Raw genomic sequence first — 60,012 nt, forward strand, 5'->3', positions numbered from 1 at the left:
ACTGTCCAGAGAAACACTGCATTCCTATTTACAGCTTGCTTTGCCATTCAAAATTGCTTGTCTTCATGCTGCTATTCTGTATTTTCTCATAAAAATACATCTTGTTCCTTTATAAAGCCTCTGTAAGTGAATTAGCAGAATGATGGCAGCAGGGTTCTTACAACAGCAAAACAGGAGACGATTCTCTGCCTTTGTGTCGCATCTGCACTGCACAGGCTCCTGACAGTCACACCTGGGAGACAATGTTACAGTAATACAAAGCTCAGCCATGATCAGAAAATCTCTGCTGTCTTGTGTAATAGAAGCATTACTACGTGTTCTCAGTTGTACCTATTTACTTCCTCGCTGGAACAAATGTGTATTGCTACCTTTGTCATCTGACTTATTCTACACTTCAACAGAACTGAAAACCTAAATCAATCACAGCTCTAAGTATCTGACTTGCTTTAGCGGTTGTACTTTAGGCATCAACTTTCATGTTCACCATGTTATGAACCATTAATTTGAGAAAAACCCATGATAACTTACAAACCCCATGTAAAACCACCTTTTAAATGTAGTGATCTTTTAATTTTTATTTAAAGATGTCATCCATGTGCTGATTCAAGTCAGTACGTCGGTCATTGATAGGTTTGCAGTTTAGAAGTCATTGCAGGCATCCAGAACCAATGAGGCCCCCAGCAGAGCACAGAATCTCACTGGGGTAAAGCCAGGCCATAAAAAAGCAGCAACGGTAAGAGCAAGAAAAGTGCCAGATCACTGATGCTTAGAACAGAGGATCAAGATGATCCAAATGGTTCATTTCACAAAATAGTAGCATGAAGAGTCCTAGTCCAATGACACCATGGATTTTTGAGCTAATCAAAGATTTGAAACTGCAAGCAATTGAATGTACTACAGGTGAATTGGTTTCTGTTCTGAGACACTTGTTCAGACTTCAACAGATGTTCACCAACTTTTGAGAGGGTTTTGCTGCTAATATTTGACCTCCCGTTCTGAATGGCTTTTCATAAGAAGATTGTTTAGAAATACTCATACCTATTACTTTTTCTTTTTCTTGTTTTGCGACTTTGGAAAAACATATATTCTTTTCAGTTGACTCCTCAGATTAGCTGTTAGAAGACATCAGATATTAAAGACCACTATCTCACAACTCTGGTCATTGTACCATGTTACTTATTGTACTTGTTTCAAGATAACGCAAGGAGGAGAGGAGAACTAGGAGGAGAATTTGGAACTTGCATAGACAAATGTCCTCCGGATGCAGCAGAGTGCTGCTTGAAAATGGTACCAGTCTTTCCAGTCAGCTGGATATTATAGCATCCACAGTTGAATTGGCAGAAGCATGAATAAGCACTCCCTAATTGCCTCCAGATAAAATGAGACATAACTAAAAATATCCTCTTTGATGGGTTAAATAATTTGGCTGCTTTCTTTTCAGCAGAATAAGGAAATGTTCTCTCTAGCAGAACAAGGAACGCTCTCTCCAGTAATGTTGGGGGATAGCAATGAACAGCTCGTGCAGTATCTTTTTCAAAGATCCCAAAATATGTGGAGCCCAAGTTTCTTGTTAAGGTGCATGATTTATTTAGAAAAAATTAACAATAATAGTCAAATTAGTCAACGGTGGAAATGCTTACAATTACTGTGTTCTTTAATAAACAAATAAGTAAACCTATTTTAGTGACAATGCTGCATGCATAAAAAATGGCAGAAATTTCAAAGCACTATTTTTGAATGCTGGGTACCACCACACTAGATTTATTCAGACTGTTTGGTAACATATAGAGAAGGAAACTGTTAACTTATTGCTGTAAAGTTGGGGGTTCTTGCTTGTCCTGCTGAAAGACAGCAGGAGATTATCTTGAAATAATACCTTAGTGGATCATCAAAAAGTATAAACGCTGATTTGCAACTTTACAGTGCTCTGTCAGTCACTGTAAGGATTATATGAACATATTTGAAGAAGAACAGTTAGTTTGTAAGAATATGGTCTTCACATGTCTAGTATCAGAAGTGTTTCACTCACTCTACTGCTTTCAAAAACTGTACTAAAAGCAAACACGGTGGCAAATGATGCTAACGAATATGTAATTTGGGCAAAATCTTATAGACAAACATGACAGGCATTGTGTTAGTCCTTACTGCAAGAACAGGGGCACTATAATACCTATATGGAGCAGTACATGTTTTTTTAAATCCATGTGCCATCCTAACAAGCCAACCAACTTGACCTTTAAGGACAACATATATTGCAACCTTACGACCTGAAACAATGCACTGGCAAAGCCCCAAATAAGTAGCTCTGTCACTGCAATTTCTCATCTGACAAACTTTCGTTTCTGGTGCAGTTTAAGAGTCTGCATTGAAAGGACCATAGGTACTTGTTAACATTCCAACATGTGAAAGCCAGAAACCTTCCCTCCTGTATTTTCCTGCAGAATAACTTCCAGTTTAATCCATTTGCATGCTCTATATATAAAACCTATATGTACACAGTACATCTCGCATGCTAATACTTTAAGAATCAATATAGGACAATTGTTCCTTTGCTTTAGGCTCTTCTTAGGAGAATACCTGACTTATCTTTAATCTTATGCATGCCCAGCAAGGGATCAGTTAACTATTACCATATTGGGCAATACTGCAATTCACTTTGAATGGTACCTTATGTTGCAATGAGCCTCAATGAATCATTGTGATTATTCATACAGGAATGCGCAAAAGCACAAATATCAAAATCTGTTCTGTGTTCTCCTGAACGTACAGGGTCAGATTACATGCAATTCCAACTGTTTAGCCCTGTGCTGGTGAAACAGCCTTATTTGACCTTTAGAAAGTCGCTTTTATGGGAATATTCATTGTAAGTAAAAATCAAAAAATCAAATTTGACTCTCTGTTAAGGCCTCAGTTTTTTTTTGGTTGGTTGGTTGTTGCTGGGGTTTTTTTGTTTGTTTTATTGTATCTGCAGTACCCATGCCCACACATGCATTTCTACTAGCTGTGGTATTTAAATGACTCTCTACTTGTCAATGTGCGTGAAGGTTACACCTGCAGTCCCCTCTTGCATATTTTTCTCAATGGCATGGTAATTCTGTAATGCAGAACACTTCTGAAGGTTTACTTTCCATTTACTTTTTGTTTTGCTTGGATAGGCTTCAAAATGTTTTTTTTTTTAATTGCCTTTTTTAACAAATTATGATCACAGTTCATCTACTGAAAATAATTGAGTGATAGCAATTTAGTAATTTTAAGTCTTGGAAATCCCGCTGTCAATTCAGATTCCTCTTTACTATTATAAATCAGCAAAGTAAAGAGACTGAAACAAGTGATGACATGGCCCCCAAACGAGTTGTTTTACTAGTCTGTAATCTTATTACCTGCTAATAGTTGCAAGTAATGTTCAGTGGGAAGCAGAAAAAGCTCTCTATTCTAGCTCATTTTCTGCGGCTATTAAAAGTAATGGTTGATTAAAAGCTACATTGCAAAAATATTTGTGGTTTTTGCTTCTAATACATTTGCAGTGTAACAGTTTTCCTGTAAGTACTGGTAGTTTTCATAGTAATCAGCAATTTTTTTTTTCAAAATAATACAGTTTTAAGAACTAGAATTTCTTAGAGCCTTGTCATGAGGTAAAAGTTAAAGAAACAGCCATGTAACAGCTCAGCAAGGGTCAAAAAATACAAAATGTTAGTAAACACACAAAAAAGGAATAAGAACAAAATGGAAATTGTAACTATCACAGTCTAACTAATATGCAAATTTTGATGTTTTCATTTCAGCATCTCAAGAATTGCATTGGGAACAGGGGAAGGCAATGAAGGCATTTCAAGGGCAGCTGAGGACAACTACAAGACACATTCCAACTCAAATGGTGCTAAGAAGGTGAACTGGCACAACTACTACAAGTTACGTGACATTATTAACCAGTGGGCTAAAACCAAGCAAAACAAAACATTTTTCTTTCATGCCGCAAGACTCTACTTAAATAAATCCTTAATAGCTAATGTTCTACAGTATAACTGGGTTCAAAGAAGGGATTAGCCAAGTTCATAGGTCCATTGAGAGCTATTAAATATACTGGCTGAGTTACAGACTTCCAGATAAGGATGCTGTAAACCACTTATTTCTAAAAACTGCATGGCTGTGCCATGGAAACAACTACTCTATAAGTGTCTTGTTCCCAATTCCCTTTTCCCAGGCATCCATTACCAGGTGTAGTGGAGAGACAATTCTTAGCTAGCTGGACTTTGGGTCTAAGCCAACAAAACAGGGAAAACTCTGTTGTTGTGCATCTTAAGCCCAGTCTGGTCCTTGGCACTTAGATTCCATCCTTCCCATAACAACAGAAATCGATAAAAACTGACTTTGTCAGATTAAATTTTAATACAGTTTCTTCTGTTTCTTTGTCTTCTTCAGGAACATTAACATCTTGTTCACCAAAGATCTGATCCAAACCCCTCTGAAGGAAATATGTCTCTAAAATAAGTAGATTCAATTCCTTCATAATGATCTGAGACCTAGAGAGTATTAAGTTTCCTTAATGAGATCTGATCTATTACATACAAATCAGTTCTTATGTTCTCATAAGTAGAACATACATGAGCAGAAACTACATTCTCATTTTCTTTGTAAGTGCAATTTAGCTGGTCTGTAAAAAAACATTGAGGATGTTTTCTCTTATGAAAATATTACAGTGCTGCTGGAAAGTAGATATAATTTTGTTTTGCCTATAGAAGTGCTATTTACGTAACTAAAATATTCACAGCAAGAAAAATAAATATGCACTATGTGTGTATCTGCAATATATATTAGCTTTATTACATTAGACTACTCATAACCCAATTCCTAAAAGAGGAACTGTAAAAAAAAAAAAAAAAAAAAGAGGAAAATAAATCATTCTTACAATAGTTTCTTTCCAAGAAGACACAAGATCATCATGTGAACTTTTACAATAGGAAGCAAACTGCTTAGTAAAGAGCTAAAAATACAGGAGTCCTGTGATATTTCTAAGTGTAAAAAGTACAAACTTCTGGGCTTCTGACAATGTTGACCCATTTTTCTTCAAATGCTTCAGGAACCACAGCGTAAGTGCCTCATCCTGTGATGAAGAGAAGCTTGGCACTCCACCCTAAGAACTGCAGTTCTCTCCTGTTTGCCTGCCTCAGTCAAAATGTTTTAAATCAAAACATTAACAAGTTGGATTTAGCTGTGGGACCACACTGAGATGCAAACTGCATAGCCTCATAAAAAATAAAGAAGAAAACTCACACAGAAGACATAATGCTCAGAAAGATGTTTTTAATTCACAGCTGACATTTCATATGCTTTCTATTGTCAAAGGAGACTGAAGGAAAAAAAAATAATATATAACATTTATGCATCTTCAGATATTTTACCATCTCTGCCACCAACTACTGCCACTCACTGTGGGACAGCACTTGCCAGGGCCAGCAAACCAAGCTGAGGTTTATAATGCTCACTCTCAAAGGTGAATTCCCCTTTCCCAGAGCTTTTTGATCACTGCATGATCAGCTAAGACAAAGAGGCTGAGAATCTGCACCTTCCCTGTTGCCTTATTTATCCTCCCTGTTCACAAGAACACGTGCAGCTTTGCTTTTTTTTTTTAATATAAAACATTCACTCCATTTTAACATCATTTATGCATAATAATTTTCAAGGTATTATTTAGTAAAAGCACTATTAGCTATAAAAATGTATTATGTGTAGTTTGTCAGAGTACTGTAGTCATAACTGTGGTTGTCTTCTCAGGTTTCACCGCTTATTAACTAACTGACCTTGGATAAGTCATGTAAGTTTACTGAGTCTCAGTATAAACACTTGGACTAAAGATGTGCAAGACCTAAGAAAGTTAGATGCTGTGAGATGCATACACATTTTTCTATATAACTTTCAGCTCATCCAAATTCCACAGAAAGCACCATTTCAAGAGGACTGCTTTTTTTTTACAGTTTTGTCTAAGAAATATCTTATTTCAACAGTTTGTGTGAATAGCACTTAAAATTAATTTCACAGCTATATCACATGTATCACCTAATTGCAATTAAATATCGTTTACCTCTCCACTTATCTGTATACATCGCTTACTATTATTTCCTAGCAGTTTTTACTGAAAAATTCCCAAAATATCTAATAGTTGAGTTTTGCAAAATTATGCATTTATATTAGCAAGTGAATACTGAATGATCTGCAACACATTACATACCCCACTGGTTATCTTAGGTCAGTATCATGAGCTCAGTTCTTAAATACTAATCAACACTGACTACAAGCAGGTAATAGGGACTAAAAACCAACACAAACAAGACCAGAACCTGATTTTGCAATTTCATTTAAGTCTATGCTAGTTTATGTTAATCACTGTTTTGGGGAGATATAAGGCCTGCCTAATGTTTCCTTTTACAGCTTGCGTAGTCAATAACTTAAGCATCTCAAAATTAAACATAAGGCAACTGTGCTTTAATGTAGCTAATGTCTATACAATTTCTTTTATGCTATTAAAAGTGTGTTGATAACGAAGCAGATATCTATTTTGAGGATTCAATTAGTTTTCACTGCTTCCCGGTCCTGAGAGATTTTATATTGCAGAGTGTAAAGACTGCAGTAACTACCAAAGATTCCATCATCTCACTGTATTTTAGAACATTTCTCAAGGGTCTTGCTCGCTTTGGTTTTTCTTTCTTCCTTCTTTTTGCCAGGCTGGTTTCAAGCTCCATCCCACTTCTCCATCTCTAGTTCTGCAGTTCGTGCTCTCTGCCTTCTCTGTTCCTCCATCTTTTAGTTCCTTTCTTTTGTGACCTGTTTATCTGTGGAAGAGGCTGCATAAATGCTCGGGGACGGCTCGCCTACCCGAGGAAGGTCTCCTCGATCAGTTATTCTACCCGTTCTCGCTGCAGACGGTCGATGCGGGCGGCACAGACAGGGCGGCTGCCCCCGGCGGCCCTCGGCACCGCTCCCCGCGCAGCCTGCCCTGCGGAGCCCGGCCCCGGCCTGGCGGGACGCTGAGCGTTCTCCAGGCAGAGCCAACGTGAAGCTGCGTCCCGCCGCTCCGGCTGCCGCCCGTTCCCGAGGAGCCGGCGGCCGCTGCGGGGCAGCGCGGGCACCGGCACCTGAGGCCTTTAGGCGCCGAAACCTTGTGGCTCCACCCCTGAGCCGGCCGGGATGGGGCGGGCAGCAGCCTCGGAAGACCCGCGGGGCGCTGCCCGGGCCGCGGAGCGGGAACACCCGCGGGGGGACGGTGGTGACCAGCAGGGGCGGCGAGCGGCTGGCCGAGCGGCTCGATGGGGCCGCGCTGCGGGCGGGGCGGGGCCAGCTCTCGCTCGCGGCCTCGGGGATGGATTCTCGGTGCACCCACCATCTTGGAGGCGGGCGGGAGGGAGGGGAAGGAAGCGGGCGGTGCTGCCGCCGGACGGAGCCGATGGCCCCTGCGCGGCCTCAGGTATCGCCGCCGTCGCGGAGACGGGGCAGCGGCGGGAGGCGGGCCGCGAGTTCTGCGGTGCTGCTCCCCCAGCCCCGCCGCCTCTGTCAGCCGCCGCCGGCGGTGTCGCGGGCGAGAGGCCTCGCCCTCCCAGTCCCCGGCTCGTGGGGCTGAGGGGGCGAGACCGGGCCCTGCCTCGGGAGGGGAACTTTGCCCCGTCACGTCGCTCGTGGGTGGACGGGTCGCGCCTGTCCGGGCTGGGGGCGCCGCCGCGGGACGCCCGTGTGCGTGACCCGGCTCCAGCCGGCCGGCGCCGGCGTCCAGCGGGGGTGGAGGCAGCGTGTGCCGCCCCCTCCCCGTGGCCTGTGGGGCCTCGGCCCCGTCCCGCGGGGTGAAAGCGCCTCAGCCGGCCGGGGGTGCCCGACCTGCCCGGGGAGGAGGGGATGTGTGCACGGTTCTCTTTCCGGGCAGGTAACGAGCCCTGTGTCCCGCCCCGCCTGAGGTGCGAGGGGGCTGGTGCTTCCCCTGCGTGGGCTGCGTGTCTCTCCCCCTGCGGTCTCCAGTGTCTGTTTGACGTGTGAGTGCAGGACGGATCCTCATTCTTCTTTCTCTGTGATCCTCAGGGCTTGAGCCGTATTTATTTCTCCTCGGGCATCCCCTTTTTCTGAGTGTGTTAAGGAGATTTACCCATTTCCTGCTACTCTTCCCCAAAGATATCTGTCGGCAGGAAGGAAGGAGGAGACCCCGTTCACTCTGAAAGCCGGTTCTGACTGCGGTCATTTTGCCGTTTGCAGCATGCCTGGAAGGCTCAGCTTTCAGAGGCAGGACTGACGTGCACTTCTGAAGCTGCTGTGCTTGTTCTTATCTGTGCCTGTTTATCATGTGACAAAGCGTGATATGTTTAGATCTCGCACCAGACAAGATTAGATGGGTAGCGTGTGAAATGGGTGTCACTTGTAATTCTTGGCTAATACTAAATGTGTAGCCACTGATGGCAAAGATTTTTTTATCTAGTGTTACTGGAAGACGGTGAGAAGGAGGGCAGTGTCAATTTTCACTCTGCTAACCCGAAACTGACTCGATGTGGTCATAGATGTTCATGTCCAGCTGGGTCGTAGTCATGCTGGTGTGCTGTATGAATGAACCTCAGAAGTATGTGGTTAGATACTCTGGTAGCTGGTAAGGACTCTGGAGTATGCAAGAGATAAATGTTCTGTGTTATTATTGCTATATAAGAAAATTTGTTTGGAAATGTCATGAGTCTTGAGTGCTGAATAGGAAACTTCTACAAGTGTTTTTTTTAATTCCATAGATACCAAGATCCAACTGTGCCTTGATAGTATGACTGTTACATTGTGCACTGCCAGATTCCCCAAAAACCCCTCTTTTTATGTTAAGCTAAATTATCTAATTTTGGCATTAAAATTAATGGGTTTTCTGTGCACGCTTAAGTCTTGTATAGCTTTTTATTAAGCTAGGAATGGTGATCTCTACTGGCAGTACTGAGTACTGGTATGAAAATGTTGTCTTTGGGTTCTTTTTTGCAGGGGTCGTTTGCTTCACTGTATTATACAGATTCTACAGGAAACTTTTCTTGAGTAAAGATTACAGGGCTGTATAATTGTCATGTTGCATAAGGCTCACCTTTCCTTCTCTTCTGAAGATTCTTGCTTTTGCTCTCATCCTATGAGTGGAGGTCAGAGTCGAGTTAAATTAATGTTGCTTTAATGCACATTTATAGATTTAGAAGGGTAGGTGTAAAATGTATATCAGTTTACTATCAGCTTTTTTTTTTTTTTCTGGTTAGAGTCAAAGCAGCGTCTCTGTTTATTTTATCTCGAAAGTAATTGAATATGAAATGATAATCACCTGATAACAGTACATGTTAAAGGGGGAGTTGTATCCCAGATCTCTCATTATTGGAGCAGCTGGTATAACTGGAAAAACTCAACCCATTTATTCTGTGTGCAAACCTTATCTTGGTATGTTCTCTTTTGAAATTGCTTATGAAATAATCTTGAGTAAATACAAGGAAGAATTTCAAGTTGACTTGCACCATGGTGACTGAGCTGCTGTTCTGACACTCTTGTTATTACATACTCTTTTGTTTTTGGGAGGGGGGAATATGTTTTCTTCATAGAACAGCTGGAAGCAATACTACTGTTTTGCAATTATTTGGCTGTTCTTCTACTTATAATTTTGTCTTCTCTAATTGTCAATACCATAAAAGCTATTTCATGTTTTGTGAACTTCATATTATTTTCTTTTGGGATGGAAATTTTAACATGAAAAAAAGTTATAGTCTGTGCAAAGACACATTTAGTGCTATAGAAATAAGACTGCACATTAGGTATCGATGGTGGAGTTAGACATAAGTGACTGACCGCGTGTTCAGAACAGTAGAGTTGGACAGGTTGTGGATCCTGTTGGCTTTGGTGTAATCAGCTACATGAACATACATTGTTGACTACCTAATGAGAACATTTTAATCATTTTTTGTGTATCGTAAATTGAAATGGTGATTCAGCGTAAGTGACCCAGGATACTGTAACATTATAGAAAAGAAATACAATGTCATGACAAGGAAAATTTAGGATACTTTTTTGTGTTTTGTTGTTTTTTTTTTTTTTCAGAAGATCTTCATGTAACTGGCTGAAAAATGGTTCTGCAAGATGACAGCAGCAACTCTAACACTGTTAAAATGGTAAATAAAGTATTAAAAAGATCTCCATGCTGTTTCCTGAAAATTATATTAGAAGTGCTTTTTAAATGAATATTCCTTCAAATGTCAAATTTCAACTGGTATATTGAAAGTTATACAATGTGGAAAGCATATTTATTTCCTAATAATGGAAATGAAAAGCAAACGTGCTGAAGTTTCTACTGTATTTAATAAAGTAGAAGATTGTATTTTCTTTTAAACCATCATTTCTGTTTCAGCCCTTATGTCTTCTGGTGGCTTAAATTTATCATAACTCTCTGCACTTAATGAATTAAATGTTTTGTAAGGGTAAAGTCTCATTCTTAGAGGGAAGTGTTTTGTACAGTTCTCATTTTAGGTGCTGGATGTTATATTAATATGCTAAACTTTTATCCTTATCCTGAAACGGGTTAATTACTGGAAATGAGCATTGAGCAGGGTGCTGTGATCAGCTCCAGTCAGGAATACAGCCCACAGCAGATCATGCATGCTGATAGAGGGTAAGATATATGTCTTGCGTAATAATCAAATGTAGGTGTAAGTTCTGCACCTGGTTACTTGAGTATAGCTAATATGGATTAAGTACGGGCCAAAAGTAAGTAGCCAAATAGTACCTTTCTCTTGGTGATATTTGCTTTAGTCTCCGTGGAGGGAAGAATTTTTAAGCATCTTTTTTACTTTCTGTTTATTATTGTTGTTGTAGTACGCAGTTATTTTGGGTGCATAAATTAGACATGCACAAACTGTTTGGAGCTTTGTATGGATAAAAGTCTTCTGGTTTAAATCTTGGTTATATGAGATACTGATTTTAATCTCTCAGTAGGTTGGTAGTGTAAGAAAAATATAACCAGCAGCTACTGTTTGTGTGTGAAGGCACTGAATTGAATAGGTGTTCAGGATCTACAGGGAGCATAGACTTTGTGATGTAGAAGATGAATAACCACATGCCTCTGTCCTAAATCTGCATCTTCAATCTTTTTTTTTTTTTTTTTTAACCAGGCACAGTCATTTGATAGAATCCGTGGTAAAGGGCTTGAACTTGCTGGGTGCCAAGGGATGTGTAAATCTTGATGAGTTCAGTAGGGGCTGAATCATAGGCTTGTGTGGTCCATATTTATAGTTGACCTCTTCATCTAATTTGCAACAGATGAAAAGCATCCGTTTGACTTTTACCTCCTATTCACTGTTTATAAACTTTCAGCTATGCTTGATAGGTAATCAAAAGCAAAACTTAGTGTAAGCGTTTAGTTTTGACCTTACTGGTACCTCTGTTTTGCGCACTAATTTGTGACTCATTAATAGAAGGATTTATTCTTGCTGATACAGGATATCCCTAAAACAGAGCTTAGCAAGGGTTCACATGAATAAGAAAAGAAAAAAATTGTAGCACTTCAAAGCAATAAAACTTTATGGCTTTATTATTCTTGGTTGTCAGTTCCAGTTTTGCTTTGCCTTCTCTTGGAGCACCATAGACTTGCCAACATCTGAATTTGCAAATAGTTCCAGATCAGATGGGATTTCTAGTGGCCTAGTGTAACTTTTTTTTTCCAAAGTCCCTTATGTATAATGTTTCTTTCCCTAAAAAACAATTTTAAAGTGGATCTTCTTGAATGTCTTTGTAGGATATAAGTTTAAAATTTTTTTTTAAGTATTATGTAAGTTTTTCTTTGTTTGTTTTAAATATAGTATCAAATGAAGGAGAGATACCGGGCTTCCACAAGAAATAACATGGAGGTGTCTTATCTTTCTAGATTACTGTAAGGCCTAAGAGCCTATATGGTGTTCCGCTACCTTCCTAATTCTAGTGTTTCAATTCTTTGCTTGGGAATGTACGCTTAAGAAATAGGCCCTTTTTCCACATAGTTTAAAAAAATTAAAACATAACATCATCAGGTTCTTCTTTCTCTTGGGAACTTCTTATATTCAATTATTAAGGAAGAGATAGTGTTCCTTGAAATATAAAAAATAGTAAATGATCCTGTTTTCTTGCTGTCCTGCTAGTATTTTTTCTGTAGACCAGTTTTTAGGGTTCTTTATCTGTATGTCCCTGACACTTTGGACTTAAGATGCAGCAAACTCATCTGGAACTTGAAATTTTACAAATTGTTTTGCAAATGTAAGTGCATAAAATACACACACACTTCTTCAAAGTTTGCTTTTTTTATTCTTTTTAGGAGACTACCTTCACTTTGACGTGATGTGTGAAGTTTGTTAGTCATCATTTTTTGCTTGTTTTTTGACAGTTATTGTAGAAGGTACGTATGAAAAAAGTAAATGTTGTTCCTTCTGTGTTCATTTTTAACAGAGCATGTTGCCATTGATGTACAGAAGCCAAATGTAAAGAAGTGTGTGGAATTGTATTTCATTAGTTTATGAATGCTGGTGCTTTGTCAATAAATGGGGTAATGTGTCTGTCTAAAACTTCTTAAAATGGTAGTTTCTATCATTTTTGCGTTCTATGTCAATTTTTACAGGTTTTAATTCTGTCAGAAAACTTAGTATATATGTTTCAATAGCATTCTGTTTTTCTGCTGAACATTATAAGTGGTTTAGTATTATTGCTGCTTTGTAATTTTTTAGTCAACTACTTCCTTGAAGCTGCATTGTGCTGCATGATGACTTTGTAGTCACCCTTTCTTGTTAAGTTTTTTCCTTGTTGTGAAAGAAGCATGCAAAGGGCTATATTAGGCACACCGAAATGTTAAACAGGCACTTTGTAATCAGATGAGAAAGTAATAGCTGCTATTACGGTACCATATAAAAAACTTCAAGGCATAAGTATGGGCTCGTTAATTAGAATTCTGAAATGTACTTATCATAGGTAGAAAAGAAATGGTTCAACGTGTACTTATATTCTAAATAACTTCATATGTAACCTCTTATCTAAGAAGTACTAGATATTCTGTGATCCTTTATTTCCCTCCTGCTGAAGGATCTTAAAGCAAGGGATTTGTGCAAGCCTGATGTAGCTAAGTTGAGTACAGTATTAAGCAGCTACAGAATGTGCACTATATCTGTGCATGATCTCTGCACACAGTGGATGTGTGTTATGTGCTTTGAAGCCGTTTGTGGTGAGAAGAGCTCGGGATGGGAGCATCTGATGTAGAGAGGTCTAATGGATGCAGCTACTGCCGTTCCTTCCTGTCTCAACTCCCTCTGCCCCTCCTACCTGCAGCACATAACTGGTGGGAGGCTGGACTGGTTTCCATTTCTGATAGGTCTTCCCACTGTTCATGTCTTATGCTGTAGCCTGACAATGAGATTTTTTTCCTTTTAGCTCCTTTGAAACTCTTTTATGCCCGGGTTTCATTTTTGCTGCATATTACATAAATGTATGAGCAATTTGTAGGCTATACATAATATAACTTAATATAATGGCTTGCAGGCTATTAGTCATAATAAAATGAAGGCAAAGTTTATAGAGTGTAATATGTACTATCTATTAGACCAATTCATAAAAACTGAAAAAACTCTTAGAAGGTTTCAGGCATGAAAACCTTTCTATTATCTTATTCAAATTCAGATAATATCCCTATTTATTCTCTTTGAAAACAAATGTTTTCTTCTTTATTCTGCATCAAATAAAAGCTGCAATTTCTTGCTGTCTCTCATACTTTTGCCCCTCCCGACTTGCAGACTTCTGCTCTCTTTTGTCAATCCCTCTGTTTTATCAGAAAAGCAGAATAATTATCCAGAACTGATGCCCACACATGGAATAAATCAGCATAGATCTAGTGGTATAATTATACTTCAGGAGCTCTGCCTATTGATTTTTATTTGGAAAGAAGCCCTTAGAGAAATGGAGGAACAAATGTCAAGATTTGAACATGGCAGAGACTGTATTGCAAAGGAGAGGCATGACTCCAGCGGAGAGCTGCAAAGATGCTGAGGGCTCTGGAGCATCTTTCTTATGAGGAAAGACTGAGAGAGCTGGGGCTGTTCAGCCTGGAGAAGAGAAGCTGAGAGTGGATCTCATCAATGTTTATAAATATCTCAAGGGTGGGTGTCAAGAAGATGGACCAGACTCCTTTCAGTGGTGCCCAACGACAGGATGAGGGGCAATGGGCACAGACTGAAGCACAGGAGATTCCATCTGAATATGAGGAGAAACTTCTTTACTTTGAGGTGCCAGAGCCTGGAACAGGCTGCCCAGGGAGGCTGTGGAGTCTCCTTCTCTGGAGACATTCAAACCCACCTGGACACGTTCCTGTGTGATCTGCTCTGGTGAACCTGCTTTAGCAGGTGGGTTGGACTGGATGATGTCCAGAGGTCCCTTCCAACCCCAACCATTCTGTGATCCTGTGACTCAGAGGCAGGAAACAGTGTAAGTGATATCAAATGCACTTGTACATATCCAGGTGTTTAAATCAGTCTGAGGAATAGGCTGGTCTGGAAAAAAGAAGTGTATCTACCTCACTGAAGACACTGTGGCACTGTCTCTTTCATGAATAATTTGTAAATAATGAAAAAGACAGCAATTGTTTCCATGTTGACACCTGTGGAAAAAACAAAGCATGTTTTAAATTTGCCAAATTGTATTAGCAAAGCACATTGCCTCTTTGCACTGGGAGAGTTAGGAACTGTTCCACAAGGGTGAATTGTATTTCATTTCCTTGAGGAGTTGTCTCAAAGATAGTGAGGGTTTGAGTTAATGATTATAAATAGCAAGGTATGTTATGTAATCTGTAGCAGATTAACTCTTAATAAATTGCTTCTCAAAATGTATACATAAATAAGTTAACATTAACCATAGAGCTACCATATACACATCTTACTGAGGTTCATGAGTAAAAGATTCTAGTACAAGTAGACCAATAAATGAGATATTGGTCTCTGTCACTTGTGTTTGAGGGTATTTAATCACAAAATTGAAGGTTTTTCTAAATGTAGCTCTTCCAATGGGCAGTCGTAAGGCTGTATCACTAATCTGAATCCCCCTCTAGTAGCATTAGTGGCTGTAAGAACACGTGTAGGTCTTGTATGCTTACGATTAGCGCTTGTTTGGGGTAGGTCCGGTGGGTCTTGAAATTTTTTTGAGTTAAAACAAGCAACATTTTTAAAAGCTTGTTTGCCTTGCCTTTCTTATTTTTTGGAAAGTGCTTTAGCGATCTCTTAACATAACTTCAGTGTTTTCAGTAATGATCATACTTTTAGTGCATGTTGTGCAGAGTCAAGCCCGCTAAAGTCGTGACGTACTGCGTACCCAAACAATATCTGTTCTGTTCTCTTGTGTTTACTCTGTTGAATAAAGGAGAAGTGCTCAGCCTACTGAAGGAAAAGGATTGAAGGTTGGTCATAATCTATTAACACACTGCTGTAGTGCTCATCTCCTCCAGAAATTTTAATGTTTTAACTGCAAATAGTCTTCCTACTATGTATTTTTGCAGCTCAAGCCATATCTTCAGAATTTTCTCTGGAGTGGTGTACTCTTTCAGTGTGTTAAAGCAGTTGGCTATAAGCATTTAAACTGAGTTGTGCTCTTCTGATAATTGCTTAAATTGACACCTTTCTCTTACTACGTTGAACAAAGTTTTCTGGGAGCTGTGAGGTGTGCATAGGAAAAAGAAAATAGGTTTGTGTGTGTCAAAATCTAGACTTGTTTATGTTGGAATTACTGGCAAGTCTGCATGACTTTTTACTAGATGACAAGATTAAAGATAGTTTACTGCTGTAGTTTTGATTTCTCAGAATATAAACTGTTCTAAATTGATTATTCTTATGTGTAATGTACCAGGACACAGTCAAAACCATTAGGGTGTTGGTGTTTTGTTTGTTTTTAATAGGCAAAGCTTTCTGTTTCATATATTGTATGCTTGCTCTCAGTTCGATAGGTTTTCACTAGAGCTGGTGCATGCCTGTATTTCATAACTTACTAAATAGATATATAATTTTTTTTGTGCTCAAATGCATGTGCAATCTAATTTTGAAAGTTTACAATTAATTTTTTTCTTTGAATTGCTTTATAATTTGAGGGATCATAATTTACTCAAATGTGTTGCTGTCTTCAGAAATTTTTGTTGAATGCGTAAGTTTAAACATAATTCTGACTACTTTTGGTAGAATTGTATTTGGCACACCATCTCAAACTAATTTCTACTGTCAGCTTAGAGTATCTGAATTTACCAAAACATAGGGTTTCAAATTCTGCACAATAGCATAGAATTTCCAACAAGGCGTTCTATTTTTTACCTACTTTTGCTTACTTCAGTGGTAGAACAGTTGATAAACTCTTGAAAAGTTGAGATTGCTCCTAATATCTTTGAAAATCTTATGCCAGATCTGTCAAAGATCTGCTTTTTAACGAACATAAGTATGTGTTCCATTTCATATATATGTGAAACGCTTGCCCGCACTGGTGTTATGTGTGCCTTGTTTATTCCTTTATCCATCTTGAACAGGTTACAAATGGTGTGGGTGTTTATCATGAACCGAATGAGCTCCCAGAGCAGTTCATCCACTCAGCGTAGGCGAATGGCTCTAGGAATTGTCATTCTTCTCCTTGTTGATGTGATATGGGTTGCCTCTTCAGAACTCACTTCTGTAAGTATTGTTCCACGCATCTTAAAAGGAAAATAAAAGCCTGTTTCAGAGAAAGATGCAGCAGAAACGTGGTCACTCAGCCTTTTTGGTATGAAGACAATATCCCTTGGTTTAGTGAACTAACCTGTATCCACTGAAAGTTACAAACAAGCTCAACACAGTGACTGTTGCTTTCAAGACAGGAGGTGTTAGTGATAACTTTAAAATTACACAACATAAGCTCATAACTATGTACTGTAATTAGGGAGTTAATTTTTTTTATTGCTGTGTTGATTAAATTAATGCCCATATGTTTCCCAACAAGTAGTAAATGAGCTGTCACAGGCTAAGTGGTGTGGTAGATTGTAGTTGAGAACATCTAGGACCAAAGGACTTGGGTTGTGGAGTTTAAGCCCTGTAATTGCAGAAAAGTTTGTTGTGGTCTAGTTGGTATATTCACCATCTTGAAATTTATCTGGTGTTTACTTCATGTTTTAGGACTCAAAAAGGAGCTTGAGCAGTGGAAATTGAGTTTTCAATAAATTCTTGTCAAATCAAGGTTTCTGAACTGTCATTTAAGTTGTTATGTTCCATAAAATTTTTGAAACTAAGCATACAAATATGTTTGCTTAACACGCTATTATATAATAAAATATTTATTTCAAATGAGCTGCTGGAATCACTATTGATACTGAAATGTTACTTAATCAAAGTAATCTTTTCTAACTTGTGATTACTATGCTATTGCTTATAAAAGTGGTCTTTAATTTAGAAAATATCTGTATGCAAATGTATTTTCAGTCCTGTTTGAGTTCAGTGGCATATCAGTATGGTGCGTGGTTAGATACAACTAAAAAGTAGCGTTTTATCTTATAGAATGTCTCAGTGCCTTCTTGTTGGCATTTCAGATAGCCTGGGAGAGGGTACCTCCACAATAGATACAGCCACTTGTGTCTTTAGTCATATATGCCACTACTTGTAGCACTGTCATTTTGGGAACCAGACTGTTTTGGACAATATATGCTTAAACCTGTTCATTCATTTTCTGAATTCTCACCTAATTGGTAATTTTGGATACTGCAATTATTTTCTTTCCACAGTATGTTTTTACAAAGTACAACAAACCTTTTTTCAGTACATTTGCAAAAACGTCCATGTTTGTTCTATACCTCTTGGGATTTATTGTTTGGAAACCATGGAGGCAACAATGTACTCGTGGGTTTCGTGGAAGGCATGCAGCTTTTGTAAGTATTTTAACTCTGAAAATGGTTCTATATTTGTTGAAGTGTGTGCAAAAGAAACCCCTTAAAGTAGGACTAGAGAAAAGCAAAGTTTACGTATTTGTGAAATAGTGCTTTCAGAAAAGCAGTTATAAACTGAATCATAGCAATTCTAGTAGTCCTGTGAGAGGAAGAAAACAAAGGAAAAAGCAATATGAAATATGTCAGGAATCATAAGAAATGCTCTACTGGGCCAGACCGTTGTCTCTTCTGGCCTGGTAGTTTATCTTGAACAGTTGCAGAGGATGATTCTTTTTAAGACAACCTTACATGCCTCATTGATGTTGGTTCTCTTTTGCTTCTGCAGCACCTGGAATCAATGGAATCAGTATTTGAACTTTGTAGTTGATTTTTATCACTGACCCTTTTTGTCTCTGGCAGAACTATGAACTGTTGGCTAAGAAATTTTGAGGTTTTAGAAGTGATATTTAGGAAAGGTGGTAGAATTACATTTTTGCTGTTGTTAATACTGTATTTTCATAGCCTTTGTGCACGAGTAACCTTCTGATGCACATTCTGGAACTAGGTGTAATTTGTGCTAGAGTGTAAAATTATTGTCATATGACAGAAATACATGCTTTTTTCCAAGGAAATGAAGAGATGCTGGGAAGAGTGCTTGTTCTGTGCCAGTGTTTCAGGATGCTGAACAGCAGGACTCAGGAAGCAGTCAGGCATTTGGCCTGATATTAGCCTTGCATTAAACTAACAGAAAATGTGGTCCAAGCACATGCTGTTAGTCAACATGTCTTTATAGAAAATAGCTTGTATGAAAGGAACTGACTTCAATTCTTCTCAATATATTAGGCTTCAGTGATAGCGACAGTTGTAGGTGTAACATACTTAAATTGAAGTATTATATCACATTAAGACAAATGATTTTTATTATTAAAAAAAGAACACCACAAAAAAACGCCACACAAACAAAAAAAACCCAGAACAAACAACAACAGAAACACCTAACTGTTCTGGGTTTTTTAAAAAATATAGTGTTAAACACATAGACTATTTAGAGTCGGCTGATACCTTGAAATAATTTTTGCTAGACCAGCCTTTAATACCAGGTGCCTGTGCGTAGTATGGCACGTTAGACTTGCTGCTGCTCAGGATCTTCATAAGATAATTGAAAAATAAAGGGAATTTACAGATTCTTTATTGGAAGTAATGACACTAAAGTTGTACATTGTATTAGTTGTACAAAGCAACTATAGTGACCAATTTTATGAATCTAAGCAGATGAGTAGAATAATGGGCTGTTTCTTAGTGTGAATTGTAGTGGTTATATTGACCATCTGAATCTTCTGCCCACTGCAAAGAATGCAGATAATTGCAAAGAAGGAGATGTATGAGCCTATATGAACTGGACAGCAATGAGGAAGAGCGCTCGATCTGTCACATTTTGTGTGTGGCATTCATGGCGCCATTACTGGAATCTCCTTGTTCTTTCTTTCTAATCCTATAAAAAGTAATTTTTAAAATCATTTGTAGGATATAGCCATTATTTTTGATGTTAGCGTGTTTTGAAGAACACTACGGAGACAGGACTGTAGTGTGCAGTTAGATTACCTTTTTATTTCTTTTGCACACCACTCTTCCCCTCCGCTCCCTGTCCTGAGGAGTTTAGTTAAATATTCAACTGTGTAATTATCCCAAGTCCCTCCAAAATGTCTTGTGTTTACTAATCTGGAAAAAAAAAATATATACCTTTATAGATTTTTATTTAAATAATGATCACTTAGGTGAACACCTATACCTCACTTTTAAGCCCCTTTCAACATTACAGGCTTTGTTTAATAGATTTTTGTACCAGCATGGTAGACCAGGTCAGGGAACAGAGGTAGGTAGTAGTGCTTGTTAAGATGCAGAAAGGAAGAGGCAAAATGATACTTAAACTCATCCAAGTTTAAGTCTTGTTAAAACTAAAGCAGGGTTCCAAGTTTTTATGCAACGTCGCCTCAATAAAATGAAGAAACAAGAGGCTTGTTGTTAATATATGCATAATAATGTAGTGAAGCGTGTCTCACTAAGACTGAACTTTACAGGTTTTGGCTTTCTAACAGCCTGATCCTGTGTTGATACCTGGGTAATTGAATTCAATGGGGTTCTCCAAGAGGTACAAGGAATTACTGAAATTATTTACTGAACTTGTAAACCCTCTCGTTTATCGGGGAGGAGGGCTGGAGGGAGAGAGAGAGAACTGTAGAGAAAGGCATTAAAAAGCTTCTTCTCAAAAAAAATCTGTTCTTTATAACTTTACTTTGCAAGATTATTACATGTAAGGTTCTGTAATTAGTTTGCAGATGCTGAAGGTTATTTTGCTGCTTGTACAACAGATAACACTGTAAACAGTTCTCTGGTAAGTGCCTGAATTTGTGAAGGTCAATGCTTTACAGTGGCATGACACCATTATCCTGACTTACAGTTCTTAAAATATAGTTGTCTTAAATGTAATAGTTTTTAGCAAAGGGGACTGTTAATGTGTATGTTACTAATAAGTGCTGCAAATATTGTCATTGTTTATTATGAGAAATACAGGTTTTCAGCTCAATAAAACACTTGAATGTTTCTGTAGTAGTTTGTGAAAGAAATAGTTATGTTGTACAAAGGAAACCTTTACATATTGATCATATATATATATAGATATATATACACACACACACATATAGGAGTTTCTTTCCCAAAGTTTATTTACTTTAAGTTCTGGTTCGTTAGCTTTTAGGGTCATGGGAGAAAAATGAGTGTATTAATTTTTGTATATGTATTCTGTATATTATGTTTCTAGTTTAACATTTGGACAAAAGCTATAGATCTAATTAGATGTCTGTGACTTTGAGTTAAATTTGATTCTCTTAACATTCATTAAGCTTTATTTAGTTTTCTAATTCACTACATTCATTCTCCTGCTTATAATTTAAATATCCTGCTTAACTGTATTTTTACTTCTACTGATTCATTTCAGAGTGAACCTTTATATGTTCCTGTAAAGTTTCATGATTTGCCAGCTGAAAAAAATGGCAGTAATAATAGTGATGCAGAGAAAAGTGAGTAAAGACTTTTGGAATGCTGAAATACTAGTTCTTTGCTGAATGAATTACTTTCCTCTTTGTTGGTATAACTGTTGTCATGTTGCAGGACTTGCCATTCTTTCTTTTCTTTTCTCTTTTTCCCTTTTTCTTTCTTCCTTAAATCTCTTATTGCATGAATTGCAGTCTCATGTATTTACTTTCAGGTAGAGAAAACATAGGCCTATCGTTCAGTTTACCTTTCTTGGTCACTACAGATCCAGCCTATGTTTATCTCAAGGGACCAACTGGGTTCAGTACTTGTGATTCTTTCCTTCTGGGCTTGTATGACCAGCAGCAGTGAGTCAGCCTCTGGAAAAACAAGCTATTGTCCTTTTTAGAGCAGGAGCAAAGCAGTCAAAGTAAGAATTTTTAACAGTCTATGTGCATTCTGATTTTATTTAAGCCTCACTATCTTGTGATAGTCGCTGAAATGGGCCTCATTGTCCCAGACAATTACCAAAAAGTTGGCTGTCAAAGAATCCAATTACCTGATCCTCAGCAAAAGAGTCCCTGCTTATAGAAGGGGAAGTCTTTCTGTTCATTTCTAGATGACACCTGCTAAGAACCACTTTGGTAGGCTCTGCTGTCCTGTGATAACATGCACCAGTCACTGCAGGGTTGGCTGAGCTGTAGCTTTTTCCTTTACTTTTTTTTAGGAAATCAGGTATTGTTTCATGTTGAATTAGGCTGATATTTACATGTAGCATGTGATGTTTTCCTTACATAGGAAACTAGTTGTACTTAACAATACCCTTATAAATAAAATCTGATCCTGGTTTGCAAGATTAGTTAGAGGGTGGATTTCAAGTAGCAAGTGACCTTATGAACCTTGCTAAGCTTGGAGGTCTATTGTACACTCTTATCTGAATGAAATGCTGTCCTTGCAGCTAGGAATAGTTGTGTGCGGTTTTTGGCTGTTCGATTATTAAACAATTAAAGAAAATCTTATATGTAATATTTATCAATACAAAATATTTCCTACCTAAAAATTTGTTATCTTGTGCGGATTTTTTGACAGGGAGGAGGGATGGTGCTTTTCAGTGAGGTTTTTGTGGGTGGGCAACTGTACTGATTGAAAACAGTAATTGTGCTTTGTCTATCAAATGGCAAAATACTAGTTTAATAAATAAAAATAATGGCATGTCTTCTATTTGGATAAAAACCTGTTATTTGTGAAATATTTAATCAATGCTATATGAGAACATTGTGGTTTTATTTGCATATTGTGTTGACTTGAAAAGTTTAATGCAGCTTTTTTTTTTTTTTCTTCTTAAGCTCCCAAAAAGCCTCGTGTAAGGTTCAGTAATATTATGGAGATTCGCCAGCTCCCATCGAGCCATGCATTGGAAGCAAAGTTATCTCGCATGTCATATCCAACAGTTAAGGAGCAGGAATCAATATTAAAAACTGTAGGAAAACTCACTGCAACTCAAGTAGCAAAAATTAGCTTTTTCTTTTGCTTTGTGGTATGTGCTTCATTCTTTCAGTAAACTTAAATATAGATGCAACTAAAACTTGTACAATAATATTGAAACAGTATTGAGTTGACTTGTATTCATGCTTCTTTTTATAAATATACTGTAAGAAGTAAAACTTTCTTCATGTGCTGGACACGAAGGTGCAACTTCCTAAAGGGAGGATAATAAAAAGAGATCAGATGTAAGGTGTGCCATGCTTTTGTGCAGTGTTCTCCTGTGTTGAGTATGTTTGGTACAGCAAAATCTGGGATTACGTGTATACAGCTGCAGTGAGACTGCACGACTTGGGCAGATGTCACTATGGTTTCTATCCGGGCTACCACAGCAAGACTGTGGTATTGTGCCCTCCAGTAGTATGAAGAGAAGACAGTTAATTGTCCTGCAGCTCCATGGAGGGCTACAAGATTCACTGATGAATCTGTTAGTTGCTGATGTTTCTGCATCATACCTCAGTTCTAGGGGAACAGAGAGGTAACGGTAACATGATTTTTGAGAGACAGTAAAAATGTAGAGAGCAGATCTGGGATAGCTTTTCCAGAAGTAGCTTCGCTGACATGCTGAATAGGTTAAATGTAATGTGGACCCAGCACAGCTTTTCCTCAGGAAGTAGTGCTCTTTAAACATTTCAAATAATAATAAAAATATTAGTACTGTTGATGCATAGACCAGAAAAATGGTGATGTAATTTTCTGTGTGTATACATAAAGAACATGCACACATCAGCAAGAGAATAATAAGCCACTCATTAGTGATTTTTGGATGGATGAAATAGCTTTTTAAAAAATGATTTAAAATTGTGTGTCTGAGTATATTTCTCTCTATACATGTGCACATGCAGATTTTCTAGGGTAGAGTCCTCATGTTCAAAACAAATCCTTTTTATGCTATTCATGGATGCTGCTACTATTGGTGTGTATACGCATTTCTTCTTGGACTGTATAAATATTTCCACCTAAGACTTTAGAGAGTGGTAACTTCCCTGAGGATATATCTGAGATCTTATTAAGGAGATCCCAATCAAGAAATGATAAAACACTTTCTATTTGATTCCTTTATGGAGAAATTAACAAACATGAGTCCTTCCAAAATATTTTTGAGTCACTGAATGTAATTGATGCTTGTTTTCTAGGGTGTAGATGAGTGCCAATTTCAAGTACTCTAGGGAAAAAAAACCTCATTAGGCTGACTAATGTCCCATTTATCTCTTAAATTTCTTTGCAGCTCTTGCATAGTTATCATCTTGAAGTACTTGCAAAAGAAATTGAAAGTACCTTTAGTTACTATAGGACATCTATTATGTCATTTTAATTATTTAAGTTCTAATGTATGTCATTTCATTATTAAACATACAGTTGAATGTGGTTGTTTAGGACCAGTTCTAATTTTGCCTCTGTCTTTAAATGTACCTGCTGCTTTAATGTAAGTTAGAAATCTGTTTGAGGTAAAAGTTTTGTTCTGATTTTATTTTTGGATAAATAGTTGTTTTTTTCCTGTAAGTAGGATTTTACTGCACTGCAAAACTTAAACTCTGTTGTTGCTACCCCTGTAATCACAAAATTATTTTTCTTTTCCCCCAGTGGTTCTTGGCAAATTTTTCTTACCAAGAAGCTCTGTCAGATACCCAAGTTGCTATAGTTAATATCTTGTCTTCAACCTCTGGTAAGTTTTATTTACAGCACCAGATGTGCAGTATAATGCTGTTTGTAACATGAAAATCTTTTTGGTTACAATAGACTTGTGTAATGATTTATCTGTGGTTTTGGGGGAATAGTAAGGCTTAAAGCCATTGAATATGTTTATTTAAAAATTTCATCATGTAATTCCAGGGGTTTAGGCTATCTTCATGATTCCCCTGCTTTTTGCTTTTCAAGTTTGTGTGTGTCTGCTTCTGCGGTTATGTCTGTGTATCAAAGACAGATATTGGGGGTGTAATAGGTTTGAATGAGAGGTGGTATAACTTTTTATCAAAATAGATACAATTCAGAGTAAAGTCTTCTTGCTATTTTTTTTTTTTAATGGTTTTGAGGGTAAATAACTTAAACCACCTAAATATTAAATCACTTGTTTTACACATTTTATGCAAGGTTCTAATATGAGCGTTGAAGCATTTAAATTATGTGACAGTCCATGTTTTGGGGAGTAACGTTTGTTTTATAAAATCAGTTTTAAAAACACAATTATGTGATTTTTTTTTTTTCCCACTGACTTCAGGCTTACTGCAGTTTATTTGGTTAGTATGTTGGGCCTTTCTCAAAGTTAAGCCTTACAAGGCATTAGTTTCATCATAGTTGCAATTAAAATTAGGGATACTAAGATCAAGTAGCTAAAACGAGTATGTGAAATACAAAGAAGAAAATGTCTGTACATTTTTCTGAACAAACTATTAGCAAAACTTGATTATATAAACTCTTATTAATTTCTCTTGCAGGGCTTTTTACTTTAATCTTAGCTGCAGTCTTTCCCAGTAACAGTGGAGACAGGTTTACCCTGTCCAAATTATTAGCTGTTATTTTGAGGTAAGATAATGGGATGGAACATTTGGTCAAAAATTCTGATAGAGTGAGAGGACAACTCTACCTACTATACCTGTGGTATCTGTCACAATATATGATGTTCTTCACTTTAAAATAATCCCGGTTTCACTGATAAATTAAGCGACTGAATTAAGTCTTTAAATACTTCATATCATGAACAATTACTGAATCTCATGCTCCTGTAGGAAATTAGGTTTATCAGCTTTGTGTTGGAAATATGTGAACTTATTTTCTTGGCGTTTCATTATGGTTTCTTTATTTTTGTGTCAATGGGAAAAAGGAAGAGGCTCGACATTCAGTGTTGTCAGCCTGTTTCATTAAATGCCTGGTGCGTTGTTCAGGGAAGTTAGAAGTGGGGTGGGTTGGTTGGTTGGTTTTTAGCTTAGGATTGGGCCTTAGCGATAGAGAACTCCTTTTGACGTTTCCAAAAGTGGGATTTGATTAACTAAAAATACCTGTATTTTTATAGTTTTGTCCCCCTTTTTTTTGTCTTGATTAAAAAGTTCTTGGGTTTAAGTAGCATTCTGCATTTCTTCTTTTTTGCTAGCATTGGTGGTGTGGTACTTGTTAACCTTTCTGGATCTGAGAAATCTGCTGGAAAAGATACAATAGGTATGTACTTATTTTTTTAAACCTAGAATATGCAATGATGAGTACCATATTTTGACAATAAGTAGTAGGTTATATAACAAGCTGTATATTTCTTACGCATGTAACATTTCACAATCTGGCTTTTTAGTTTCAGCTTCTGGATCTGGGTATTTATGATGATTTTTTACCCATATTACTTTACCTCAATTGGGAAAGTATTTACATTTTCAAGCTTTCTGCATTTTTCCATTCTTTTCATACAGTAATGGATTCTGTAATAAACTATTTATCTCTGACAGTTTTATAATAGGTGTATGTGTAGGAGAGTTGATCCTAGTGTGCATAACATGTTTGGTGTGTCTTAAGTGAGCATGTTTTTCATCTTTACAGGTTCCCTTTGGTCTCTTGCAGGAGCAATGCTCTATGCTGTGTACATAGTAATGATAAAAAGGAAAGTAGATAGAGAAGATAAACTTGACATACCAATGTTCTTTGGTAAGACTAAAAATAACTCTATTGAAAGTTTTAATTCAGCTTGTGATAAAATTGTTTGCTTTCAGGCACTGAACTGTATCTGAGTGGTGTAGGAGCTCAGAAAAGCCAAGGAAATAGAGAAAACCTATTGTTCCTGTGGTTATGAGTACTTTAGAGACTGGTTGTTTGAATTGTTTCTTGTTCACAGGCTTAATAATGAAAGATTACCTGTAGGAATGCAGACAGTCCCTTTGGACTCAATGAAAGTTTATTTTTCCATTTTTTCAATTTCAAATCTGTAAATGTAATTGTTGTTTGTGAATGTCAGGTGAAGTTTCTTATATTCCTATCCTTTGAAAGATTTAAAATACTGCTTTGCTGCTTTTATGTATAGCAGCGTTTAGCTGAAATTTGTTATGTTGAAGAAAATGTATTGTGTTTGACTTAATACTGGTTTTATACTCAGGTTTTGTAGGGCTGTTTAATCTGTTGCTGCTGTGGCCAGGATTTTTCCTGCTTCACTATACTGGGTTTGAAGCATTTGAGTTTCCCAATAAACTGATATGGATGTGCATTGTCATAAATGGCCTTATTGGAACAGTTCTGTCAGAGTTCCTCTGGCTGTGGTACGTACTATGTGCTTTGTATACATTTCACAGAAATTGTCTTACCTGTGTTCTCAAATGTTGAGATGTCGAATTGTCTGGGTAGTTCTTTTGCATTTTTTTTTGGTCCTTTTTCTGTCCATATATGCAGTTTGAGTTGCATGTCACAGTGTCCTGTTTAAGAGCAATAGTTAACTTGAAAAAGCAAATGATGTGATCTTGTAGTATTTATTAAGACACTGTGTGCTTAGCTGATTCTAGAATTAATATTTTGAGATTAAAAGACTTTGTGATACAGACTTGTGGTGGTAATAAGAGAGCGTGAATTTCTCTTGTGATTGTTCTTCAGTTTCCAGAGCCATGTCTATTTTGGATATATAGAAGTCAGAATCCAGTATTCTGTGTTTGTTTAAATCTTCAAAGACTTAATGAGCTACATCAGAATGTATTAATCATGAAGATATGGCAATTCACAAATTAGCCTAGCTTTTGTTTAGTAACTTAATTATATGATAGTCTGGATAGACTGGCAACGGAGAATTGAATGTGAGGCTTCTAAATGAATGGCTCAAAAGCTGTAGCAAACTTAAGCCTTTGTGTAGCACTTGGAAGGACAGTGTTATTAGAGAACTGTTGGGCCAGTCAGGGGTTCCCAGCTTGAGAGAATTCAGGGGGTCTGAGTTTCTTCTGGGCCAACATTAGGTTAAATAGAGGTATAATAGAAAATTCTGTGAGTTGAAGAGTTCTGTTTTATTCTGGAAATGCTGGGGAAGAGCCTCCAAAAAGAGACATACTTCTAGTGCTGTACAGTTGCGTAGTGGACAACAGTTTCAGTGCTACGCTTCGAATAGATGTGACAGTTTGAGCTTTTGCTGGAGAACCCGTGGCCCTTCATAATTCAAACAAAAACGGCAACTTTTTCCTCCTTTAAAATTAGTCATGTGTGGAAGTTATTGCAGTACTGTTTTCAGTACTTGTCAAGGATGAGAATTGCCTTTATATTGATAAATAAGTAAATTCTGGTTGCCTTTGAAGTAAGAGGCTGACTCAGTAGTGGGCATTACTGATTTGAATTGGGTAGGTACCACCTTGTATATATTTTCTTCGTGTGGTAGAATAGGCTGTTTCGTAGAGGAGTATTTGCTAAGAAGACTCACAATGCTTGGTAACTTTTGAATTGGTCGATCATAAAATGGGAATTGGAGGGTTTTTTATATTGGATGTTATGCTCTTCACTTGGCATCAAAATGGCTCAGGCTATTAATGTTTTATTTATAGAGCCTTAGGTTTATATCAAAATGCCAAAGATCTTAAGAGCTCACATACTGTCTTAGGTCTGTCCTACATATACTTTAAGGTTCTCTTACTATTTTTTTTTTAACTTTATTCAGTATATAAGCTATTTGCAAATTAAATATGACTTGCAAATGAATCTGGAAAAAAGGGTCAGTTTTCTGTGGCTGTTAATTAATACTACTGACATACGCATGTAGTTTTGTTCTGTCACTTAAATAAATTTTAATGGCTTTTTGCAACCCAGTGATTTTGAGAAGTCTAATGACTTTGTTCCTGCATAGGAAATATGAAGAGACCACTTGTAGAATGCAGAGAAGTCTCACTGAGACTCCAAAGGGTGATTTCAAGGGTGTATTTTAGAGTGAGATTTAAAAAGCACAGTCTGTTAATACAAGGATTTGTCTATTTGTAAAAAACATTTTTCTTTTTGGGCAGGATTTCTAACCATCAATAACTTTTTTTAATTAACCAGACAGGTGCAAAACAGATTGAATTGCTATAAGTTGGTTTTAAACTATTTCAAAATGGAAACAAAATGCAGATTTTTTTTTCTAAGTGCAGTCAGTACATGTGAAATAGGGAATTTTCCATAAACTCAAAAGGTTAGTGTGCGTATTAAATCTCAGTCCAGAAGACATCAACAGTCTAGTTAGGAATTCTGTGCAGTTTTACAGACTTGTGATGGAGTGTGGGTATCTCAATTTTTGATTATTAAAATAAACAATGACTAACAGTGAAGCATGATCAAATGTCTTCTGCCATTTTAATGTATTACTTTAGTTGTCTTTTAACTTTTAAATAGAACCTCTTTATTATTACGATTATTTATTATCATTATTTTTCATTATCTTTTAGGGGATGCTTTCTTACCTCATCACTGATAGGCACACTTGCGCTAAGCCTTACGATACCTCTGTCCATAATAGCTGACATGTGCATGCAGAAGGTAATGTACCACTAAGTTTTGAGAATTTATTTGAATTAAAGGGCAGTGTTATTTTTAACACTCTATACAATAAACAGTATTTTCACAGAATCACAGAATGTCAGGGATTGGAAGGGACCTCAAACGCTCATCCAGTCCAATCCCCCTGCCGGAGCAGGAACACCCAGATGAGGTTACACAGGAAGGTGTCCAGGCGGGTTTGAATGTCTGCAGAGTAGGAGACTCCACAACCTCCCTGGGCAGCCTGGTCCAGGCTCTGTCACCCTCACTGGGAAGAAGTTTCTTCTCATATTTAAGTGGAACCTTTTGTGTTCCAGTTTGTACCCATTGCCCCTTGTCCTATCGTTGGTTGTCACTGAGAAGAGCCTGGCTCCATCCTCCTGACAACTCACCCTTTTGGTTTTTTTATATACTTCTCTTGTTAATAGTTGTTGAACTGCATTGTAATTAATACTCTGAATTGACAGTTGCAGTAATTTTGCACAGCAAGTGTGCACTTGCACACTTACGTATATTTGATTAAGATGCAGCTTGTACAAAAAGTACCCAAAGTCATCACAAATGCCTGGTCAACTGTTTTGCCTTGAACACGCAGAATTAATGAACAACTGCAAGTACAACACACCTTAAATTAATACCTGTGCAATTATGGAATTGTTACAGACTGCCTATCTTGCACATATTCAATTATTGACAAAACCAAAAATCTGCAGGTTTACCACAAAGGAATGTAGCAGCTGTGAGCCTTAACTGTATGTTATTGGATTCATGTAGACATTAGGCTTCCATGTAACAGTTGTTCTTTAAGTTAGTCGATTTTCACTGGTATTGAGATAATAGCTGTGGAAAAACCTTGCAGGTAAAGAGAAAGAATTTGATAATATGAGTTTAGAATAGAAACTATATGAAGTTAGTTTATATTACTTTTCAAGCTGTATAGATACTTTTCATTCTGGTTGGGTAGAATTCTTAGTTTTAAATACTTAATTATGTATGAACATCAACTCTAACTTTGAATATTTGAGTTTAATATTTAATCAGTGGCAAGGAATATAAAATTCTTAATTTCATGCAAATAATAATTGTTTTTCATATACTCCAAGCACACAAGTATCGTTTGCTTGGTTTTGTTTTGTTTTTCCCTTTAAATCAAGGTAGCATAACTGTTCCAGTTTCCTCAAGGCAGGATCACTTGTTTCTGTTCTTTATTTTGGATTTAAATAATCCCTATTGCTAACATTTTAATTTGAAAGTTAAACCACCTCTTTAACTCTTTGAAATAGCTTTCAACTTGACTTTTATAATGCATCTCTTGTTAAAGCAAGCTTAAGTTTTCTTGACGTGATAATGCCTGTCACTTTTGGCAGGGCATCCCCACCTAGTCCATTGCAGCTATGCCTTTTGACACCTGTCGGTGTACACAGGTGTATTCGTCACCTTGTAGGCAGCTGTCCCTCAGATGATGCCTCTTATATCCTGCTGTATGTGGGAGAGTAGTCAGGGAGGGATTGGGGGTTCATTTCATTCTCTTTTTTTGTTGTTGTTGTTTTGGGGCTTTTTTTGCTTGTTTTGTTGGTTGGTTTTTTTGTTGTTGGTTGATTGGGTTTTTTGTTCCTCTTCCGATTCATATCTGCATTCCTACATTACTGTTCTTCCTTCTTCCCCTGGCTGTTACGTACTTGCAGTCCAAGTTTCTGCTTTCCTGTCTGTTTGGTGCTTTTAGCTTGTGGCTGCTTCTTGTATGTTTGAGGGTCTGTAAATTCTTACCTCCTATTGATGCTGAACTGTTCAGCATGAGGTCATTGAGGGCCATTTAGACCGGTCCTTGACAGCAAAGTAAAATTCCTACTGTATCTTTTCTTGCTGTTGGACATAAATCGTTTGTCTCTCTTATTAGAAGCTCAATCTTAATTAAAGGCAAGCTCCTGTAGACTTTGAGGTTGTTTGTACAAGTGTATTTGTGCAAGTATGTCCCTCGGTCATACAAACATCAACATATCCTAAGCCAAGCCACATGCTTACTGAAGTCTCACTTGTCCAAGTTAGGCTGGTAGAAATTTAAACTTCTTTATTATTCTGTAATAATGTGACAAATGTGAATCTTAGAAATTATAACCAAATTTTTAACAACTGTTTTAATATTCCTTTTGGTAAGTTATGTGTTTATATGTTTCTGTTAGAAATCAGAAAGGGTAACATAAAGCTCTAACAATTGGAGTTTATGAGATTTCTGAGAGTGAATATCAGTGCCAGGTGTCAATACTGTTTCTCTTTTTCTCAAAAGTCTTCAACTTGGGACGTTTTCTCCACAGGAGGGAGCAGTGCTCATAGTTCATTGCTCTGTCAGCCTTAAAGACTTTTCACAGACTAGTTCTTGATCTTGCGCCCATGATTTCTCTAGCCTTCTACAATTTTAAATTTAAATTTTAAACAGTCTGAGAGTATCACTTCTGAGTGTAGTAGTAGGTAGATACAAGTAGAATTCAGTTTAAATTGGACAAATAATGTGCCCTGCTTTTTTAAAAAAGAGAATTACTGTAAGCTTCCATAGTGTTCTATGTGCCTTGGTTTCAGCAGTTGCCATTCAATGACAGTGTATTCATAGTGAATGAACAGGTGCACAAATCTTTCAGGTGAGACCTTTTATTCAAAATTTTTGAGGTGTTTAGGGGACCTTCTGATCGGTACCAGTCAGATAAAACCTAGAAATGAGACTATTTGGAAATAGCGCACAGAGTGTGTTCCATTGTAAAGAAAGGATCAGTAAAGAAAGGTTATTTATTTATTAGAAGTAGCAGCGTCTACAGAAATTGTACCAAATAACTTACAAAAATACTTGTAATATTTCACCCAATTTAAAAGAACTGAAACTGCATCTCAAATTTACAATAATTATTACTGAAAATATACAGTGTGCCAGGATTTTTATTATTATTATTGTTTTACTGTTGAGAGAATGATATTTGTGTTTTAATTCCAGGTGCAGTTTTCCTGGTTATTTTTTGCAGGCGCAGTACCTGTATTTTTTTCTTTTTTCATTGCAACTCTCTTGTGTCACTATAACAACTGGGATCCAGTGATGGTGGGAATCAGACGAATTTTTGCTTTTATTTGTAGAAAACATCGAATTCAGAGGTAGGACAGTCACAAAGTATAATCCCGTCTCTTAAGCCTTTCTGGTATCCTATACTCTTTTATAAGCCACAGTACTTGTATTTATTTTCATCTAACTTCATATTCAGGTGCACTAATTTCTTAATGATAGTAGTTGCAAATCCATTTATTAACCTATGTAATGCTCAGAAAGTGGAAAGATGTGAAGACTGTTTGCCTATTAAGAGAACTTCCCTGGTGGCTCTCCCAGCTCTCTTTTGTTTTTTCTCTCTCCCATTAATGCCTCTGTGATAGTTCCTGTACCCAGAACACAGAGTGCAAATTGCGCAAACTTGAGTATACTTTATGAAGCTTAAGGGGTCTTTGTATGTTTTTAAAGGCTGCAATTCAGACAATGAACATACTTAGTACTTATGTTGGCTTCGTAACAACCAATTTAATATTACTGTATAACTTAAAATAGATACATTTGTTTCTTTTAAGAATGCCAGAAGAAAGTGAGCAGTGTGAAAGTCTCATTCCTATGCATAGTGTTTCACAAGATGGAGAGAGTTGCTGTTCATAGACAAAAGGTATGCTTAATAAACTTCAAACAACACAAAGGTGAGAACTGGTTTTCATTATGGCATTTGTATATATAAGCACACACACTTTTACAGAGCATACAGTTATTCTTGTCCTGTATTGATGGATAGAGTTTTGAAAGGTACCTTCAAAATTATTTGTTACCTAGCAGTATTCTCACCTTGATACAGTTTTGGTTTTGAAATGTAGTTTTTTTAATTTAGAGTATTACAATGTTCATCAAAAATTGGCCATGAATCAATAAACCAGAAGAGGCATACAACTTCTTGGTATGGCTGACGTGTGTGGAAGAAATCTGAAGTAATTATTTTGCTCTTTTTAATGCTGTTGAGGTCTTAGTTTGGGCTACTGCAGTTCATGAAAAACATCAACTGTTTAAGGAACTTTGTCTTCATAGGTCTAGAAATTTGGAAGGAGTCCTTTTCTTTCTGGTTGAAAAGAATTAAGTCATTAAACTGCATTAAATGTTAGGGAAAAAACATTTCTCATTATGAGGATAGGGAAATTAGACCAGAATGGCTGGGGAGTTTGCAGAATACCCCTATGAGGAGGTTACGCAAACCTGTAACAGGAACATTACACGGTTTATTGATACTGTCTTGGCACATAACGATAGACATAGTTTAGGACTCTTAGCCCTATGCTTCAGGGCTTTAGTTTTCAAATAACGCATGCAAAATTACATGATAAGAAGTATATTTTTGTTTTCCAACGTTGCTTAAATCAAATAATGAAATTAAAATATTCTAACCAAAACAGTAATTGTGATGTCTTAAGCTTAAGACACACAAGTTACTTCCTTTATTAGTAAGATGGAAACAAATCCATGCAGTGATTCCTTTGTTGTAATCTTTAATTATGTAGCCTTGATAATTTTTTTCTTGTTTCTTAGTTTGAAAATGGAGTGATGCCCAGCGAAGAGACAATCTTCTGGAAAAGTCCCTAAGGAATCATGTTTCAGTGCCTATCCTGAATTTGTAGTAAAAATAAGAAGTTTCAGTTCTTTTGAAACTCTAAGCTTTTCCTCTTTCTTGCTTTCATCTGGTTTTATAAATGAACAAATTTACTACATGCCTGTCACCATAGGGAGTCTTAGTCCATCTGAGCAACCAACCTGCCTTATAACACTCAGCTGGTGAAGTTACCTGACAAAATCAAGAACACAAATGATGTTAGGTGATTTCTTTCTTTTTTAACTCACAATTTTGTTAAATGCTGGACAATATTGTTTTTAAGAAATACTTTCAAATGAGTTATGTAAATAAGTTTGCAGGTCATCAACTCTTACAGGCTTTCAGGTGAAAAGCTAAATAGATATTTTACCTGTAGTAGGTACAAATTAACTTTTTTATGTTGTACAAACTATTTGCATATTAATAGAAGAAACCAGAAGAATAATTTATTAAGTGCATTCTTGTAATTATTGAGGCAGGATCTTTGTATGGTCCTGGAACACTAAGTATATATTGTCTTATGCCATTTTGAGAAGCCTTGTAATGGCAGTGGGTGCCGATGTTTAAAAATCTTTTGTTACCTAACAATCCAGAATGTTTTAAATTTTAGTGAATGGTATATTTCTAATTACAGTACATTTGGGGATGCGTTCTCAAAATCAATGTTTGTTTTAAACAGTGTGATTCTATAACCCATTCTTATTGTCAGTTATCTCACATGGAAAACTGAATTTGAACATTTTCACATGTATAGCTGCCAAGTTATGAAAGAGATCAAAGTAATTGTAAAAGTTTTCAGTCAGAGGGTTGGCAAATTTGAACATTTTCTTTATAACATTTATCTTCCTTCCACTATAGCACTTCTCTCCTATTTGATTCTCAAATGGAATATTTGAAATTAGTCAGTGCCATTTTCAGGTTTGTGGCCTATAAGACATTTACATTAAAGTTAATTTTGGCTTTGGATGGATTTTATTTTTTATAATGAATGTAGGATGGATTTTCAACCACCAGTATTCTCTTCCACATAAGAATTATTAATAATGTAGGGTACTTCTACTGTCCTTCCGTACAAATACAGGATGGCATAACAGAAATGTCTTTTCGTGTTTTGACACTCAGTAATGATCCTTTTAAAAGAAACTTTGGTGGTTTGGTGATACAACTGCTAGAGGAGGGAATGCAGGAGAGCAGTGTGCTTTGCTGTACATTTCCAAGGACTGATTAGCCAGCAGCTTGAATGTAATGTAAAAATATGTAAGTAGAGAAGGAAGAAAAAATTAACCTGGGGGCTATTCTGGTCAAATATTGCACCTTCATAAATTTTCCTTTCCAGTTTTTCGTATTGGATTATACTACAAGTTCCAGTGATCTGAGGTATCTCTTTAAGATGAGATAGTAAGTCCTTTGGACACATGAGGTAGGAATTTAAAAAAAAAAACCCACAACAAAACCACAAATCCAAAACAAACAAAAAAGTTCATTACATTTATGTAGGCGCTTTGAGAAACTTTACCTTTTAATTCTCCAGCCCCACAAGTAGAAAGGTTGAAAATGCAATAAGTATAATTAATTTTACATTTGACTTCAGTAGAGTTTTCAGGGATTTTGGTAAGTGGGGTTTCCTTGGTCATTTGGGGGTTTTTAAGGATTTTCTTTTCTTCGAAATTATGATAAATCAGTGGATGTTAGATTCAGCATTTTTCCAAGAAGTAATGTTAAGGCCTGCTCGCAATAAAAAGCTAATATCTGTTTTCAATTAGTGGTATGTTTCAATGAGATCATACAGGATATATAATACCAGGCATTAACTACAAATTTGAGTCAGTAGGGACTTGTGGCATCAGCAAACTAAGCCTGGGAAAACTGAGTTTGCTTTTGGATGGGGAATTACAGTATTTTCAGCAAGACATTCTAATACTGTCTTTTGAAATGGAGCTGTAATGTATAATGGGCAATTGTTCTTCAGATTTGTCCTTGTATTCATACCTCAAAGTGAAAGATCATCATAGTCTCCCATATATATGAATTCTGTGAACTAGTATTATTCATTAGTTCAAGACGTTAAGAAAATAAATACGAAGAGAATATTCTTCTGTCTCTGACCTCAGGAATGTTGAGGAATGTTCAGTAAACTCAAAGTTAGGGCCTTCCCACTGTTTATTTTGGTTTAGTTTTTGTTTTTTTAATATGTTATTTTTTTTAAAGATATTAAATATTTTAATCACATGGCACTAAGTAGCTTGAGCAGTCTTTTTGCATTAAATTACAGTTCTTTAAAGAGTAAGAAACAAAGCAAACTGTCCTTCCTGAAAGGATTTTTAAACAGTGGTACCCCTGTAGTTACAAGAAATGTGTTACAGTTTTAATTACAGAAGCTATGACATGTAACGTTGTTCCTGCATTTAATAGAATGTGATGTTTTTCTATAAAATCTTGTGATTTTTAGTACAATAATATTTTATAAATAGAATGTCTAATTTGAAATGTAAATTGCATAGCTCTCTAATGGGTGCTTGGTAAATGCACGGGAGATTTAGCTTTGATTCTCAGGTACCTCTGACGTAATGGAGACATGCTGGGTTTTTCTTCCTCGTGACACAACTGGAATGTGAAGGAGCTCTCTCATAAATGCTTTACCTCTGTGTGCTGGCATAAATGGTCATTGCTTTTCCGCTTTCGATGTGGGAATGTCTTTATTCTGACTTATTTCTCATAGGAAGCACATACATTTTAGAAAAATAATGAATAATGAATTTTTGTCCCAAGCATTTCTTTGAATGTCATTAGATGCTTAAGGAACAGTGATTTCCCATGCCTACAAAATGGAAAATGAATACTACATGTGTTGCTCTATCAAACAGTTGAACTAATTCCTGTAATCCTGTGAGACAACCAACAATTTATTCCGTGTATGTGATCGAGGTTTTGGAGCTGTTTGGGTTTTATATATGAAGGAAATTACGATAATTTGCCAAATACCACGTAACAAGCCTTCGCTTTTAGGGCTTTGGTGAGTCTTGCATAGTTGTTTGTACTGTGTACTGCACTCTCCAACAAAGGGAGAAAAAGGTTTGGTGTTTTTCTGGCCACTTTCTGTTAGTTTTCAGTCATGCCGAAAATGCGTTCACTTCGAGGGGCTCCTGTAGATGCAATACTCATTCAGCAAAGGACTGAAATACAGGCGACATCAGTACTCAACAGTTACTTAGAAAGTACGTGGCACACGAACGCCGCTGCCGGCGCTGAGGGCCCGACGTGCGTGTTGCCCAGTGTGCCCGTGTGCCCTGCAGCTGGTGGAGCCCCGTGCGAGGGCCGGGGCTGTGCTGTGGGACATCGGGCTCCTCATGGGCTTGGGCTGGACTGCGCTGCCACTGGAACTCGAAAGCAGGGAGGCCAAGGCATGGCCTGGTTATTTATCTCACTGGGGTGTTGCAAATGCTGACGTATTTTGTGGAAATACGGTGTTAAGCAGGTGTTTTCTTCAAGTGACAAACCGGTGGTGCTGCGTGTGATACTTGACCCGGTATGCTGGTATATGCATTGCATACCTCCTTGTAATGTACTAGCAAAGCCAGGAGAGCCTGCAACATTACTTTTCTCGGTGTGTACTGTTGTAATTGTCATCTCTTTCACAATGCTCATTGTGCCTAGGTACTGCTATTGACGACTATGATGGCTCTAAAGAAGGTGGTAAAAGGACTTCTTTGTAATTCTTGGTTCAATCTCTCTTTGTGTTGAATGTTGTTATTCCTATTTCCCTACTGAAAGATCCTCCTATCTTAGGGAAATTAAGTTACTGTGCTAAACTAAGCTCTCAGAAGAGGGAGAAAACCAGTTAAATTTTAGACGTAGAGTGAGTTTATGGATACACTTTGAAATTTGGTATGGAAATAGGCCTCGGTAAGGCAGAGCGCTTGTATGTTTGTAAATGCAGTTAAGAAGTGGCATACTCAAAAATCAAGAAACACAAACTGATGCTCATATCACAATGTTAAGTTTTATGGCTAACTGTAGGATGGTACTTTTAATCAGTTTGCTTTATTTGGGATAAGTTTTGAGTTACTTAGCATTTCTGTTATGGCTGTTGTGTAGCATCTGAAGTTTTAACAGTTATAACTGCAGTAGCACTTAAGGGTTGGTTCAGATACATTAGTTAAGCGTGGGGTTTTTCTTCCTTCTGTCTAATCCAGGATTGCATTAATGCTGCATTTTGTTTTACATGGTTATTGCAGGGTGTGATTTCTCAGGGAAATATGGATAATACCATGTGTTGTGAGAGCTGATAACTAATGCCTGCTTTTAAAATCATTACAAGCGTTTTCAAGTTTCACTCACACATTTCATGTCATGTAACTTTTATGCTGAAGTTCCTTAGGCTTATCAGGTAAATCATGATGAGAATGTTAAGAGCATTTAAAGGTGTAAATAAAATACACTCTGCCCAGCACTTCATTACTTTTTGGACAAACATCCATTCTAAACTGATGCTGCAGTTTGTGTGTGGCTTTCTGCTTCATTGTACTGTGTGCCATATGAGTTAATAGTTAACACTGCTGATTTTGAAGCTGCACTTACAGCATGACAGTGACATTAACAAAAAACCACGCTTATCAAGTTGAGGGGAATTAACCATTTAGCATAGAACTAATTTTATAATATGCAAATTACTGTGTTTTCACTAGAGGAATCCTTCAGTATATTACTGATGTTGCCAGCCCACAAGTCTTTTCATTGTCTGTCTTATAGGTGAAGCTTCTCTTGTACCTACATTGGACTTTTTGCATGCCAATTAAACTAGTTCCTCTACCAGAATGAGTAGTTTCTAAAATCTCCTTATTCCTCTAGCTAGGGGAACAGCAGACGCTTTCCAGCCAAACAGTATTCTGTTCCTATTGGAGAAGGGGAAAAAACTTTAAAAAAAGAAAAATGTTAATTGAAAGCAAAGAATTGTACTGGACAGCATATGGGATCAGCTGTAAAATCATCAGGGAGATTTCTTACATAGCCCAATTGCATATAGGAAGTGCTTAGGCAGTACTGTATTGGATTGATCTCTCTCTGGATGATCTTGATTTAGTATAGAGTGTAGGTGTTTCAAATAATGATTTCAGATTGAAGCTGGATGCTTAAGTCTTATGATTGTAAAAAAAAAAAAGTTTCTTGTGTGTATTTTGGGTGTTGTAGGTTTTGTTTGTTTTCCCTTGTGAAGTGTTAAAGGGTCCCACATATGATCCAGTTACCAATGAAAGCTCTGTTAATCGAAAATCACGAGAGGCCGTATCAAAAGCTTGGCCAGTTGTTCAAGTTGATGTTATCTGAATGGAATTAGAGAAGTGTAATGAGTATGTGATACAACTTCAGCATAGTACAACTGAAGGGGTCCTTGTAATGGGTTTAAAATTTGTTCAAGTTCTCTTTGTAATGGGTATTAGTAAAACAAAATTGTTTATGAAACTTTTTCTTAGTTGTGTATACAGATTGATTTGTGAAACTTCTAAAGCTCACGTGCATTAAAAGATGCACAAAACCACGAGCTAATAGTTTTGATGGTCTTTTTGGCATTAGGTTTTGTACTAAGTTGCAGTGAATTCTAAGTAACACTTTTAAAGCAGAAGCTGCTTTAACTGGGGAACTTTCAAGTAAAGAAAACCTTTGTTTGCATGAAGTCTGTGCAGTTTTGCTGATAATTCAGATGTTCTGAGAGCACAGCTAGTTCCAGGTATATGTCCTCTGTGAAACATCTTCATGCGTCATCTTTCAACCATTTTCCTTAGTGAGGCCGGAACGTGAATTGCTAATGTGTATTGCATTTGCACTTAAATACCTGATTTCAGAGTGTGTGAAACCTTGATCTATTTTTGATAAAAAAGAAATGTAGCATTTTTATCTAATTTCCATTTAATGATAAGTATATTCATGCAGAGAAAAACATATAATCGTGGCTTGATGCAGTGATTTTTAGCCAAGAGAACAGCAGGATGGCACTAGTAAATCTGAAATGAAGATGCATGTCTCTTCACAAAGTCTGGCTTCTGGTTTCTTCCTTCCCTCTTTATACCAAATTGGTGTCTCCATTATTCCAGAGTCATACCGGTGAAGCAAGGACCAGAACTTATACCCTTTGTTTTTAAAAAGTGAATGTTGGCTTTTGTCTGGGAGTGTCTTTGTCCTGTCACGTCATTTTCTGAAGGGGATCAGTTAAATGAGAAATATAGAAGACCTATTTTTAACTAAAATCAGATTTAAGCTATTAATTATTTTGAAATTCTCTATATTCATAGAGATCTAATGAATGGAAATTAAAAGCCTATATTGCAATTATTCAACAGTGCTTATATATTTTTAACAAAACCAGTCTATATATATATATATATATATGAGTATTTGAAACATGCATAAAAGTGAAAATTCGCAGATTGTTCTTGTGTTGAAAGGTTTATAAATTGAAATTCATAATATCCAATACCAAAACCCTATAAAAGGGCTAATGAAAAGAAAATGTAATGTATTCTAATGAACAGCCTGTGTAATACAATCAATGGATGTGATGTTTTTGTTCTGTATTATATTTATTATATGTAAGTAAACAATAAAGATTATAAATCTTACTTTCTTAACCGGAATTAGTATTTGGTTGGGGTTAATGCTTAATGTATTTAATACTATCAGTCAAAAAATGAATGGTCACTAAAGGTAAGCTGCCTTGGGGAATAGCCTACTTGTAAAAAGGTCTTGAATTGACCCACTTCATTCCCATCTTCCACCCTTCAAAGTGAGTCTCAGGATGTCTCATTTTACCTGGAGTCAGCTAGGATGCCAAAAGGCTATAATTTGGTCCCAGATTGGTCTGGTGATTTAAGTAGTAAAATACCAATTTTTAACGCATTTTCATGGCTGCAGCTGTTTACTTGTGAATACCTGAATTATAAAATATACAAGCAGACTGTTTCATCAGCAGGGGGAGCTACTGCAGCATCCATCTGTCTGTTGCTGTCCTGATTCAAGCAACAGAGATAGAAGAGGTAAAAAGACAATTAACTTACCTGTTTATCATCTTTGATTCCTGGAGTTAACAGGGACTAGATACTGACCTTCTTTTGTGCAGCTGAACTTTCAGTGTCTTTAATAATTAAAAATCTCTTGTGCATGACACATCTTTTCCTAAATACGTCATAGAAAAACTAGACAAAGTATTTTCCTACCATAGGCTTTTCTGAGTTTTCTGGATTACCTACAGCTGAATTTTGTTTACTGATATAATGAACGTTGTTTCACAGCTGTAGCAAGAAGCAGATTTTTCCATGAAAGAAGGGGATAGTGGGCAAATTACTGAGATGAGAAATTGGGTTGGTTGGTTGCTTTTTTTAGTTGGTAGGTTTGTGTGTTTTATTTAGTTTTTCTTACCCAAAACATGAATAAATTTATTTTGTTTCCATTGAGCTAGTAAGATCTGAACTATTTTGCGTGATATGTTGACACCTGGTACTTCCCTGTATACAACAGGGCAAGGTAGTGCAGGCTGGCGAGGCTGCTTCCAACATCTAGGATGTAAATTGTTGACACATTCTCTTATTCTGCTCTGTATCCCCCTCCGTTCTAGCAGACACATTCCATACATGAAACCACCTCTTGCCAGAAGCTCAGTGTCACTCGCCAGTAGGTGAGGTTTAAAACTTCTGAGAAAGATGATTTAAACCCTGTTTTCAGCATGTTTTTCTTCCTCTGCCAATAGTATGTACGTGGGAGACATTTGTGGGTGCAACCAAAGTATATTCTGTTTATGTTGATTTTTAAAAACTCAGCAAAACCTAAGATTTCCAAAGAAATGGTATGTTGTCTCAACCCACCAAACAAACAAACAACCCCCAGTTCTAGTTTGTAGGCCTGCAAACTTTCAGGACTTTTTTTTGGTAGTGGTACTGTGTTACAGTACCATAAAGATTCCTTAATTATCTAAATAGGCTCTTCTTTGCGGCAGCCTTTCAGTGTTGTGTCATTTGCCAGGCTGCTTTGATTTAACTCCTAGGATCATGCTGCTAACGGTGATGGAGAACTCATGGTTATGTTGCAAGTGCGCATTTACACAATGCAAAGGAAGCTTTATAAACATAAAGGAGCATTGTCTATCTGCAACAGGGGTCCCATTCAGAAAGAAGCTCCTCTACCAGTAGTTTATTTTTTTTAATCCCATTGGAAGGAAAAAAATACATGTTAAAAAAAATCAGGTTGTAAGCAGATGGCTTTTGTGGCTGTGATGTTGCAGGCAATAGGGGAGTAACGGCTGGAGATGTTTCTGACCACGGGCACTGGTGATCTGAGGAGCGGGTGATGAGGAGGAAGTTTGCAAGGATGACTGAATGGAGTTTGGTCTTACACGTATCTTTCCTCAAGCCCTCATTGCCTATTTATGTATTTTCTGACTCATAAAGGAACAGACAGAAGACTGTCTTCACTAATTGAGAGAACATCATTAGTTCACACTATAAATATTTTAAAAATATTATGGAAGTGTATTAGTAATTTAACAAATGTCTGTTGTTAAAAACGCATTTTGACCAAAGTGCTGACACTGACTTTACCTCCCCTCTTCTCTGTTAGGTAGAAGCTGCTACACCTCCCTCGCTCTTCGGCATGTGGCTGCTTTTCCCACAATTTGTGTACGATCAGCCACCAGTGAATGGAAGAAATGCCTTAAGTAGCTGGTGCTGTTTAATTGAAGTGGCTCATTCTTGTAAGCAAGAAGTGCTTAAAAATGAAGTCGGATTCGTTGCTCTTCATACAGGAGTGTGTTGATCACAGTGAATTCCAAGTGTAGGAAGAGAAGCTCGTGAATAATGTGTCCCTAGAATAGGGTAACAAAGTCTCACCAAAGTATTTTCTCAAGGAAATGGTTATGAGCTAAGCCAGTGTCCTTTCCGAGATGCAAAGGGGCAATTGGGACCAGCCTAACAAAAGTGATGATCTACCAGGAGCTGATGCAGAGACATGGTAAGGGAAATTACCAGTAAGTGAGATACACCTGAGCTCCTGCAAAAGGAGTCAGCCTGAATTGAAATTATTTCTATCCTTGTCCATTCCTTTTGTATTTGAGGGTAGGGTAAGAGGTTGAGCTCTTGGTAAAGCTTCAGGACAGACCAATTTTGTGAGAATCTCAGCTGCGAATAGTAGATTAATAAGCTTCAAAGTCTCATGGATTGGAAGTTTCAAAACACCCCAAAACTCAAATGGCAGAAGCGTTTCATTATTTTAAAACATAGTGATTTGCTTTTAGGGGTCTAACTGATATAAAGGTTTGGTGACACACAGAGTGTGTCATGAGGTAATACTAATGTGGCGTTGGCTCTCTGCCCAAGTCATTCCTCAAAACACCCAGTTAATGCTTTTAATGATGTGTCTCTGCTTGCTGGCTCTGGTCTGCCACTACACCTGCCAATCTACCTCCTCCCTTAGTGCGTGGTTTCTAAAACTGCCACATTTGTGTTTCTCTTTAGAAATTCTTAGTTTTTCTATGTGTTGTGTTTTTTTTTTTTTTAATCTCACAGGTTTAAAAAAAGAGTGTTCAATGCTAAATTGTTTGCAAAATTGGTGACAGAGACGTCCTAGCAGTACAATGAAGAGGCAGAAGTACAGAGGAGTTGAGAACCTTGGCTTTGCATATTTCTCCTCCCATACCAGACCCTTTAAATCTGGAAGTGTACATTAGCCTTGAAGTGCATATTTAAGAAAGCTCTTAACAAAGCTTCTTGTTTCGCATAACAATATTTGGGAGTTTGCTGTGCTATGTTTAGACAATGTGCTTCTTGCTTTCTTTTGTTTTCAGTAGAGGATAATAGTTTAGAGGTAAAGGTTGCTGTGTGTAACTCTACAGTCAACTCCATAGTGTTCCTTCTGTATTTGACCTGTACCAAGGACCAGATCTTGCATGTGATGCTTTGAATATTGGGAATGGACACAATACTACCTCTTTCCCTTCCTTATTACTGATTGTACTTGGGAAAGTCCCTATACCACTTAGTGGCTGTGTTTCCCCCTTCCTAAAATTATGGTAGTGGTTATAATTTTATTTTGTTATGAGGTAAAAGCATGAAAAATTGTTGCCAAGGTTGCTGTGGGCCTTGGGCAGAAAGCTGTAGCTCATATCCTGAAGAATGCCTCAGTTCTTAAGGAAACAATAACAACAACTTTCAACCCAAGCCCTGCAGCAACATTGCCATATTTTCTCTCATGTTGCCATAAATCTCTGTAATCCCTCCTGTCCTGCCCAACCCGTGCTGCTTGGGCAGTCGGTCCACTTCCCAAAGTCCTTAATCAGTCCTCACTAGAGATGCCAACAGTAATAGATCAGTGCTGGGCCAGGACCTTCAATACAGATGCCGCTAGAGAGACACCAATGAAGATTAACTACTATTTGTTAGATTTTTAAAGGAAGTCTTTTGAAAGGAAGTCTGTTTGAAAAGAGAGTAGGGGTTGCTCCAAACAGCTAAAAGACTTATTTCTTCAATGGAACAACTGTCAGTTTATCTCGATTGCTGCTACTACAGAAGCTGTGCTGATATCAAAGGGACCAGTACAGCAGAGCCACAGTGATGGAGATGTAGAAAAGGTAGAAACGATGGCTGGGATTTGTGATCTTTGAGGAACTGACCTAGGCGCCAAAATGCCACATCTCCTAAGAGACTAGGAAAAGGAATAAGCCGAGGAGCTGGGGAAAGGGGCAAACAGGGTGGCACAAATGCATAGCAAAGGCTGTGCAAGTCATCTCCATCTGCCCTTCTCTAGTTCTGCCTCTTAAGGCCCTGGAGCTGGAAAAGGTGCAGCAGGTGGAGCCCAAGTCTGAAAGCTCCTTCATACGGGACAGCTCTGTAGATCCACTTGACTTTGAGATGATTCCTGGAGATAATATATGGAGAGGACATAAGATTTAAATCAGTTCACAGGAAGCGTTGCAGGTTATGTTAATCTGTTAGCAGGTCATGTTGCAATATTTGGATGAAGTTGTGGCACTCGGTATGCTGAGCAGCAGTCCTCACCAAACTGCAGTAAAGCAGAGCCTGATCTTCAAGTTCTGGCATGAGCCAAACACTGTAATACCAGTTGGACCATGTTGAAGATGAAACTCTTATTTCAAGTTTATCTACGTGCAGAGGCAGGTCTCATTCTGCAGAGTTACCTCAGCATCCCTTTCTGCACAGCTCTGCCTTTCACGCTGCATTGTAGGACGTGTAACAAGAGATTTCTCCTAATATGAGTCCACCTACTTAGCTGCCTTCAGAGCCAGGAGATAACTCACAGAGAACATGACAAAACTGGGCCCAGTCTAGACACAACATTTTCAATGTTTAATTATTCTGTAAGCTATTTCTTTTTAAAGCACTGAAATAATTTTTATGTTCAGTGCCCCCTTAGCCCAGATGCACCTTGCAGCATCAAAACACCCAAGAGATGTCTGTGTATTTATTTTTCTGCCTTAGAAAAATCTGCATATAGTAAAAAACATTTTGAAAACATCCTGGTAGCAATAACATCTCATCACTCTCCACCCACAGTCTATTGAGACTGAATGTTTGTTTCCTCTGAGCCACCTCGTTGCCTCTAAACCTATTCATGTGCCTCTAAAAATGCTTTTGCTGCACGCTGCAAATCACCAAGCTCAGGTTAGATAGGAGAAATTCCTCCGCTGGTAAATGGACTGATTATAGTGGTACCCTGGTGTGGTTTTTGTCTGTTTTCTAATCACGTGGTGGTGCCAAAATCCTACTGTGTTTTTCTTCTCCTCATCTTTGTATGCACGAACTTACTCCTTGGAGATAAACTAGCTTCCAAAAGTTGGGAGTCTGAAATGTGTGCCTTTTACAGAAGAGGTAATTACTTACATGTAAATTGTAGTTCTCTGAAGATATATCTAAAAAATTACCCCTCGCCCACATGCTCACCTTCCCACTGAGCTGAGATTTCTCTGCATTTTATGGGCTTTAAAAATAGGGTGTCACTCTCCCCCTTCTTAATTCGCTGCTGTACTGGGAGGATTTTTTAACTTTCATTTGCAGACAAAGCGGACTTTTGGAGAGTTCAGGGTAGCTGAAACATCTCAGCAGGTGTGGTGTGAAACTCCGCTTGCTGTGAACACTGACTTACAACTTGGAGCTCACAGGCGTCCCACTGAGTCTCTGTTCAGGTGAACAGAATCCCACTTCCTCCAGGAATGGTACAGGCTGGATCATCAGCTGGGACAAAAAGGCATGGCCCCATTTAGTTGAAGGAAGCTGTGCTAATTTACATCTATTTTAAAAATCTGTTTTTTAAGGATAATCTGCACTTAAGCCCTACACTGGGTAAACAATTGCATCTAAATGTGGCCCTTATGGTACTTATTTTCTATTAATTTGATTTTGTAGAATTTCTGTAGATTTTTTTTTTTTTTGTAGCAAATTAAAATTTATAAGACTGGAAGGAGATAGACCTGGGGCTTGTTGGTACAGTCAAAGTGAGAGAGTAGGAGCAATAGAGACTGGTCCTTCTCCTTGCCGAATGCATAAGGCAATGTGGATCATGTGAATTAATTCTTTACATTTAGCATGGCTTCTTTGTTGCCCACTCCCTAAAAGTAATACAGATTAAAATTATATCCTTACATTTCTATCTTAATTATTGCCCCAGTTTTTCTCTGCACTGTATTTGTGCGGTATCTTTTAATATCACTTCAAAAACTAGTTAATTATATTCATTAACAATAATTATATTATTGATAAGCATTCAGTGACTAAAGTGCATAGCTTCTTGGTCTTTGTAGCTTCACAGCTACATGCTTGTTGTAAATTTCTGGATGTGGTTTAACAACACATGCCAGGAGAGCAGAAGGGCAGACTGCTCTTTCCCCTTATTAATATTGTTTTTCCTGTAGGGACTGGTTCTTATGTCACTTGTCTGGCCATTCTGTAAAGTAAGTAGGTACTTGCTACTGTTTTAACCTTTCTGTCTGCAGAACATCCTTTTAAGAATCAATTATGTACACTGGGAAAATTATTTACTCTTATTGTGCTAGTTTTATTCATGGCTACTGACGATCTTTTCCTGCTAGTCTGTGCTTTTATTTTAATCCTGGGGCTTGCACAATTTCTTTGCCTGCAATTACTTGAGAGAATTGAACCCCTTGGCTTTAGTTGGTGGCCTGTAAATGTCCATCTTGCTCTGACAGCAGTATAGAATGTTCCAGGCTAGCAGGCTGGTCTGGTATTCACAGTCCAGCTTTATTCACAGTCCAGCTTTATTCACAGTCCAGCTTTATTCACAGTCTAGCTTTATTCACTCAATTCAATTATATTTTGTCCGTGATGAAAGAAGGGTGAAGACACCTTAGAGTGAAACGTTCTGCAAGGATTAGGAAGGTGATTGACTCTTCAGGTGTTTAGTTATCAGCCAGAGATCATGTTATCCAATATACACTGTATGAGTTGATTTATGTAAATAGTAATATCTTATTATGCACAATTATTAGAATATTCAGACAATTACAAGGTAAACGCAGGGATGGCTGATGGCTGACACAATACCTGGTGCTCAGCTCAGTGTTCCTCCCTGGCCTCACATAGCTGGTCAGAAAGGGAGAAGACACATGTGTTGCATTAATGGTCATCACACTGAAGTGTGTCATTCAAATTCACTTGAGGAAACACGTCTGGGTATGTAAGGTACAATAACAAAGTAATCATGTGTAATACTGACATGTTGAAGGGTTTAAATGCATAAAATTTATATTCTATGTGGCATAATAGAAACTGAGCAAAAATACTACGACAGAGACAGACACAGGTGGGTATATTTGTGTAGCTGTTCCATACAGCCCCCACGGTTTCCAGCCCGCGGGGTTAGTGCTGGTGGTGTGGGGCTCATCCCGCAGGGAGCTCGCCTGGGCGGGAGCTCCTGTCAGCCGTCGCCGTGACAGCCTAAGCAGGGCTGTTTCTCACGATTTTTTCCTCACTCTTCGCTGCCTCTGTGGCATTCTGCCCCTCCTTAAATACGTTTTTCCTGAGGTGCCACTGGTGCCACTGACACGCTCAGCTGTGGGGCCATGGTGGAGCCCCTTGGAACCGGCTGGAACCGGCGGTGTCTCCTCACAGCGGAGCCCCGCAGGCAGCACCCGGCCGTGCACACCTGGGAGCGGGATTTCGGGGTTGCGGTCTCGAGTCTGGTGTGTTTCTGGAGGATTTTGGTGTTGACGGCTGTGGAGAGGGATCCCCAGCGGCTGCACCTCGGCTTCCAGACGCCGGGAGGGCCAGGTAAACTCCAGGGGTTTCTGTCACAGACCCATGTGTGTGAATATGGGGGGCTTATAGTGCAATTTGTTGTTGAAAAGCTGGTCAAGCCATTGAATAGGTATCTGGCTCTGTTAGTTTATTATTTCCCCCTGAGGAAACGTATTTCCCTGTGACTTACCATAACCTTGTCCTTTGATGGCCTTGTAGTCATGACCGCACACCCACGGGTTCTTGTGGACAAAGCGTTTTCCCTGTTGCCTTAATGACACAAAGCAGTTCTCAAGGACCTGCCAAAACAGGGCCTTGAAATCATAATCCTATTAACATAAGCTCATATTGGTGCTGTTTCACTTTGATGTACTTTTGTGATCTGTACAGACTTGCTTTAACATTGTCTTTGTTTCATCTGGACTTTAGCATGACCTACACAAACGCCTACAAAGTTTATTTCACCACTGGCGTTAGCAGGATACCATCCCACACAGCCAATATGGTGTGCTCATCAATGCGATTGTGTAAATAAGCTTAGAAAAACAGTACAGAAATTACTAGTTTGCTTGCTTAGCATGTGTGTGCTTTCCTAGACGGGAACTATATCCTCCCATACACCCGGTGGTGCCTTTGGGTTGACGTGGGTTTATTGCATGAAGGAGTTTGCAGGGATGTGCTTTCTTAGCAAAGTCTGGGAATTCACCCCCAATGCCTATTACTGTGGTGATGACAGCACGTTTTTGCTTGGCTTGGTTAAATGTCTGGTGGGCAGTAGGTTGCTGGCAGGGTTGAGCTTGGCCTTGTGCTGGAGAGGCTTTAAGCTCAGGCTGGAAGTTACAGGTGAAGAGCTGGCCTGTGTCTGAACCCGGGTCCAGGCAATGGCACCTCACTGGGTGAAGCTCAGGGATGTAAGAGGAAAGGTGTTCCCTGGGCCAGGTGTGCCCTGTCCTTGCTAGTGATCCAGCCTGCAGTTCAAAGAGCAGAGATCTCTCTCCATCCTGTACAGCTGCTCGTACTCCTGTTATCTGAGTGCCTGTGTAGAGCTCAGTGTCCCAAAACATGCCTTTTTGCAACAGCAACAATGTATTTTTGTCTGGTGTGTTCTTGCATGTGAAATTTAATGTACAAATGTGTACTGAATTTTAAAATTCAAAACCTCTTTCTCATCCTTTCTTGCAGGTTGTTGTGTTGTCTTGCAAGCCAGGCCTGATGTAACTGAATGGGATAGCATTTTGTAATTTTTGGTTGAATAAGTAGACTCTTAAAGTGAAACAAACCTAATGGCTCTAGTGAAGAGTCTGTGATCATGTTTTTCTGAGGAAGAGACCTTGGTTTCTTTCTCCAAATGCAGCAACTTTTTACTTTAGTAAAAATTTTTGAAGATATAAAGGAGGGAGCTAAAGGATGTGAAATCTAATGTATTAGATACAAAATAATGTAGCAATAACATACATGTTTGTGTAGTCTTTTTTACCAAAAATGTGTCCATCACATATAGTAGTCTTTCAGATAGTATTAGCAGTAGTATGCTCTTCTGTGTAAAAAAGAAAGTGCATTCAAATGGCCAGAGTTGCTGTTGCTCCAAAAATTATCTTTCTTGAAAACTAAATAAAACCGACATACAGAACAGAATGGCAGAATAAAAACAACTTACCTAGAGGTAATTCTCACTTGCAGCCTCACAGCTGAAGAATTAGAGACAGCAGATAATCGTAGCCACTCAGACACAGCAAGTGTGTGTGAGAGCCAGGCTGCTTTAAATTGTTCCTTTTCAAAGCTGCTCTCCTGGCCCACAGCTGCCGGTGACACAGGCTGAGCAGCCTAACCCAGACTCTCATTACGGGAAAGGGATAACTGTTAAGTAGAGTGGGTTACAGAAGGAAAAGGGTACACATCAGGGAGAGGACAATATCAGAAATTAAAAATCCGTTTACCCAGTGGTCTGTGGGTTGCTCGAGCTGATGGAGATAATATTTCAGATTATTTCATCTTTACTTCCATGTCTGGTCAGGACTCCTTCACGTATCACGGCAACGAGGTCTGGATGGTGTCATACAGGAACTCTTGAGGATGATAAGTCAGCAGAAGAAGCAAATTGTTTTGAGTTCATGTTTATATGGGTGCCTAACAAAAATCTTTTATAGCTACCCCAAAAGGACTACTAAATAGCTAACTACCAACGCTATTTTTTCAATAATCTATTTTTAATCTTGGCGTATCATCTTTGTTCCACTGATTTTTCTAGTTCATCCTCCTTTTGCTTTCTACTCATAATCAGAACACAATTCTTGCTAATATAAGCAATATTTATTTGGATAAATTTAGACCTAATAATCTTTGTGTACTAAAAATTTGACAACATTCATCATCACTGGTGATCATCACACTTGATGACATCATAGTCACATGACCCTTTATAAGCTTTTATCTGTGCAAGAGCAGTGATGTCCAGGATCCCTTGAGCCCCAGTTGTGAAAACATACAAAGAATGTAATTAAACCTTATTGAAGACAGTGGGAAAACACCTTATTCAAAGACGGGGATAAAAGGACATTATTTTGGGAAATGCTGGACATCCATAAATATAAGTGCATACACTATGTCTCTTTTTATACATCACCTTGAGATTTAAGATGCTATCTCTTAAAAGAGGCTACAATACCTGTTACATTTTCCTGGGATTTCTCCCTTTTCAGCTCCCATCACAGTGCCTTTTAGTAAGTTTTGGAATCTGTGTAAGTTTCTGACTCTCAGAAATACTGTTAATTTAAGACTTAGAAGTCATAAATTTCTTACTCTTTGTAATGTATTCTGCAGAGGAGCCATATTCAGCTGGCCTCCGTAGTATCATTACTCCAGGTAAATGTGTGGGTTAAATGAACTGTCAGGCATCAAATAACAACCATAAGCATGCACTTAAACACTGTGGATTTCATGCAAATAAATGAGTATGCACTGTTCATTCTCATACAGTGTGAACACAGCTTTCCCATATTTCTAAGATTTTTTACAAAGCTTCATGATGGTCTTAATTATTCAGTACCTATTACGAGCTTCCAAGAGTGGAACGAGAAGCGCATTTCCTAGAAATGAAACATGGAGTGTTCTCGAAGCTATTTTAATGCTAATTCTTGTTCACTTTTTCAGAGCTTGAGCTTGAAGTACCACGACTGTGAAAAGATCAGACCAAATTGAGAAATGTATTTTGGCCATAGAGATGAAATTGTGAATTGGCATTTAATTGTGGAAAGTGATTCTGCAGCAGGTCGTTTTAGATTTTTCAATTGGTCTGAGTCAGTGAGCTTTTATTGTAACAAAATTGCACAGTAGGCTTTAATTGTGCATAATTATTGCACTGCATGGTGCAGAGTACTACATTCTAGGCATTCAACTGCATTCTGTTGAATTTTTTTATTGAACTCTGCGAAGAAGTGTACCTGATGGTATTTGATATATGCTTGTTTAATCTGCTTCTGATTTCTGTCTTAGGAATATAATAGGTTGGGGGTTTTTTTCCCACATGATTCATCTTAGTGTATGGGCTACCTATGGGCATCTGCTATAATTAATTGGAGTCTTATTTTGATTTCAGCTGCAAGAATCTTATGAAAGTTCTTTGGGGTTTAGGAGTGTAAATAATACAGGGTTCAGGTATTTTTACATTCACCTGTGCATTCTTAAAGCTGCATGATACTTGGTGGACTTTCATATTGTTACTTCAGTAATCTGTAGTTGTTTCCAATTTGGTTATTTTTCCTTTTGAAGTATTTTATGTCTGCTGGTTCTGACCAGTGCATCCAGCTAGAACACAGCCTGTGATTCAGGATTAGGCAAATTTTATTTCCTCATCTATAAGTTTGAAGGAAAACATGTTTATCCTTATGGACCTAGTGATTTATGAAATCCTGTTGTACTTTTTTTTTTTGTTGCTTTTCCCTGCTAAGCTTTCAAGTTGTCAGCAGTGATCTGATTGTTTCCCATCTTTTCACCAGTAATGGAACCCAGTCCAGCACTCTGTTGCTCCCATGAATTCAGTATCACAGCTCTCAGCCATCAAAAACATTTATGATGTTTCTGGGATGTGACATTTCTGTGGAAAAACAGCTTTGGGTTCAGGGCTTGGGTTTTTTGTGGGCATGAAAAAATAGAGTCTTATATTATTGCAATTACTCTACCACAACATTCTGTAGTTCTCTTTCCCTGCCAGGGATGAAAATACTGTATAACAAACAGTAGCTCTAGAAGATTCTTATCCTATTTGTATTGGTGAACTAGTTGTTGTTATAATGTGGATAACAACCCTTACAATAGCCCTCTTTCTTGTTAGCATCTTCCAGCACAGCAACTTCCGTAGCTGGCCTCAAAGAACAAGCCCCAGGAAGACGAGTTTTGATTGCACCACTGCAAAGCCTTTTTTGTTCTTCTTGTCTGTATAGTTAAAATGAACTAGCAGGAAGAAGCTTCATTTTTTAGTTATCTATTCTGTATTATTCCAAAACATTCTGAAGAGTATTGTTACAGGTGGTGGTAAGTCAGGGATTTTTTTTTTGACTTCCAGACTATTTACCTACACTTATAGTGGGTGGTCTATATAATTAAGAAGGAACACGTGAAAATTTCTGTAATGGCTTTACAGTTCTTTCCATAAGAACGTGTGTATTTGGGAACAATGCTGGATCGTTGGCATCCCACCCTACTCCGAATTGTTGAATTTTACGAGGGAGGTGAGCAGTGTCTCTAGCTTTTATAATTTCTGCTTCACTACTTATATCAATGGGAAGGAACTGTACAAACACCAGGTCCTGTCTGACGCCTCCTTCCCAGGGTGCTCTCAGCCCAGAGTGCAGAGAACAGACACCTCTGCGGGAGGGCGAGGGGTAACTGTTGATAGGAACTGTGAAAGGAAACGTTTCAACACATTTTATGAGCCTTCTCTTTTTTTATAGGCACTAGCTGTTAAATGGGGTCTGATCCTCAGTTAAATAAGGTCATTTTACAATATGGCAGGTCTAAATGTTTGTTTACTTCAAAAGCCATTGCACTTCCAGAGATCATCAAGTCTTTGATGATGTGCTGTAGAACTGCATCGACTGTGATACTTCAGTCTGGTGGTGTTTTGTTTTGTTTTTTAAACGGTGTTGGTTTGTTTGTGGTGGTTTTTTGTTTCGTTGGCTTTTTTCCTTGCTTTAGTTTGTAAGGGCCAGGAGGAGGAATGAGCAATAATACAAAGGAATAAATTCTTACTGATTATCTTATTACCTCAGAAGACAAGGTAGAGATGTAGTCCCAGTATATATATCTGCCCCTCTAATGTACATATGAAATAATACCAAATCAGACTTCTGTGTGCTAGATGTGTTCAGCTGCTTGCAAATGTGCTGCTGCTTTTGCAGAGAACAGCCTGAGCTTCCTCCTGTCCTTAACAAGGAATGGCAAGAGGAAAGAGCAGCCTTCATCAGGCTCACCACCCAATTCGGAAAGGTCTGTTCGGCATTTCACCCTTCAGTTTTCATCCTGCTTTCTCTAACATCCGTAATGTTCTCTGGTTCACATCCAGAGTCAGGTTAAGCAATTAAAATAAAAATGTTTTCTCAACGTATTGTTAACTGGACAGATGTGTCAGCATTGAGGTCCTGATGGATCTCTGATGGCAGGTCAGGGCAGTTTTTCCATGCAGGGTTGAAGCCTGAAATGGAGAAAATTGCAATGGCCTGGCTGTCCTGGTTACTCAGGCATACTCCTCTAACTGTTTTTAGCCAGTACAGTTGAACTAATTAAATTTATTTAAACACGTGCAGCATTTCAAAGAGAGCTGAAGCTTTTTTGCAGCTCAGTGAAGTTACAGAATGAGGCGGGATAGTGAAAAGGTTTACCATCTTTATTTATTCATATAATTGCATTTATATTTTGGGTATTTTGCTAATATTTCTTAACTATAAACTAGTCCCAGAGTGCAAAGACCTATTTATAGTTGACATCTTTTGTGAAATAGCTTCGTTTACGATGTAGAAAGAAGACTGATATTCAATAGGTCCCTCCTTTCAAGTTCCTTTTCCAAAGACTTCATTTATAGGTTGCCAGGTAACCAGAAGTCTTTGACTTTTAAATAATACTTCATACAGGTACAAAAGTGAGATTTTTCCAGAGCTGAAATGGCAAGAACTGTCTGAAATGAACAGTAGTCTTAGTAAATGCCTATGGAGCTGACCACTGATATGCACGCAGACAAATGTGAAAGGAGCAATTTGCTAAACTGTTCAGTGGCTGTATGGATCCAATTTCAGGTACAGACAGTGTGTCTTTTCCTAGCTGATTATGAAATGGAATCTGCATGCTCTTACTTAAGGTCATATTGCTGTTCAATAGGTAAATTGTATTCTTCATCTCCTCCAGCAAAACCAGGTGTGTGCTGCTCTCAGACTGCTTTTGGCTTCTCCACCAAGCTGTCTAGGGTTTCTGCAGTATGGAAGAGAGGGATAAAATAGATAAGGGTAATTAAAATTGTCACCATTGACATGACCAGCCAAATGTCCCTAAAGGACAGTGGCAGCTTTTCCTTCCTCCTTCTACCTTCATCTTAGAAGAAGGAGTCTGCTGCTGTGGATTACCCAGATTCACTCATGAAGATGGAAGAAATGTTGGGTGCCTCAGAAAGAGCTTAGTTGAGGATCTGCCAGTTTTTCAGCCATCTACAAGGCTACAGCTCAGTTACCATTTAGGTAGCGACCTTATTCTAATGATCTAATCCAATATAAATCGAAGTTAAACATGTGCTTATTACTGCCCTGTGCTAACTGGCATCAGTGAGAGAATACAGTTGATTTTAGTTGTAATCCCGTGTAACTAAAGCCCCCCAAGTCCTGATGGTGGGTGGGGGCAGGAGAGGCCAAGCCGGGACTGGAGCCTGGGGAACAGGATCTCTATGGGTTTTGAAAGTTGTAGGTGTGGCCAAAGACAGATTCAACTTTCACAGAAGTTAAACAAAGTGGTGACAGCATGGAGCTAGGTTTGACAGTGAGAACAGGCAATTAGGACTGCATGAAGACTCCTCATGCCCTAGCTGGCTTTGTGGTGGATCTTGCACAAGAGCAGCTTTTGATCCACATCTTGCAGCAGCGAGTCCAAGGAGCAGTCTGCCTGCCTTGGAGCGACTGCCTCTAACTCCTGCCCCTCTGCTGTTTGGCACCAGGGCAGGAGTTGTGGTGCAGCCTTGTCAGCAGGGAGCTGCCCTGGGACCAGTGTCTTGTCTCAAATGGATCTCTGAGAGTCTCAGTATGGCAACTAATTTAGGTTCTTACTTGACCAGCTTTGAGTTTAAGCTCTCCACGCAACATCATCTTTCATTTTCCTTTGAAGTCTGGGTTTTGAAAGTTTTCTTTTTTCATAATACTTTCATTGTGGAGCTACTTCCGAGGTCATTGTGAAATATCTTACTTAAACATTCATGCCAAATCAATTCTTCTTCCAGAGCTTCGTCATGGCAGCAATGTATTATAACAACTTAATAAAATGTTTATATCAATGTCTGAAGTTCACAGTAATCTGAGAGTGCGCAATGACATCTGTAGGATAAGTTATACAGCTCAGCACTGTGAAACATGACCATGGTACAAAGTATATTGTTTGGAAATCTACTGTTGGACATGAAATCCAGCTTTGCAATTATTGCTTCAGAATTTACACTGACAACTTCTTTATCACAAATGAGAGATACTTATATGCCATCCATTGGGTGTTCCAGTCCAATCTAAGTACTTCAGGATCAAAACTGGAGCAGAAAAAACAGGCTGTGTACCATTAAAAACAGCCAGACTTTTTCTAGCAGTGTGCTTATGTTAGCTATTCAGATAAGGTAAAACCGATAACACATTTATCAGGTGTTTTGCTATCTCTGTCCTTCTGATTAAATGCTCTGAAATTATAGCATAAAGACTGCAGGTTTATTTCAGCAGGACCCAAAAGTCTTAATTCCTTATTGCTGCAAAAGTAAACAACTGTCCTTCTAGTCAGCCTAAAACAAGGCAGCAGAACACAGAGAAGATTCCCTTCCACTCAAAGTCACTGCAGTTCTTGGGTAATAAGTTACCCATTTGTACCTCAGTCTATGTTTATTTATATATTGCAAACTGGGAGTAGTAGTTTAGTAACATAAAGTAGAAATTTTGCATCCACAGCCTGCATTTCTCTAGTTACATTCCTATGAAACCCCAGTAAAAAAAACACAGATACACACCTCTCACAAGTACCAAAAGGCCTACATCTAAGCTAATACATCCATTTGCTAAAATTGAAAATGGAAGTAATTAATATCTTCCAGATACTGGCTTCCCGCTATTAGTTCAGGAATAGTGAGGAGATGTGAGGAGGCTGGAAAAGCTCATTTCAACAGCTTTTACTCTTTGTTCTTAATTAGAATCATTTCAGTCGGAAGAGACCCTCAGGATCACCGAGTCCAACCATAACCTAACTCTAGCACTAAACCATGTCCCTAAGAATCTTGTCCAAATGCCTTTTAAACACCTCCAGGGATGGTGACTCCACCACTGCCCCGGGCAGCCTGTTCCAATACTTGTTCCAGTTGGGGTTGGACCCAAACCTGTCAAAGAATTATTTCGGTTGATTGTGGTAGGATTGTAGGATCCAGCCCTTTACTATGCAGACAGAGAAAAGAAGAGCTTAGAAATTAAATACAGCCATGTGATGCAATGGAACATTCCAGTCAAATCACAGCCAAATCCTTCAGATCTTACTCAAGTGTTAAGCTGTTTCCAGGTAAAGACAGCAAAGTTGTCTGTAATGGCTCAGAAAGGCGCAATGAAGTTTTTGGTTGATATCACAGAAGAGTGACTGAAACAAGTTTAAATCAGCAGACATGGATGTCTTACACTCCACAAACTGAAAAGAGGCTTTTTAAAAGGGCATTTCTGGCCTTGTGATGCTTTTTTAAATCATGAAATGTGGGATAAAATAGTTAATGTAATAACATTCCGAAGACTTAAAAAACTTGACAGGGGTCAGAAACTACACTCTTAGCCTTATGCCAGTCCTGGGCAAAACAATGGAAAAGTTAATCAGGGATTTAAATGATAGAGTGTCAAAGGACAGATATATAATAAATGCTAATCAGTACAGTTTTCCTGAAAAACACAGCTTATGCAGCAAACCTGATTCTGAATAAATGCGTTGACAATGGTGGTTGTCTAGATTTTTATAATATTTTCCTTATGTTCTGATGAAAAATTTTGCATTCTACAGCTTCAGTGTAGCAATGAGCTAATGGATAGATCTCAAAAATTAGATCTCATTGGCAATTATTACAGAACATAGTGCTCTAGGGAGGCTGGTTTGGAGAACCTTGAACAAAGTACAGCAGATAAACTGAGCAGCTGGGGCCGATCAAGGGCTGGAGCCAGGCATCCTCACTAGGAGTCAGAAAAACCTGGATATATTTCAAACAACATCCAAAACTACAATGATCCAGCTGCAAATATATTGATTAAAGCCTGGAGCAGTGTTGCAGGATGAGACTAGGGTATCCCAGTTTGCCGTACAGGTTATTTGATAATCTGAGCCCATGCACAAAATGCAACTAATGCAAAATGACAAGCTATAAAGGACACATCTGCAGAAGAGAGAATTTCCTGGAAAACAGCAACTTTAAAGATGTTTTAGGACATCAAGTGAAATTCACTGCAACTTGTCAATGTGATAGTGTAACAGAAAGGAGAAGGAGGCAGAAAGAAGCACAAGCTGAGGAACAGCTGATAGGACTAAGAAGGAATCTCCCGGCTGTACTATTCTGGTGAGACTAAATGCAATGATGCTTTTTGATGTGAAACTCTGACTTAAAAGACATAAAAAGCTGGTTGCCATGTAGAAAACAAACAAATATGGCTGGGAGGCCAGAGGTAGCACCTTGATATAAATGGAAGAAACAATCAGAAAGAACACAGCTGACAGTACATACTCAAACTGGTACAGACCATAAGTACTTTCTCAAGGGCTGTTTAACATAAATTAGAGTCACAATAAGAAGTAGCGTCTGGAGGCAAAAATGAAGCAAGTACAAATGAGAAAATGTACTCACATTTTGAAGGAGCTATAAAAATAAGTGTTGGTGTCTTCATCTCTTGAGGTCTTCAGGTTAAGAAGGGTAAAGCTATTTTAGCCTAACAGACGCTAATGTACTCACTGCAGGGGGACTGGGTGATTGTCATGGGATCCAACCAGCCTGTTCACTTCTGATCTTAAATGTAATGAACCTATGAATGAAAAACCAGAGTTTTCATTGAAGACAGTTAAATTTTGCCTAGAGAAGTACTGCAGCATAATTCCACGTTTTTGAAAATCGAACAAAGTTCTTGGTTCTGAATACAAATCCTGCCTTACAGTCTTGCTGTTTGCACACATCACGGAATTCTTGAGCTATTTAATCCTCATTAGTGAAGCATTATTAATCCACAACACTGAAGGACAGGAGGTATAATTTAGAGAAATCCTTATGGGAAGGATCTCATAGGAGATAAAAAGGAATTACAGTGTTTCCATAGACTAGCAACACAAATCATGGCACTCTAATGCAGTTATTTTTTAATGTTGCAAATTTAAAATTCTGTGGAAGTGTTTTGGTTTCCTATGGGTGCTATAGGGTTAGGGAATAATTTTCATTTTTAAACTGCATTATATCTAACCTTGGTCTGTGGGATTCCTGTCTTTGGTGTTCTATAAGGATTTCCAGTACTGTAATGTGTTACAGAATCACCGAACTGTTCAGCTTATTATCTTGGGATTATTTTTTCGTGCTCACTAGCAGTTTAACCTGTCAAAAACAATTATTAAGCAATTTGTAACATAGTAGAGACATAAATGGTCTCCAAAAGCTTATGACTGAAAAAAAGAGCAATGACTTGCTAGAGCTCCCATATTTCTAGAAATCCATAATAACTTGTTTCCTAAAGGTTAGAATACTTGAAAATAATTTGGAAGGTTAGACTATTTGGAAATTATCCTTCTGGATTTTTGAGAACCTCTGTACTGAGAGAAACTTTGCCATCTTGTGCAACGGTCACTTGTTTGCTGTGAAGCAGGTGCAGCCTTCCTCAGACAGCAGACCTTGCAAAGCCAGTGGTGCCTCCAGCTGTGCGAACTGGTATCAAATGGAGTTGTCACTCTGATCACCTTCTGGCCATGTTAGACAGCAATGCTCTTAACAGAAACCCTCGAGTATTCACTAACTGAGCCAGATCTACCATGAAAAAGAATACGGCCATGTCAGTATGGCACTGCAGAGCCAGGGCTTTAACCCCCAGTTCCTCTCAGCATTTAAAACCAGAGCTGACCCCTCTGTCCACCCCATAACACTTCCCAGGAGACAGGTGGAAAAGCGTTATGGCCACCTGCTCAAGGAGAGCGAGAAATCCCTCGGCACAGAGGGTCACTTCCCATGTTTCTAGTAGGCATTTTGGAGAGGTGCGTTTTTTCGGGGACATGCCCCAAGTCCCCTGACAAGGATGTCTGCCATCAGCTTCAGAAGCTGGATCTGTCATTTCTCACAGCTTAAGAGAGGCAATGTCTTGCAAACAGCAGTCTCCATGAGCAATGCTGAAATCAGAGTGGAAATGAAACACCGGTGCACAGTCACAGAAAGGGTACAGGCGTGATGCTATATTCCAAAATGTTTCAGTGTGGGAGGCAAATTATCTTGGTCAGTAACAGCAAAGTGAGCAAATAAAAGAGCTTTATTTTCACTTATCAAAAGGAAATAGCTATTTTGACCACATTAGTGCTTCCTCAGCTCCTTCTTACTGGATTCATCCCACAGTGGTGTTAAAGACATAAAGTACTTACATTTAATACTGACATTTATTTTTACTGCAGTGCTACATAACTTTTGCAGCAACTTCCAATCTGGGGCTTCCTACAAACCCCTGTTGTCAGGCCTGACCTCAGTGTTGGGAATATGAGACTTTGCCATTTCAGGACATAAATACCAGGCAGAGCCCCAAACAGGAGAGAAACCGCAGCCTGTGCACGTCTGTTGACCATCATCTAAAATGGAAGACAACAATAACTCTCTGGCACCCAGTGATTTGCTCACTTCTTATTTGCTTTACCAAATTGTATGTACATATATCTCACCTGAGAGAGGAGGATGTTCATGCAACTGCACTATCCTACCCACTCCGGT

At 38.2% G+C, this 60,012-nt stretch overlaps 1 protein-coding gene across 7 annotated transcripts; it reads left to right on the forward strand.

Moving 5' to 3' along the window:
* Nucleotides 1-7,402: 7,402 nt before the first annotated feature.
* SLC35F5 (solute carrier family 35 member F5) lies at nt 7,403-40,187 on the forward strand. 7 transcript variants are annotated; one of them, XM_082057155.1, is made up of 18 exons: nt 7,411-7,459; nt 10,072-10,142; nt 12,314-12,394; nt 15,391-15,427; nt 16,538-16,679; nt 17,759-17,902; nt 20,229-20,291; nt 20,895-20,976; nt 22,276-22,466; nt 24,056-24,137; nt 24,907-24,994; nt 25,560-25,624; nt 25,994-26,098; nt 26,544-26,703; nt 28,834-28,924; nt 31,905-32,059; nt 32,522-32,610; nt 33,516-40,187. In XM_082057155.1, exons 5-17 carry the CDS (start codon nt 16,545-16,547, stop codon nt 32,601-32,603), a joined length of 1,443 nt encoding a protein of 480 aa, XP_081913281.1. In that variant the 5' UTR covers nt 7,411-7,459; nt 10,072-10,142; nt 12,314-12,394; nt 15,391-15,427; nt 16,538-16,544; the 3' UTR covers nt 32,604-32,610; nt 33,516-40,187. The 7 variants fall into 7 exon arrangements, with proteins under 7 accessions (XP_081913280.1, XP_081913281.1, XP_081913278.1 ...); XM_082057154.1 differs by lacking the exon at nt 15,391-15,427 and having other exon boundaries at nt 7,403-7,459; nt 10,075-10,142; XM_082057152.1 differs by lacking the exon at nt 15,391-15,427.
* The last annotated feature ends 19,825 nt before the right edge of the window (nt 40,188-60,012 follow it).

Source organism: Streptopelia decaocto, assembly GCF_964273445.1.
Source record: "Streptopelia decaocto genome assembly, chromosome: 6".
Lineage (NCBI taxonomy): Eukaryota > Metazoa > Chordata > Aves > Columbiformes > Columbidae > Streptopelia > Streptopelia decaocto.

Excerpts from the sequence above, each read along its gene's own strand:
- SLC35F5 (XM_082057154.1), top strand. The coding sequence starts at position 16,545 with ATGGTGTGGGTGTTTATCATGAACCGAATGAGCTCCCAGAGCAGTTCA. Across the intron at positions 17,903-20,228 it reads GTGGAAGGCATGCAGCTTTT|TTTGCAGATGCTGAAGGTTA; the intron begins GTAAGTATTTTA and ends TTCTGTAATTAG. Across the intron at positions 32,060-32,521 it reads AGAAAACATCGAATTCAGAG|AATGCCAGAAGAAAGTGAGC; the intron begins GTAGGACAGTCA and ends GTTTCTTTTAAG.